This window comes from Esox lucius, chromosome 12 (assembly GCF_011004845.1).
Source record: "Esox lucius isolate fEsoLuc1 chromosome 12, fEsoLuc1.pri, whole genome shotgun sequence".
NCBI classification, from domain to species: Eukaryota; Metazoa; Chordata; class Actinopteri; order Esociformes; family Esocidae; genus Esox; species Esox lucius.
The window spans coordinates 25,434,018-25,490,211 of record NC_047580.1 but is presented as its reverse complement, the minus strand read 5'-3'; the positions used below and the strand labels follow the sequence as shown (position 1 = coordinate 25,490,211).

Below are 56,194 nucleotides of genomic sequence, written 5' to 3'. Positions count from 1 at the left end.
TCTATATATATATATATATATATATATATATATATATATTTATTTATTATTGTTTTTTTGTTTTTTGACATCAATCTACACATGGTACACCTAGTGACAAAGCAAAAACATGTTTTTTGAGGTTTGTGTCAATAAAAAAAAAAAGCTAAAATATCTCATGTAGAGAAGTATTTTGATTCTTTAGAAATGCCTTTTAATGCTTTAGCAGTTTTTATATAACCTTCCCCAGATCTATGCCTTGACATAGATATAGTGTGCCTTTCTAAATCCAATCAACTGAATTTGCCACAGGAGGAAATGTATCAATTATAAACTAACTTGGTTATTATTAAACATATGTGATACATATTATCGCAATTCTGTGTTTAAATAAAAAATCACCTATAGGTGGAGTAACATATATTTTTTTTACCTAGACTATTTGTGTAATCTATTTTAATGGACCCTGAGTGAGAAAAACACACCTCTTGGGCTTTTCTATTCGATGCGTATGCGATCCATAAAACACAGTGGATATAAAAAGTCTACACACCCCTGTTAAAATGCCAGGTTCTTGTGATGCAAAAAGAATGATACAAAGATAAATCATGTCAGAACCTTTTACACCTTTAATGTGACCTATAACTTGAACAATTTAATTGAAAAACAAACTGAAATCTTTGAGGGGGAAAAATAAAAAACTCACAATAACCTGGTTGCATAAGTGTGCACAACCTTAAACTAATACTTTGTTGGAGCACCATTTGATTTTATTACTGCACTCAGTCTTTTTGGGTAGGAGTCTATTAGCATGGCACATCTTGATGTGGCAATATTTGCCCACTCTTCTTTGCAAAAGCGTTCCAAAACTGTCCCTGTGCACAGCCCTCTTAAGATCACCCCACAGATGTTCAATTGGATTCAGGTCTGGGCTCTGGCTGTGCCATTCCAAAACATTAATCTTCTTCTGGTGAAGCCATGCTTTTGTGGATTTGGATGTGTGCTTTGGGTCGTTGTCATGCTGAAAGGTGAACTTCATCTTCAGCTTTCTAACGGACACCTGAAGATTATGTGCCAAAATTGCCTGGTATTTGGAACTGTTCAGAATGCCTTCCACCCTGACTAAGGCCCCGGTTCCAGCTGAAGAAAAACAGCCCCAAAGCATGATGCTGCCACCACCATGCTTCACTGTGGGTTTGGTGTTCTTTGGGTGATGTGCAGTGTTGTTTTTATGCCAAACATACCTTTTGGAATTATGGTCAAAAATGTCAACCTTGGTTTCATCAGACCATAACACATTTTCCCACATGCTTTTGGGGGATTTGATGTTTGTTTTTGCCAACTTCAGCTGGGCTTGGATGTTTTTCTTTTTAAGAAGAGGCTTCCGTCTTGCCACCGTACCCCATAGCCCATTCATATGAAGAATACAGGAGATTGTTGTCACATGTAGCACATCCTGTACTTGCCAGAAATTCCTGCAGTTCCTTTAATGCTGCTGTAGGCCTCTTGGAAGTCTCCCCGACCAGTTTTCTTCTCGTCTTTTCATAAATGTTGGAGGGATGTCCAGTTTTTGGTAATGTCTCTGTTGTGCCATATTTTCTCCACTTGATGATGACTGTTTTCACTGTGTTCCATGGTATATCTAATGCTTGGAACTTCCCTTCTCCTGACTGATATCTTTCAACAATGAGATCCCTCTGATGCTTTGGAAGCTCTCTCCATGGCTTTTGCTCTGAGATGCAACTAAGAAAATGTCTAGAACAGCTTTTTTGTGATTAATCAGAGTCACTTTAAATGATGGCAGGTGTGTAATGTTATTGGTTAATTCTGAACACAGCCACATCCCCAGTTATGAGAGGGTGTGCACACTTATGCAACCAGGTTATTATAAGGTTTTTATTTTTCATTTTTCCCCCTTGACGATTTCAGTTTGTTTTTCAATTGAATTTTTCACATTATAGGTCACATTAAAAGTGGAAAAAGTTCTGACATGATTTATCTTTGTCTTGATATATAACTTTCCCTGTCACTTCACTACGAATTCAGAATAGGCAGTAGGAGGGGTATTATGTTAAGATTTCAATGTGAGGTGCAACAGTTTTTAGGTATGAGGGGCTTTTTAACCAAATGAGACAACGCTTGTATGTATGAGAGGTTCATGTCACACCAGGTGTGAAACGCGACATCCGCTGGCATTGTGACCGCAAGAGACAACAGTCATATTAAATTGGTCACCAAAACCGCATTCTATCATCTAAAAAATACAGCCAGAATCAAAGGCTTGGTGTCCCAAAAAGACCAAGACCATGCTTTTACAGTGGGGAGAACATGTATTTGATACACTGCCAATTTTGCAGGTTTTCCTGCTTACAAAGCATGTAGAGGTCTGTAATTTTTATCATAGGTACACTTCAGCTATGAGAAAGGAATAAAAAAAAATTATCCAGAATATCACATTGTATGATTTTTTTATAATTAATTTGCATTTTATTGCATGACATGAGTATTTGATCACCTACCAATCAGTAGGAATTCCGGCTCTCACAGACCTGTTAGTTTTTCTTTAAGAAACCCTCCTGTTCTCTACTCATTACCTGTATTAACTGCACTTGTTTGAACTCATACCTGTATAAAAGACACTTGTCCACACAATCAAACAGACACCAACCTCTCCACAATGGCCAAGACCAGAGAGATGTGTAAAGACATCAGGGTTCAAATTATTGACCTGCACAAGGCTGGGATGGACTACAGGACAATAGGCAAGCAGCTTGGTGAGAAGGCAACAACTGTTTTCGCAATTATTAGAAAATGGAAGAAGTTCAAGATGACGGTCAATCTCCCTCGATCTGGGGCTCCATGCAAGATCTCACCTCGTGGGACATCAATGATCATGAGGAAGTTGAGGGATCAGCCCAGAACTACACGGCAGGACCTGGTCAATGACCTGAAGAGAGCTGGGACCACAGTCTCAAAGAAAACCATTAGTAATACACTACGCCGTCATGGATTAAAATCCTGCAGCGCACGCAAGGTCGCCCTGCTCAAGCCAGCGCATGTCCAGGCCTGTCTGAAGTTTGCCAATGACCATCTGGATGATCCAGAGGAGGAATGGGAGAAGGTCATGTGGTCTGATGAGACAAAAAGAGAGCTTTTTTGTCTCAACTCCACTCGCTGTGTTTGTGTTTGTTTAGTTTATAAATCTCTGAATGGTTTAGGACCTAAATACATTTCTGATATGTTTGAAAAATATAAACTGAGCCGGGCTCTTAGATCCCTGAACACAGGTCAGCTAGTAGAGCCCAGAGTCCAAACTAAACATGGAGAAGCTGCATTTAGCACTTATGCTGTAAACAACTGGAATAAACTACCAGAAGATCTTAGACGTGCCCCAATTTTTTAATCCAGGTTAAAAACACTTCTATTCTCACATGCCTATGACTGAGCACTTAAACTAAACCACACTGTTTAGCCTTATAGCTCCCTATGTTTTTATCCCATTTTTTATCTTCATATGTTTTCTTATTGTATTTTTATTATTATGATGTATTCATTTGTCTTGAAGTTTTCATTTGAATATTTGTTTTTATGTTATTGCACTTTCATATATTTTTCTTTGTAAAGCACATTGAATTGCTTCGATGTATGAACTGTGCTATATAAATTGTGTTCTCTGAGACTGGTGTTTGCTGCTTGGAGTGAAATGTTGTAAGCTGTAAAGTGGGATCGGGGATCGTTGCACTACGCTGTAGACATAATTAAAATACACAATATAAATATAATGTACAAATGTACTATGAGTGTCTAAAGCAGTCTATTACAAGTATGATGAGACTACACATCAATATAAATTGCTCGACGGAGTAAAGAGATCGTTTAAGTTTCTCAGACACTCCAAAAGATTTTGTAGAAAAAAGAGGTGGCAGCATTGCCGCTTGTCTGTATGAAAGCCCCCGGTAATGACAACAGGCCCTTCAACAAGAGGCGGCTGTGGGTGGTTCTTGATTTTGTGTCTGATCTGGAATATTTGGGATACTTTAGAAGGTCCAGGAGGTTCCTGTAGACTCCCAGATGATTACGGAAACACTCATTCAGTTACCTTTGATGTAATATGGATATTTTGTTTGCTGGGTGTGACCTCCCATTTGAGAACTTTAGCTGGTCAACTCTGACTGAACGTCGTACTGCTTTTTTCACTAAGTATTATCTTCTCTTCATCTACAATGTTAAGTAAAGCAATTTTAATTCTAAAATCAAGCCCCTAGTCCTCCTTGCTTGCTGTACTCTGATATCAGTATTAAGAATACATCATGAGAAATTCGCTTGTGAATATATTTTGCATAGTCCTATATTTCGTTCAATAAGTTAAACACAATTATCACTCTGCTACAAGCAGGGGTGTAAAATTGGTGGGGCGGGGGTGGTCATGACCCCCCCGATATTACAGACAGGTCAGTCTGACCCCCCCCTGGGATACATTGACTCAGATCCCCACCGAATTAACAAGCCAGGCTGAGGTCCCTTCCAGACAAGATTAATACAACAGTTTGGGGATTTTTTAAGTGTGATCACGCAACGTTTTTTTTCTTATTTTGTTATTGAAACAAAAGAACAATGCACTTGAGCAACACACTTGTTAATAGCAGCATAGTATTTTACCCACAGGAATCCCTGAAGCTGGACTCAAAGTCATCGTCATGCTATGAACAGCATGAGTTACTCAATAGGGAACAACCAGCAGGGGAGCAGCCAATCATGTACATGACTCATACTTCATCAGCATCAACGTTTCACCAAGTGGGTGGATGTGATGACCCATCAATTCCAGTATTGGCAGAATCATGTCAGTGCAGCAGCCTGCTAACAAAAACTAACACTGCTGCCTTTTGTTAACTAATGTTTGAATTGACTTTTCATTAACTTATGCTTGCATTGACTTGCTTGACGTTTTTGCATTGCTGATAGCTACCTTATTTGTTAAAATGTACTAACTATTGCTGGACAAAAACATGTGAGAACAAAAACATGTGAGTGATCATTATCAGAAGTAATAAAAGCCTTTTAAAATGTTTTGAAGCAGATGTCTATATTTATTTCCATTCAATTTAATTGTTTTTAATTATTTAAAATTGAAAGGATATTTGAAATTATTGCATCTCAACTGGTTGTCGTGAAAAAACTAAAGTAGAACATCCAGAATATTTGGCACACATGGTAAAGATCATCAAAAAAGGCTATTAAAAATGAAATGTTTGTTTAACAGTCAGATTTTACACTCAAAAAATGAGAAGAAAATTTACTTTTAACCAAGGTAACAAATTAACTCTTTAAGAGAGTCCCCAACTGCAAAAACAAATAACTCTGTATGATCTAGAGTATCTGTGTGGAGGAATCTCAAATCCCTTCCTATGAGTTCTCCCACCTCATCAAACATTATTGGAGACATTTTAAAGCTGTTATTTTGGATAAGGGAGGCTGCCGACAAGCACTAAATGCTGAATTGTTAATAATTGTGGTCTGCATGTTGAATGAATAAAATACTTAATGAATACATGAATAAAATACTTCTTGTTGTCAATTTTGTTGACTTCATTTAATTAAATGTAATAAACATTCGTTTTTTTGAGTTTCATGATCAAGCTGATAAAAAAAGTTCATTTTTATAGCTTGATTTTGTTCATATTTACCCATGAAACTAGAAATTCTCAAGAGCATTGTAGTTCAGAGATGGGCACAAATAAACCAAAAAATATCTTGTTATAAATTACAAATATTTGCCCATCAAATGTAAAAAAATATCATATAAAATACGGGTGTCAGAAAATGTATTTAATTAAAATACAAGTCATTTGTCATTTTAAAATACAAGAATACCTACAAAAATATCTGTAATACTATTTTAGGAATTTTGCTGATACCATTTTCAGGAGGGATTTACAATATGTGCAACAGTAGAGTAAGATAATTTCCTAGATCTCTAACTTTACAAGCAATCCTTAGAAGAGGTGCAAGAGACAATGAACAGTCATTACAATAGAGTAAGATACAACCTTTAGTAGCCTAGAAAAGTAGCCAAAAAAATAGCTTTCCCCTCCTGGAACAACATATAAAACAACATATTCTCCTTCATGTACCCCCTTACACTACAATTCCAATTCCCTTTCAGTTTTAATAAGTATTCTCCATAATTCATATTGAAAAACTGTTGCAAGCTGTTGTAAAGTACACCCCCCCCCCGACAAGATTTTGTTTGCAGTGGTATACAGTGGGGAGAACAAGTATTTGATACACTGCCGATTTTGCAGGGGTTTTCCTACTTACAAAGCATGTAGAGGTCTGTCATTTTTATCATAGGTACTCTTCAACTGTGAGAGACTGAATCTAAAACAAATGATCAATGATCATGAGGAAGGTGAGGGATCAGCCCAGAACTACACGGCAGGACCTGGTCAATGACCTGAAGAGAGCTGGGACCACAGTCTCAAAGAAAACCATTAGTAACACAATACGCCAACATGGATTAAAATCCTGCAGCACACGCGAGGTCCCCCTGCTCAAGCCAGTTCATGTCCAGGCCCGTCTGAAGTTTACCAATGACAATCTGGATGATCCAGGTCCTGGAGTGGCCTAGCCAGTCTCCAGACCTGAACCCAATAGAAAATCTTTGGAGGGAGCTGAAAGTCTGTATTGCCCAGTGACAGCCCCGAAACCTGAAGGATCTGGAGAAGGTCTGTATGGAGGAGTGGGCCAAAATCCCTGCTGCAGTGTGTGCAAACCTGGTCAAGAACTACAGAAAACGTATGATCTCTGTAATTGCAAACAAAGGTTTCTGTACCAAATAAAAATGTCTGCTTTTCTGATGTATCAAATACTTATGTCATGCAATAAAATGCAAATTAATTACTTACAAATCATACAATGTGATTTTCTGGATTTTTGTTTTAGATTCCGTCACTCACAGTTGAAGAGTACCTATGATCAAAATTGGACTTCTACATGCTTTGTAAGTGGGAAAACCTGCTAAATCAGCAGTGTGTCAAATACTTGTTCTCCCCACTGTATGCACTTTGTACAACTTTCTAGGGATCCTGCCATACATTAACAGCACAGCTGACATCACATTGCAATCGTCCAACTGAAACACATTATAAAAGTGAAAATACAAACATTAACAAATAACCGAGGCAGAGCATGGGCCCACCCGTCACCAAACACAGGTCCTCCACACACCGTGGCCCCACCCATAGCTATGCCAGTGGTCCAAATTCATGAATGGAAACTGTGCGTCCCACTATACTAAAGCTGCATTGCAAGAGGAAAACAACTCCAAAACACTTCAAACTACTTTTGGTAATCTGTGGCACTAAAATAGATTTTTAAAACTGTATTCTGACGAAACAACCGGAATTGGCTGAATTCAAATGGGCACTAACAAACTATTTCCTATAGCCACCATACACAGCTTCTGTTCTTCGGCAGTGACATCATCACGGTGAGCATGAACTTTAAGCTCAACAAGCTATATGAAGATAGGTTGCTTCACCTAGCTGGCCCATTTTCGTCAGTGGACATCAGAATAATGTTTGTAATTGTGGAAAAAGCCATTGTCATAAGAAATGTGTAAGGGACTTGGGAGAGGAGACTTGAGGTTTCACTCATTGCCATATCTGTAAGGTCTGTTCACAGTTCCATCTCTCAACATCACCAGGACGACATACAGCTCCGAAAAAAATTAAGAGACCACTGCAACTTTTTCTTTCTTTTCCAAAAAAAGTTGGAAAGGAAGGTTTTGAGTGAAGAACTCCTCTGTCCCTCACTGAAAACTTTCCTTTTCAACCTTTTTGGAAAGGAAAGAAAAAGGTGCTGTGTTCTCTTAAATCTTTCCGGAGCTGTAAAGCCTCCAGATCCCAGGATCTTCCAGATCCCAATCACAATGAACGCAACACTCCTACCAGCCCCCAATTACCGAAATACTAAGCCTGTTTGTGACAGAGTTTGTGATAGCTTTCTAACATTTGATCCTAGCATGATCCTAGCATGCCTTCCGTGTTTACGATTTAGCTTATCCTTGTCTATACCTTCTCCTAAGCCTTTTTGACACATGCACTGGATTTTGCCTGCTAGTTTACATAGTTATGTATATTATTGCTATTCTTGCTATATCTATAATATTTAATTATTTTAATTATATTCCCCATCCTACTCTTTTTTTTTAAATTGTGCTAGTTCACACTGCACATTTTTTTTGCTAGACTTTTGCTTCATATATATCTTACTTCTTACTATGGAGATTTCGTGTGCTATGTCACAAGAATTTCATTAGATGATGCTGTGTTTTTAGGCGCATTTGAGAAATAAACTTTTACTCGTTTACTGTGATGTATACGCTTACCCTTCCCGAAACAATGCATGGATTGCCACAATTGTGAACAAAACGGACCGGCAGACACAGGAAGTACCCATTTATTTGAACTGAGAATTATATAGCAACAATTAAAACATTATTTTGAGGAATACAACAGCATCATGTTATTTGAGGTAAACAACACCACGTGTCTTAGTTTGGAGATTTTTAGAGAAGTTTTCCACTTGAAATGTAGCTTAGCGATAGGGGTACGCACCGTATCCGTTCATGAATTTGTACAATGCTAATAACGCAAACGATTGACTGAGACAGAGCTGAATAATGGATTGTTGTAAAAAATTACTTTGAAAATAAAATGACATATTTGATTAAGTATTTTAAGTATTTTAAATAGAGTATAAAGTATTTAAAAATATTATTTTGTTACAAATTGCATATAATTATGCCAGCAAAATACAAATTACAAAAAACTCAAAAATCATTAAATACGTATTTTAAATACATTTAATAGGCTCTGTGCACAAGCGTATGGACGAACTTCCGCTTTAGCCAGATGTTGGCATATCAGTTTCCGGTTTACTTAAGGCAATCACTCGCGTCGCCCAAAATTTCAGTTTTTAGTAGATGTCTCCAAGACCTGCCTAAAATAAGCATTAGTGATGTCCATCGAATTGTTGATGCCTGGTCCCCTGCTCCAACAAGCAAGCGGAACAAGGGATTCAAACTCTACGTATCGAGTTATCTACACAACTACGAGGGTAAGTAGTTTACTGTGGTGTGCTGGCCGGCTATCGGCTAAGCTAGTTTGCAATGTGTTCCTTTTTAGTGTAGTGCAGGCATGACAATAGAACGCATAAAAATTCACCCTAGCCTCAAAATGGACAAAGAACGCTGGCTGAGCTGGAACGCTAGCGTGTCCCCATAGCAAGTGAATTGAAACAAACCTTCATTCAGCCTCTTCTAACCTGAATGAAGCTTAAAATTCCATAGCCTCAAAAAAGCACCAAAACAGGTCTCCTCTTTTATTTTACTACTGTAACTTCATTTCACGACGAAACTGAAAAGTAACAACTGGCATAGGAAGTAAACATCTGGTCCTATATGGTATTAATTGAGCTTAAACCTGCGTTACATGGAAGTATATAATAAATCGCCTTTTCTGACTATTTCTAGTCTAGCTTTTGAAGTCATTGAATGACGCAAGCCATATTTTATTAAAAAGAGGACATTCTCCCGATTAAAATGATTCCCCACTTGTACCTTGAAACTTAAATGAGTCACGTCCATTATATTTCTTTTTTTTTTAGTACAACAGCATCACTCATCTTGTTGTGAGTTTAGGGGTTTACTAATGCGGATGAGTATTAGTAAGTAAACTTAAAACTGCAATGCAGACTTCTAGACAAAAGTGGAAGTTCCTCACTATGCTGGTGCACAGAGCCTATTGAAATACTGCCCATATCTGTTGTAGTTCTTACCTTTATTTGGTTTTAGTTATTTATATGTACACTGAAATAGGTTTGCCCATTCTAAAATTGTATTCACATAAAAAAATAAATAATGCAGTACAGTCCTACAACCCAGTTGGTTTTGCATTTTTATCTAACGTAGCTTATCAGTTTTTACACGCACAAACTGCAGAGATTTACTTGTGGTTTGTAGACCAAGATGCATCAACTGTTTACCAATGCTGTTTTCTCCTGCTATGGCTCTTCTTGATCTCTCCAACAACCTGATAAAAAATATATATTGTCAATGCCATTTAGCAGAAAACTAGGTCAATTTACATATTACACTTTTGAAAGAACAATAAAGGAAGTGGTGGCTGCTGAGTGAAGGGTCCCATTTTGAGAGGATATGGCTTGCCACAGAGGGAAAGAACGGTTGGTTGACTTTGATGTCAAAAAAAATCTTCTTTACTAATCTTTCACCTATGAGACTTTACATATTTTGAACATTTCGAAGCACTATAACCGTCATTTCTGCAGTTCTAACAGAATGATAGCACTCCAATCTCAGCTAGTGTCACTGTACTAATGCTAAACACAGGAAAGTGGGACAGCGTCATATTCTGCAACCCTATGAAACCATGTTGAGGTAATAAACAGAATGCATTTAAAACATTTAGGAATGTTACATTGATTTACCCCTATGGAGATGATACATAGAGTGATTTTGACAAGGACCATGATCAAGAAGCCACATGAAGTCCACACTGTAGAGACTTCCAAAACTTGTATGGGGTACATAGGGCTGCTGTGGGTCATGTTTTGACACTCTTTCACCAAAGCAGTCATCGTAGTTAGGGTGTCACAAACTGTTGATATATGACAAAACTAAGTTAGAAAGATGATGTAGCCTGTGCAATCTTTCAACATAAAAATCAATAAACCCTCATGATTACAGTATACCATACACTTCTGTACTATACAGTAGTATAATGTCAATCAAATTAGAATGGGTTGTAGTTTCAAGAGTATTACAGAACAGCATGCCAAGAAGTTCTATGTTTTTCAAGAAGTAACAGAGTAAAACAGAGAAAGTGGTTTACCAGTTGATACATGAAGGATAACGGAAGACTTTCTGTTGATTTTTCCTATTTCAGCTCTAATTAGACACTCATAGGTCCCTGAATCCTCAGGCCTGACTCTGGGAAGAACCAGACTGTCATTCTCACCAAACCAGGCTGGTCTGGGATAGTCATATTTCTCTGGAACGTTGTTGTCCCTTTTTCTAATAATACCAGTCCGATTGTTCAGCTAAACACAGGAGAAAAGAGAAATGTATGGTAACACATTCTATGCGCACATTCTATATGCATAATGCCCCACTATATGTTCCACACATTATACACTTCCAAAACCCCCACCTCAAAATTCTGACCATTTGGGAAAAAGTAATAGAGATTTTAATGACTGACATTCATCAAAAAAATTTGCATGCTTAATTTGACAGCAAACCGGGGAAGGATATATTAAATTTTTTGCTGAATGAACATACTTAGAGTGAAAATGGCAAGTTACCTACCTTATACCAAGTAATGGATTTATGCATGTTGTTCTTCACAGCTTCACAGTTCATAGAAATGTCTTCATTGCACTCGGCATGCTTTATTAAATGACTCTCAGAATGGGCTAAACTGGCCATAACATATACTGCTAGAAAAGACATAGTATACACACACAGAAGAAAACAATTAAATTCTAGATCATGACAAGTCCTAATGCCAAGCAATTTGTTTTGAACTGTACAATTCTATTTCCTAATGATGTCACACCAGTGAAAATTCTGTTTAATTGGAATATTCTGAAGCAACATTCTATGCTTCAAGGTTTGAGGTAATTAATGAAGACATTATGAAAAACATATTTTGATAATTTGTAATTTGTTACAAAATAAATACACACGTACCCCAAACCAAATCAAAACAGGTATAGCTGATGAACATCTCCTACAGTAGAAGTAATGGCTGGATTAACAGCTTTACAGATGAGAAATAAAGCATACTGATCAAATGAACATGTAGGCTAGTGTAAGAGAGATGACAGATACAAATCGAAAGAAAGTATCAACACCCACACACAGATGTGTAGCAACCAACAGAGTCTATCATGCCATCATGTGGAAGTTAGGTGTAAATCATTGCATGCTGTTTGCCTAAAATTCAGTGCTATTTAAAGTAAGTCAAAATAGAGACTATGGCTATATTTTATACTTAGATATACCAACAATAAAGAATGCTAAGCAAACCTGCAGCCTCCTTCAAACAGGAGTTACCATGATACACAGTCAATGGGTTCACTTCAAACACATAAGTAGCGGTCTCATCCTGTTGTTTCCATCCCGAGGACCTCCCCATTGTCTCTCCTGGACCATATTATTTGTATGATTCTCTCCTGTTGACAGAAGAGGTAGTGAGATACAGTATATGAGTTATTATTAGGAAACTACATTTATGGAAAGGGGAAGAGTGGGGTATTTGGAAGCCATCCATCTTGATGAAACAATGCTTTCTCGTTCAGGAGATGCTGACACAATGAGCGACAGGGTGGGGGGAGCGTGTTGCAGCATGCTGCTGCTGAGGACCAAATAAGATCAATGGAAGCTTGTCCACTTCCTATTTGAAGCTTGTCATTGCAGCTGTAAATGTGTGCACATGTTGTAAGCCTGTGTTAATATGGGAAATAATACATTACAGTTGTTGTTGTGTTTTGTTTTTTTACAGGACCTTAGTCAATGCGATTCTGTCTTCTTATTAATTGCAATGAGGAAATGTGCTGCAATTAATATAGATTGGAATATTCCACTGCGGCATGTCACACAAAAATGATTTCCCACATTAGACCACGTGGGTGTCCAGGAGTTCCAGGGTTGTGATCAGTAGTATTTTATTTAAGTGGGATGTGTTACAACTGATATAGCATGCAAAACAGACACCAAACTTTCCCAAGTGTTTGGTGAGGGGAATTCCCAAAGATTTTAGATGAGATTTGATTCAACTTTATTGTAGTTGAATAGTACGAGTACAGTAGAACGAAATGCAGTTAGCATCTAAACAGAAATGGAAATAGAAGAGGGCAGGAAGTATCAAGTATAGCGTATGTCACGATCGGCATATATCAATGTGCAAAGATGGCAAATACAGTACAAATGGCAATTCTAAATGTGCAATGAAGGCAAATAGAGGGGGTCAGAAAATATACAAGTCAAAGACGCAAACGATGACACAAGTTGCATCCATATACGTCATTTATGAACAGCCACTGCACTGTACTGACAGACTGTCTGTGTTTTTGTTATAAGGGGACTTCTATCCTGGTTGCCAATATTCTGTACAGCACCACATCCAGAGTGTTCCACGCTACAATAAATCCCTGTGGTAGTTAACATGCCCAGCTGTAAGTGTGGGTCTCCATGTTTATGTCAACGAGGTTGTTCATTGCACACTCTCTGGTTCCTGATTGAGGATATCCTCTGAGTGTTTGCTCTTGAGGTGAAATAAAATGACCAAATGGTTCCTCCGTAGGTCTCCAACAGTGCCTGACACAGCTGGGGTACTGCAGTGTGAGACACACACATACACACACAATCTTGATCTTACAAGAAATGTAAACATTGTCTGACACACTTCATATAACTTCATATACATTTCTTTTTACAAAATGTACAGATTCTTTCTTTCTGAAATACCCCAGATATGCTACCTGTGTTCCAAACAGTATGACTTCAACATCTTGGTCACAACAAAGAGACACAGAGGCCATCATCTTGGTCTAAACCCACACATCCTTTAGCAGACTTGGGGAAAGAAAACAGTCCTTATCATAATAGTTGATAGATTGATTATGATTAAACTGCCTCGTCTTTGGAACCAGACTGTGCACACACTCACAGGCTCACATTGTTAGATTGTTTTTACAGGGAAGCATTATCTTGGAGTGGCTGTTGCAGAATTCTCACCTCTGGCTCTGGGCCTTCATAAGCACAGATTCTGTTCGTGGGTCACAGCAGACCCTGTCAGAGTAAAGCAACACGATGGGACACTGGGATAGAATTTTCAGCAGTTCTCTCTCAAACACGCTTCCACCCAAACCAACAGAACAAACAAAAAACAACATGCATGTAAAACCCTTAGGTTCCTGTGTGCATCTGTTTATGTGAAGGTATTGCTACAGACATGACCTGTTATTCAGGTGTCCCATCTCTCGCACAACATCATCTTCTTGGTCTGACAGACTGCTTCCTCCTGCTTCTTCTGGAAAAGATGGTCGTAAAATATTGGAACCGAAGGGGGTATGTCTACGCTTCAGAATGGGAAAGCCACAACGTGTGTCCGACAGCCATTAATATCTCTGACATGCAGGTTTGGCAAGGGGACATCTCCCCTGTCAGTGGTCTTTTGAAATATGGTAAAACTGTGTTTATTTCATGCTGAGAAGCTGCCTGGAGAGAATGTCATTAAAATATTACCTTTGTGCGCAGTTCTTCCAGCTAGAGGTCTTTAGCAAGGCCCTCTGGGCTATAAATGTCGGGAGGTAAGCACACAGTGGGGAATAGGGACACAGCCCCCCTTATGATGTTGAAAAAACGCTCCACTTCCTTCCTTTTTCTGGATCAACTATTTTTGTTCTTTTTTTGTTTAGGGGGAGGGTCGTAGTGGTCCATACACAAAAAGCTTTTTTTTTTCTTTTTTTTTTACTGTATAGAGTAGACAATAAAAATAGGGCAAGACCATAGGCTCTATATTTTCAATTTTGTCTTCAATTCTCCCGCACTCCTAAAGTTCTCGTTTAGGTACGTATACTGAGCAGACAAGTACACAAATCAACTGCATCTGTTTTCATACAAACATGTGAAATGTAATTTGGCTTGTACTTTTCTATAATTTCAATCAAAAGTTTAAAAAAAAGTATTCACAAAAAAACGAAGAAATCAGCTGCAAAATAATTGCAACTATCTACGTTGAAGTCACCGGAAAAGATGTCGCAGAAAGTCACTGAGTTGGCTTTCAACTGTTTCGTTCCTCCTCCCTTCTTTCACAAACCACAGAACACACATGCAAGCCATTTCTCATGTCAGGTGTTTGACTAAGAGAGGGGGTGGGTGTGCTGTCTAGCTCCATTTCACCCATGCTTAAAGTCTTCCTGTAGGAAATATGTTTGGGGCAGTGGGGAGACGCAAGCTTCCAGAACACATAAATTAACATGGTAAATATGATGAGAGGGACATCTCAGTAAAAACTCTCAAAAAAACTTGGCATGATCTAACGACACAGGAAGAACACAACAAAGAAACACAGAGGCAGATGATTCCTGGAAATAGGATTTTTATATTAGTAAAAAGCCCCTAAAAAAACAACAACACTAATACTCTGTTACAGAGTCTCTTTGCACTGCCTAAGCTAACTCTCCAGGTAATTCACCACATGAATATAATCATATGATCTACTATGATTGCTACAGCCAACTATATTTCACCTTGCCTCCTTCTGACACCCAGATCAAGGCATGAATTTCTGTTAGCTTGGCAAACTTCTCAGTTTGGTTGTTGGCCAACCACCTCAAGCTCAAGCTCAACACGAGAGGTGGCGGCAGGTCCACTCCAAGGCATCTCCATCACGGATGACAACTCAATAGTGTCCCTCTTCCGTAGGTATGTATACAATAGGATGGATTTAAAGAGTATCGAAACAAATTTCTTATCTAACCCAAGGTGAGGCTCTGCATCATTCATGGGGAAGATAACATGTTTACGGTTTCTTTTTTTAATGGTTTGAAAAGGTGTATACATTTTTTGTTTTTGTCATGAATTGGAAATTAATCCTAATTATTTCCAAGGAATACACAATTTCCTGAAATATGAAGTTATCATAAAGAATATCTAGAATATTCTATTATTACAGTAATTATGAAAATGGCTTATGTACCCAAAACACTCTCCTATACTACTTCTTTTCTTGTCTGTCAGACAAATTAAACTCCATCCAGTGGGCTTTCTTATTTTGCTGTCTGGCTGTTCTCCTTTTCTCAAACCTTTTCTCCTATGGGTTATCATCAATTTCTTCCTGTCATCTCTGGAAAAGCCTCCTGAATATACTATTTTTTTCAAAACACCTTTTTGTTCACTCAGGCATTACCAATGGGAGCCATACATCTATGTTCCACTGCCAGATGATGTCAAGACTGGCGCTGACCCAAAGCCCGCCGCACAGCGAGTAGCTCGCAGAGGTCGGCTGTGCGTCTTTTCCCTTCCTGTGCCTCTGTGACATCTTCCTGCTGGTGAGAGCCTTAGGGAGCCGTTTCGGGAGGACTGGACCTGGAGCACAAGGGGCTGAGCACAGCAAATTCAGATTAGTCGGAGTATTTGACAGGGCAGGTGGGGGGAGGGGGGATGTGAGGAAGAGGGAGGATGGTCTTGGACCCAGACCTCCAGCCTGTCTGGACAAGGTACTGGCTGGAAATTGACTTTCCGTGTACCTTAACTAACATCAGGGTGCCTGCCTTAGCAATACGGGCCTGCAGCAAATTCACTGGTCAGTAACACAAGCACTCTGGTCGCTCTGCAGTCTCATTCTCTGATTCTAGAAAGGGAAACTGAGCTTGTGTGTCAGTGTTGAGTCTCAATCTACCTGCTGAACTCATCACATGGAACAATCCCTGTGAGGTTTTCTATTTGGGAGCATGATGTTTAGAGCTTATGGATAGACTGATGTGGAACAGATTAAAACTTGATGAAACTTCGAGAATGCAGAGCAGATTAGAGCACAAAAACACGTGACCTCTTTCCCAGATTCTAACCTTCATCTAAACAGCATGGCAGGAGCTTTGACTTCAAATCAACAAAGTCTTTATCCACTTCTTTAGCATTTTGCACCACAAAGACCTTCAACCTCTCAACCTCCCTCCTCCTTTTCGATTGGGCACACTGCAGTGATTTAGAACCTCTAACATCCCAACAGCTGTGTCAGGGGCTCGGAGCAGAAAGCAGACTATTATTTGCCGTGACTAATCGATACCAGACTTCAAATAAGGCAACCGTGAGATTTGCTAAAATTCACTGGTCAGTAACACAAGAAACCCTGACCCTTGCTAAGGCTCTGCGGACTTCATAAACATCTTATTGGCAAGGCTACTAGAATCAAAGAACGACAACTACAATTCTTAGACTGAGTTCCTGATTTTTAAGCCTTGTTTATAACGGCTATTGATGTTTCATCAGTCTTTATCTTTTCCTGGTCATGTTCTATGCTTGTCTGTTAAAATATAGTTAATTTGACTATCTTCACCTGTACAATACTGTACAATACTGGCACCGTTAGAATGTGGACCCGATCTGGACACGGAAAGCACGGTAGAACCAGGTTCATATAGCCATACAGCCAGACAGAACACGTTTTCTTTTTTATTGTCTTTTTTATCTACAACATCAGCTCATTGAATGTGATTGGTTAAAGGACCAATTAGTGGAATTTTCTTTTATAATTGTTCTGCATCTTTAAAAGCAGCACACACTGACATGCCCTGCTCCCTGCTCCTAACTTCTCCTGTCATTTGAACTGTTCATCAGCAAGCTTTTTGAACATGCCACCCAGCTTGCAGACAACTGCTCCCAGCTGTATCCACTTGAGGATATTTAAACTTATTATGTACTCTCAAACCTTTGGACACGTTTTCCTGTGATTTTGTTCATAATGCTTTAAATGTGTTTGGACCATTCAGTGCACACACACCTTTATTTTCAGAATATAATACACCTTCTAAATATTTGATAGATTTTTTTTAAATCAATACCCCACCCCGTATTGTTTTATTGCAAATGTAGATTTTAGCAAACACTTTCACATTAAAAAATATATATATATATACTAACTGCCGACCTACCTGCTCTCTGCTTTGGCACGGACAGAACCATCCTCCAATCTCAGTGTCAATGTTTTGTTCTTTTTTCTGTAAACTGACACTATTTATGCTATTTATTCCTTATCTAAATAGTGTCATATTCTTGACTGTTATTACTACTTTCACTTTTGACTGAAAGTATAAACTGCCACAGTGCAACAACAGAGGAAATATAAATAATGTAAAAAAAAAAGAAGAAATGAGCCCTTGTTAGAGGAAATGTAATTTTGATAAAAATCTATTTTTATTTCAAAATGTAATACATGTACAACACAAATATCACACAAATATATACATCTATAAATTCTGTATCAACAAATGCACTGCATTTGTGAAGGTTTTCAGATATTAGGTTGTGTTTGTTCTGTGCTTCTCACGACTGTTTTCTCAAGTATAAATAGTCTCTCATTCTATTCTCCATCAGTATAGTTCTGTTATGGTCTGCTTCTAGGATTCCCTGACTTATGGATGAGGAGTTTAATTGGTTCTAGTTAGTGTGGTTTAATGTCTGGTCTTCTATCTGTGACTCATCCTCAGCGGACCAATGCCTCGCATCTTATGACAATCTTTTCCATCCTTTACCTGGAAAAAAAAGAACATTTCAAAGGACAAAGTGAACAATTTGTACTAGGCATGTATTACAGAAATCACATGAAGGAGCAACAACAACAACAGCAATAACAATAAAAGTATAAGGTATAAAATCACAAATAATACATTAGCTTTGTTACATACATGTAATAATTAACCTGTAATAAAGCTGTTTTAATATTGCAGTAGTCATCCATTAAAATACATTTAGAAACATTGGCAAATTAGGAAGGTTTACTTTTTCAAAATATATTTTAAATGTTTTGTTATGCAAAAATCTTCTTAGTACTTCACACATAGTCAGAAGAAGGCACTAACAACTTGGAGCCCTGATGAACTAATTAAATGTATTTGAATAAATTTAAATTCATTTCAATACAAAATTATAAAGTAAACTATAAATTGCATAAACTGTCTCTACCTAACCTTACTGAATTAAATGATGATATTTACTGGGCACATGTGGCCCATCAATTCTCAAATAAATAAATCTTGTAGCCCCAGCGAAAAACAGCTTTAAGCGCAAATGTCAAACCAAAATATAGAGCACATACTATTTCCACATTTGACTTCTAAATGACATTTAATGTAAAACATACGTCTTTCTAAAACAATTAATACCAAAGTAAGACCATGACCACGTGTCTATCTTGAGTCATTAATTCCATTGCCTATTTGGCAGACTTTTGGGCATGTTTTCAAGCTATTGTTTTCTACTCTACATTTTTTTCACTTGCGCACACGGATAATTAAGAAAACGCAATGAATTACCCCTTTCCTTTTGTTGCTCAAACAGAAAGTACAAATGTTTCGAGGCTGCTTTTCACCGCTCTCTCCATGCGCGTATACCGCTCCAAGGCAGGGTTGCCCATCTCCATTCCCGTCTCCGAGCAGCAGGGTGTTGGCAAGGTGAGAGATGTAGCGGGATGCCAGGCGAAGTGTTTCAATTTTGGAGAGCTTTCTGTCCACAGGCTCAGTGGGTATTAGAGTCCGTAGCGCAGTAAATGCAGTGTTAACGCTTTGGGTTCGGTCGCGTTCCCTTGCATTGGCTGCGCTCCGCTGTTTCACTATAAGAACGCCGCTGCCTCCCGATTTACTGGAAATCCTCCGGCGTTTTTCCACGGAAACGCAGCATCCATAGCTCTGGTCCGAACTACCATCGCTCTCACTGCGGTTCTCCTCATCCTCGGACATAATACCAAGTTCCGAGTAGCTGCTCAGATGAGTCGCCATTGGCCGCAGCATGGCAAAGGTCATCATCGAAATGTTTTGGTTATGTTGATCCACGAAAAAATAAGACGTGAAAAATACAATACCAGTAGATGTAATATTCTATGAATGCATCTTTGGGGACCTAATGTAAACTATGCTTATCTTGCCTGTTGTTTAATCCAGGATTGATCATTGTTCGAAGGAGTTGTCGATTTGTAAATGTCTAGTTTGTTTAGTGTTCTGAGCATCCCAGTTAAATGGACAGGCCCACTGAGCTCTTATAGCAGGATGGGAGGAGTTGTTCAAGGCATGCCCACTGCAGCGAAAATGTCATTAGCTATTTTTCAACTCTTACTTTTTGAGTTGTCCTATTTATTAATAAAAAATTTTTACCTTTGTATTTTTTATAATAACCATCAACAAAGGGTTTTACATTTTTTCCTTTACGAATAGTTCATGAAGGCTATGAGGTTGTATGCCTTCTGTATTTATAACCAAAAAAATAACAATAAGTAATTGTTAATTTCTATTTATTGATTAATTGCTTATCTACATTAATTACTATGAACTGAGAATGTCAGATGTTTACAGATGGTCAGATGAGCCTATGGGTGTGGCAGGCATATCAGTTTGTCATGTTTATAGTCTTGTGTATGGTCAGGTCTCTGTGGAGCTTGCAGGGGTCTTTAATGGTTCAAAGAGCTTCTGAAGGTCAGCTGGATACAGCCTTTATTAATATAATAAATATACTGTACAGCCAATAACAATAATATGTAAATCAAGTCAGAATATACCCTAGTTAGGGACAGAAATACTTTCTTGGGGGGGCGGTATTTGGAGACTGGACTCCTATATTTCTAAACACCATCACTCAAAGTAGCTAACCTATCCTCACCGCTTGCTGAGAGTTTTTTTTCCTGGGCAATGTGAAATAGTGAAGTGTTGAGTAAATAAACAATGAGCAGATGTCCCGCTGCCTGGCTGGCCAACAGACCGGGGGTGAACCAGGGACACTTGTCCATTTTCTGGGTCCATCCTAGACAAAAGTAAATGAGGCCTGAGGCAAATGGGTGCTAGCCTAGAAACTTTTACAACAGCCAACAGTCAGGCAACTGGTGTTTTCACCCCGTTGATTGTCAGCATGTGGCGTAATCCCCACTAGTGTGTCACTAGCATCATTACAATCTTACAAATCACTTCACATAAATAGTAAAATGATGACTTACATTCAGGTTCTCTGTCTACTCGTTTTTGCCTGCTTAAGAACAACACACATATTTCACAGGATTTCGCAAGGCTCTTAATGTCTTTCCGGAGGAAGTGTTGCCATTTATCCATGGTGGTGAGCGTCAGCTCATTGGTTTGACTACCTACAGAGGCCCATGGTGTTCAGCCCGGGAATAACATGGGAACTGAGAAGCAACTTTGAGTCAATGAGAATAACAACTGAAAACTGGCTGACCAACATGCATATTTTAGAGCGTATCCCTCACTGATTCTCTCTGAACCCTATAGAAGACAAATATCTCCTTCCTACTGTGGATCTCTTTCCGTGACTATGTTGTAGTTGTTGTTGGATATAAGCCTAGACTATTTGACATGTATGTATGTCTTTCTCAAAATACTACTGAGTATAGCTATTGAAGTACTGATAACAGTAGACACCAACAAGTCCTGTTAAATTCTAAGATCACTAACTGAAACTACTCTACAACCACATCTGAAAATCTGTTTAAAATGCATCCATTTACATCCGAACACAGTCATTTTAACAGACACTCTTTTATTAAGAATTACCTGTTTAAATTAGTATAATGTTTCATCCAAGGCAGCATTATACTGTACTGCATAATGTGTATAATTGAAGCGCAGGCCATGTTTCTCTGAAGTCAAGCCAAGAAGAAAGCATTGGGAAACACAGTCCGCATGGCAGTTTAGCAGGCATCGGAAACACGGATCTGGCTCAGATCACACGGCAGAGGCAGCCGGCAGTAAGAAGGAATTCCGGATAGGGAACACTGGAAAGCCATCATCGCTAAGCCCAACAAAAAAGACAATCCTCATAAATGGCACCCTATTCCCTATATAAGGAACTCCTTGTAAATAGAGCCATAGTTGAAAGCGATGCTTATAGACAAAGCCTAGTCCTCAATAAGACCTTACAGACATCCTTCACTATTGTCCAGAGGTCACTGCTTAGCCGTTTCATTGAGCCTCACTACAAGGTGATGAGGATCAAGAAGGGAAATAAAAGGCTCCGACTCGTGTTTGGAGTTGGGTACAGGAATACTTTTTTTTGTGATGAGACAGATTTTACACAGACTTGTTCAGATTTTCTTTTGCCACTAATTGGTCTTTTGACTAATCATATAAGATATTTTTGCAATAATTGTGCAAAAAGAATTGGGCTGACTGTGGGAGCTATGTTATACTGGACAGGATCACATTTCAGACCCAGCAGTGATGAAGTAGAAACAGCTATAGTATAATTCCTTGAATATGACCTTCTCGGCATACCAGCAGTTTGCCATTGAAAATATAGTGTTAAATGTTTAGTAGCAACATAAAACCCACAATGTGACCACTATGTAATTCCACATAAAACCCCTCTGTCATTACTTCCTGATCCCCATATCCTGCAAAAACCTCAAAGATAAAAATAAATAAAAATAATCCAGCTCCCCATGGAACAAACGCCCTAAAGTAACAGGTGTGGACTCCAAAGGCCATAGACACAAAAAAAATTGGAATAAGGGTTTCGCATGTCAAGAACCTTGTGAGGATATGGTTACTGCCAGACAGTGAGGGAGCAACAGAAAACTGCCTCACATGGACAATTCTTTGAAAACAAATGTACAGTCTTCAAGGGCTACTCAGCAGAGGCTTCCCCAGTCTTCAGTCCCACTTCCTCTGCAAACACAACAGGAGGGAAAGTGGAAGTGGCAAAAACTATGGACGGAGACCCTCATCTGGGTGCAGTGATTCACATTAATTAACCTCTTGTTCGCCTACCTTCCTTTATCAGGGGGAGGCAATTTTTTGCAGTAACATTATTAAAATTAGAAAGGAGTGATGTAACTATTGACCAACGCCATACCGCGTGTCCTTTCATACCGACGCTGCATGTCAAAGCCATGCACGCCTTTGTCCTTGGGATATTCAGAACTATTGACCCAAAATGGTCATAAACAATGTCCAGAAAACCCCTCATTGGACTGAAATGGGTGTCGTGTATAACACTTCTGTAAAGGTCATGGGGCAAATGGAAAACAGGCATGGTGGAAAAGTTTTCTTCCTTTTGAATTCCCCTTCATTCCTGGACCCTCTGACCCCAACATATAGCACCTCCTGGTCCCCTCAAACTCCACAGCAAACACAACCTGGAGCCGATTAACAAGAGGCATCCTTTCTACACACTAGGTGGCTGGGTAAGACAGATAGGCACACAGACAGGAAGGGGGCATGCATGCATGTGTCAAAGCCTGGCCTGTAGTATGGTCCAAAGTGTTCCCTGTTTAACTCCTTTGTCCAGTAAGTCTTGGCTGAAGTGAGGAGGCACCTGGAGCGTGGAGGCACTCTGTTCTCATGACACCTGACCCTTGAACTCTATAACATCCTGTCCACCAGCACCTATCGCGTATTCTGACTTTAGTTTCGTGCTAAACTTCCTCTGATGTCAACGAAGACAGTAAGCAAAAAGTCTTGTGTTTTGGACTTTTACACTGTATTTAATTGTATTTTACTTACACATTTCTCCAAAACAGACAATTTACAAACTAACATACAACTGGAAAAACCGTTGTTTACCTTGGTAATACAGCTAAACAACTGGCATACAATTTGGTATTACAGTCATTAACATTTCTGACAACATTCACAGACCTGAATGTGTTCAATTCTTTCAATAGTTATGCACACGATTATGCAAACTCATTAGCACCAAAAAATATATATATTTTGGGGGAATTGGATCAAAATACCCGAGTATACCCTTGGTCTAATGACACCACTGCTTTTAGCATCACTGGTGATATATCACAGGGAAATGCATTATATATGATACACATGATACAAAACACAGTCACATCTCCACCCGCTGGTCAGTACTTGCACTGTAATAATATACATAATATACGGCTGATTAAAAACATTGGTTTAAGTGGAGGGTCCTGGCCCTCAATTTAAATTTAAAGTAGGTCTGGAGTTGAGGCCCCCAAGTAAGTGCGCAGATCTGCAACATTTGATTTGAAGATCTTTGCTGGAATTGTGTTCATTTTCAACCGTTTGTATGCCTCAAATCTGTGGCAGCCTCCAAAAGAGTAGTAGTAATTCCCTCCTTCCTTGCCCTTGATCCAGAGTATATCAATTGGAGGAACAGTGCTAATGTCTGTAGATTCCTAGGAGAAATAATGAGTGAGTTTTTCTGTGTAATTATAGAGGTCACTTTTCACACAGATCAGGGTAATTCACTTGTTTTACTCATTGATTACATTTAATTTACGTTTCAGCAGTCAGATATTTGTTACTCTAATCCCTAACAGCAACTACGGAATTGTCTATATCTAATATTGTCCACACACGTGCGCAAGACAAATCATAAACATATAAAGTTTTCAAGCGTAGCAAAAGCACATTTCTTGTTAACAAAATGTGTAGGCTATTTCTTTGGAATCTTAACATTTGGGGTTAAAATGTGTCCCTCATCAACCCACTTCTTAAAAAGTTTGTTCCCACTTCAATGATTCGAAGTTTTCATTAAATTGAGTTGCGTGCTGCCACCATTGTAGGGACAGAATTATTTTAAATACATTTGTGTGGCTACCTGAGAATGTTTCATGACAGTGAAATACATTCTAACCCCCTAATGGTAAGTAGATTCCATAGAGATGACACGCGTGTCTTCGTTGACCAGAAATGCGTCTGTACATTTTATTGTTTTTATACAGTATCAGCCTATGGAACGATTCGCAACGAGGGGGGAATAACAAGTGAATATCATAAGACAACTCCGCGATCGAAACTAGGCTAAACTTTACCTTTATAGTACCCATAAGACTCTGCACTTTGCACTCATCTAGCACAGGAGGGATTGGTCGTATGATAACTTCCATTGGCACGTTATGAACATCTTCCACGCTGTCGGAATGAATAGACTTAGGATCGCTGTGTGACTTTCCATCCATTATGTTAGAAGATATTGTCAACTGTATAGCTAAGTGCTTTCTACCGCACCCACCCTTCAAAAAACGCAACATTTGGTTTAGAGTCGTATCAGCGTCATCACATTCCGGGTCAAGAACATTTCCGGGTCTAAGAACATTTCAAAATAAGAGGCCAACAAATTAAACGGACATACATTATATGTATTATTTGTTTACGAAAACGTACCTCTCAGAACATTGACAACAATTAATATTTGTTCATTTTTAAGAGTTATTAATACCCAATAAAAAGGGTATTAATAACATAATAAAATATGTTCAAATGTCAAAATTTAGTCAGTGCGAATGTATATGGAATACATATTTCCTCATAGCTCAAAAACTATTGTATGTGCCACAGTGAAAGTATTGTTGGAACTGTTCAGAGTGTGTAGAGTATTACAAACCTGTCTAATCATGGGGAATTGTGTGGTACATCTAGCAAAACAATATTTTCCACACCCTCTTTAGCCCCCAATGCAATACACTAAAATATACTGTACATGGGATACATATTGCCCTACAGCAAAAACTATTCTATACACTGCAGTGAATGAACTGTATGTAATGTTCAGGAGTTTGTATAGAGTGAAAATATGATTGAATATCAAGGGGCACTAGGTAATTACAATTGTTGCCAAAATTATGTTCACAAATGAAAACCGATCCATGCAAAATGAGTCAGGTAGTGTTTGTTTGTGGATAGTGTCTTACATTTCTGTCGGATCACGGTTTGCATGTGTGGAGTACATGCTGTGTATTTATGGATCACGGTTTGCATGTGTGGAGTACATGCTGTGTATTTATGGATCACTGTTTACATGTGTGGAGTACATGCTGTGTATTTATGGATCACTGTTTACATGTGTGGAGTACATGCTGTGTATTTATGGATCACTGTTTACATGTGTGGAGTACATGCTGTGTATTTATGGATCACTGTTTACATGTGTGGAGTACATGCTGTGTATTTATGGATCACTGTTTACATGTGTGGAGTACATGCTGTGTATTTATGGATCACTGTTTACATGTGTGGAGTACATGCTGTGTATTTATGGATCACTGTTTACATGTGTGGTTTGTATGCTGTGTGTTTACAAATCATGGCTCAAATTTGAGTTGTATGCTGTGAATACAAACATTTTGGCAGTATTCTATCTCCATAGTCATCGCTTGGCGTACATTTTACATGGAGGTAAAATTGGTTTTATATTCGCACATTCACATTCAACAGATATTCAACAGACATTCAACAGACATTCACCAATAGCCATTTACAGCCTTGAAAATCAATAACTTATTCATTGATTGTCATATAGTCATATATATCAAACAACATTGGATTTATTCTATAAATGCCTGCCATACTTTTACAAAAAATATTTGAAAAATATTCTACTTAGGATTTAGTAAAAAATCCAGAAATCTTTAATAGTGCAATTAAAGTTTTGAAAATCAATAACTTATTCATTGATTGACATATACACATCGAACAACAACTGATTTCTTCTATAAATGCCTACCTTACTTTACAACCTTTGTTTTTGAAAAACATTCTACTTAGGATTTATTAGAAATTCCTGAAATCTCTTATACTGCAATCAAAGCTTTGTAAATCAATAACTTATTAATTGAAGGGGGAAGAAGTTTTGCTTAGATTATTTCACAAAATTTTAAGTGAGACTGGTGAGATGGTGAATGTCTGTTAAATGTCTGTTGAATGTGAATGTGCGAATATATATATTATTTTGCCTCCATTACATTTACAAACATTCTCAAGCAATCATTCATACAGAAATACACAGAATGCGTACATCTTTGACATCCGAGTTTATAAAATAGTCCCGTTATGTTAGCCCGTCTTATGTTTGTATGTTATGTTATGTAATCCCAGTACTGAGATTCATAACCTTAACCCTAACCTAATGTTTTTTAAATGTTAACTCCTACCCCTGTACTAGTCATCCATAAAAAAAATTAAATGACATCTTTCATTTTCATTTGTAATATATTATAAGTTTTAGTAGCATTCATTACAATTTATACATTTTACATTGTAATGTATCCTAATCTAACATGTTATACAAATTTGTCTATAACAGAAGTATGTATACTAAGTCACACATTCCTCAGAGGAGGAAATGCGTGAGGGACTTTGAATGTATTCTGGTTGTAAGATGTAACTTGCTTGTCTATGTAGATCTTTACTTGGGATCAATGCCTTTCTTCCTCCACTCATAACATTTTTCGAAATAAAGTTACGGTCTGTCAATATTGTATGGTGTAATCTTAGGTGAAAATTATGTCTGGAAGAGCAGAGTTTGTTTTCACTTCCTTTTTAGCCAGTTGGGGGCATCAGTGTCCACATTATCAGGAGAATCAAGTTGCAAGAACATTACCCCAATTGTAATGATTAAAACAGCTTGTCTTTTGCATGTGAGCTTAACATATAAAGTGGCCTTTGTAACTACCCAACTTACAAACCATCAGATACATTATCTGGATATAACAGAGACATGTGGGAGAAGTGATAGGTGTTGTGGGTGGAGGCCCACTTCATTATTTTCTGTTATGTATTTGTTGGTTTATTTACTTATTTAATTACATTTGTTTGATAATTTTCACAGGCAAAAAAATATAAATATATTAATAGATTTGTGGACATAGATACATTAATAAAAACTTGGTCTGAAGAAATTGCAATAAAATGCATTCTGTAAATAAATTACTTGAGTAAATGAGGTTTACAAAGTGCCTATGGAAATAACAAAGGATAAAATGCTATATCATTTGAGTGGTAAATTGATTCATCTGAGTCATACATTTGACCCCTCATTAGAGAGGTGCGAAGGCCAGCCAGTGTTTGCCACATTGGGCACCTGGAGGGCAATTAGTGTTAACTGTCATGTTGCTCATGGGCAGTTTTTTCTCGATCCAGCAAGCTTTCAATTACTGGTCAGATGTTCTTATTGCCTTATGCCATCAGAAACCATAACATGTCATCCATATTGCAGTTTGCTTTTGTAATCCATGCAAAAAGTATGTTTTATTCCCTGTCACAATTATATTGTAATTATATATCTATATATATATTATATTATATATTTAAATCTACCCCCATTTCTTCACCCAAAATATCTAACCCTAAATCCTACATGCAGACACTCTATCATTGATGCAATCGAGAAGGCTAATTATATGTAGTTTTGTTGAATAATTGGGTTCAAACACAGGTGCAGACTTGGTAGGCATGTCAATTGTTTACTTGGTTTATTTGGATATTGTGCCTGAAATGAAGATTAATACCAATTGTTATGCTAGTTGGGGTTCACATGTGCCAACAGATCTGCTTTTGTAATCAATACTAGATTAGAGGTGCAGGTGAATTCCTGGTCTGAGACCTTGTTGAATGCAGCAGCTTTGACATTTGAGTAGAGCTCGTCTACAGTGCCTCTCAAAAGTATTCAACCCACCTGGATATACCTGCCACATTTTGTAACACAACTAAAAGGTCCCTGGGGGGTGAATTATTTTCAGAGACTCTGTATATGTAGGTATGCCAGTGACTTTACCTGGTTTATATGAGTGTACAGGGGTACAGGGATGTAATGGGGTATAGTGGATCATACAGGTAATGGCTCTGGATGGATGTCTGTTGTTCATTTAGATCCTCTCCGGCAGCATGTTTGTGACAGAAACAAGTGACTGTGGCTAGGGGACATGTGTTACATAACTATACTATGACTTTATCTATGAGGTGATTGGATTACATAGGTCAAAGGTCAAAGGTCAAAGGATGGGAACAACTCCTCCTCCATTTTCTGTGGGTCATACAGGAATCATACTAGAACAGGAGTTCCAGGGTCAAAAGTCCATTGGAATGAGCAGTGGGCTTAAAGGTAGTACACTGTTATTGCATAAGCAGTTTAAAGAGCTGCTTCTGTCACATGGCCATCACTGACAAAAGGCCCAACCTGTCAAACCAATCATTGGTTTAGAAGACATAACAAGACAAACTACCAACTGTAGCCTACTGAGACAGAGCAGCACATCACCCTCCACAAACCCCCTTTTGAGAACCTAAACCTCATTTTTAATACGATTCTGATTTATATTGATACATCTTAGACAGGCTGAGGTAACTTTTAGATAAGGTGAGAACAATATGCTTTGGGAGGCACTTGGCCATTTCAATAAGTAATACATTAAGGTGTCATATATGTTTTTATACAATTTCTCCAAAAGACCACAAGAATACATATCCCAGGTGCACTCCTACACATGCACTTTTACACATGCACTTTTAGGGCACCAGAAGTCTGTTTTAAATAGCAAAACGTATTATGAAATATAGTCTTCGTGAATTGTTATTTACATGGTGCTTCACTCTTTTTTGGCATTATTTCCACTATTTCTCTGTTGGTATCTCATCCACTAAACTATATGTATTTATTTAATGTTATTTTGTACAGAGAAAATTGGAGATCAATAAAGAGAAGACTATGGATGACTACAATGTGTTATGAAAATGTATCTAAAACAGTCCACACCAACTCATATTGCATCAGAATGTTTGTCTTTAGGCCCTTAAGTCCATGTTTGACTTGTCGTTCATAAGAACAAAATTAAGAGACCACTGCACCTTTAGCCTAACAGTTAGAGTGTCTGACCATGTAAGGCAATAAACTTTAATCCCAGGTAGTTAATATTCTCAATTAAGAGCCAGGTAAAACTGTTTGTCTTTGTACTGAATCTGTGATGCTTGTGGTCTATGAAAATGTATTAGCGGTTTCACTCAAATATATTATATACCATGCATTTAATCATAGCAGACTTCATTTATTTATTTATCTCAAAGTTCACAACCTTTGTAAATATATTGCTTCTGATGATAACACACCTTTTAATCACCAACAACAGTCGCTTACGGTATGTAAGAAAAAAGTGCATTTACTTATATCCTGGCAAAACTGACTCTCATTAAAATTCATCCTAGCAATTAGTCATGCAGTTGAAAAGAATAAATAAACTAAATAAATATGCAAACATAATCTGTAGGTGACAAACTTTTATAATGAGGTGCGTACATGTTTAGAATTTTGAAGTATAAGAACATGATCTGCGTTTTCCTTCAAAGAACACTTGGATGATCATGAGCGGGTATAAAAAAAAAACTCTATTTTTGTAGGGATTTCAAAGAACCAGCCAGGTTGCTGTGGTAACCAGAAGGACGTCTGGGCTCGGTGCTTTGCCCAGGTATTACTGGGAAGCTTCAAAGTAGTGAAGAAGATAGAACAATTGTTGGTTTCTTCAACCCACACTCAGCTTCCACACTAATGAGACAATTAAAAATGATTTCTTGGACGGGAGACGCAGGTCACTGCATTAAATCATCACAAACACTTTGAACTACAATATGATAGTGCGTTATTAAGTATTTCCAAAATTGGTCATGGGGGGTCTGGGGGGTTGAAGGGGTTGTTGCAATGTAAGTGTATGTTCACTATAGCCCAGCATATGTTCAAGGGTAGAATAACAAAAGTCCTAAAAGCTTATCGGTGATTGACTAGCAAAAAGAGTTTGTTAATATGGGGTTGTGCAATCTCAGAGCATAATAAAGCATAGTATTCATGACTTGCTCTTCGTCCAAAGCATTTGCGTACTATGTGGAATATTGGGTATTACATATGTGTATAGGTATGTGTCCTTGATTTGAAATGTGTACTTAAAGTGTACTCTCTCTACAATAAGCTGTGGGGGTTGCCATTACAATGCACTTAACAACATCGATGTCAATATTAGCAGGACTTTCTACACATAATATGTATTTTTTTGGAACGGCTGAGCTGCAAATATAAATATTATCTGAAGTTGCAGACCATGCCTCTCCCCTGTCAGCATATCACTTTATACCGTAAATGAAATGACGTATTCAAGTCACGCCTGTCAATCACACAAACCCCACTTTACCGTAGTGCCCCAACAGATCATCACAGGAGAGGAAGAGGCCTTGTCTCTCACATCCAACAGAGATGTAAATTACCCCCACTGTATGTATCTCCACAAGTCCCAGTGCGCTCTCCACACCCCTTCACTGTCACAGCAGCACTAGATCCTGGTACAGTAGCTAGCACATCTCAATTACCTAGATTGCGTTAGTCATACAGATACAGCATCAGGTCATAGACGAGCAGTCTTCACATAATGATTTGCCGTTAATATTGGATTTCATCTCTCATGGGATTGAGCTGGAGCATCACAAGAAAATTACCTGCCAACTTGTCGACAGCAGGTCCTCAAGCTATTTTTATTTATAATACAATGACATGCTTTTAAGGTGATAATTATTCTGACAGTGATGTTCACTCTTCTAAAGTAACTCTTTGAGAGATTAAGTGTCTTTAAATTGTGACAGGCTTCATTTTTGTCACTGCTGAATGGAGATTTTTTTTCTGTCTGTTGTGTTCTTACACTGTGTTGAACAAGCATACGTGCAAAAACAAACATTCGTGAATGTGGATGATTCAGACAGAACAGGAAAATAAAGTTGATCTCCAAAAAATAAGGTATAAAAAATACAACCCTTGTCTGCTGAGGACTTGGGTTTGTGCCTAATTCAAGCGGTGCCCTTTTTGACTTTTGCCGGGACCTTGATTAAATAAAGTGAAGCTCAGATAATTCAAATGCACAAAAATCTGATTTTGACGTGACTTCAAAAGAGAAGCAGAAGGAAGAGGTGGACCCTCTGCCAAGAGAGACAGGAGCAAGCAGATGGGTTTTACATAAACAGCAAAAACATCAAGAACAGTGAGCTAAAGAGCTTGGCAGTCTCATCTGATGAAACAGACCAGGGAGAAATCGAGATGCTTTAATGAGCTCCTCTGTCCTGTGATACACATACTGAATGTGCAAGGACAAACTGTTAGCTCATAAAGACACATTTATAGTTATGGTTACAGTGGCCTTGACTGCCCATGAACCAACTGTTAATTGTTGACAGTAAAAAACAATTAATTCAATTTTGGACCTAAGGATATGGTCATTTTGTACACTATCTACTAACAACAATAAATTCAAAATAGTTTGGAAAAATTAAACCTTTATTGAATTTTACTTTCAGATGATCATTCTGATTTTAGAAGTAGTCATTTGTCAGGATATTTACCTTCCCGTGTAAGTCAGTCATCCAACAGATGGCGCCATACAGATGCAGACGGATGGTATAATGCTCCGAACATCAAAACAAAAACCACACTTGTTAGATTAATTTGCTTGTAAAGTTAAGCTTCATAGTCCTCTCTATGGATCTAATAAAAAAAAGGAATTACACACTCATCACAACACAATCTGTTAAACACGCAAGTCTTTCTGACATCCCCCACAGCGTACCACAGGACTTGCTCTGTCCATGGTTCTGAAATACAGGATCCATTTTGGATTTGTCTTCTCTGTGTGGCCCCTCTTTCTGGAGGGGATTGTGACAGATTTCCTCGCTGACAGTTACTTACAAGGCAGAGGCCGTATGAGGTCAATCTCTTTGAAGAACAAGTAAGGCTAGCATGCTCAATATTGCAGGTACTATTGAATAATTCAGTTGATGTGCTTCTAATGGCCCTGTGGCTGGGACGCCGGTCTGGTGGGTAGGTGGAGGAAAGAGACGGCAGTAGTCAGGCACCAGAGAGACATGACAGCGGGTCCCAAAATGGCAGCCTATTCCCTGAATAGCAAACTGCTTATGACCACTTTGGTCAGAAGCAGTGCACTGAATGGGGAATGAGGTGCCATTTTGGCTGAGACTTGATGTGAGGAAGACGTCCACAGGGCCATGACAGTAGTCTGAATCTTCCCTCTGAGGGGTCACAGTCTGATTATTTACAGCCCGTCTTATTAGACGCTTCAGGCAGAACACCCGGGGGATGATATGCTGATGGGATTGGATTCCATTGGTCCCGACTATCACCAGGTAATGATTGACTGTTTATAGTCATTGTTAAATCTGACCAGGGATAACAGCTGCTACACAAAACATTTTACGTGTGCTTGTGTGTGTGTGTGTGTGTGTGTGTGTGTAGAACTCAGACCTTCAGGTGCTGTATTAGATGTGTGTTTCTCACATATGTGTTTTCAGTAAAGAATTCTATCTAATAACATATAAAATGACTTTGGTTATAATTATAGATAAAACTATGTTTATGTGAGAAATAAATTCTGTAAAGCTTGGTTTTTGGGAGGTCAGTGGGTACATGCACATGTCGGCAACTATGCCCTTGCCTCTCTGGAATATTACTAATGAGGGATCACAATATACTGCTGTTGTGCGCATAAACCTCTATATATGCTGCATTGTTCCAGTTGGCCTTTGAATGGAGAAAGGTCCCAGTGAATAAATGTTCTACAAAGCATTTTCCCACCTCCCATTCCCAACCCAGCCTACTGTCTGTCTATCTCATTATACCGTTTCATTGCTGCTGTAGGACACTGAAGGACACCGCCGCCACCAATTCAATTCAAGTCTTGTTGTATATTCCCTGGAAACCAATCAAGAAAAGCCCAGAATAATAATCCCCATCCGCTGCCATGATTCATTTTTATTTTGTTCCATATTTTTCTCTCTGGCTTTTGAGTCACTAGTGAAAGAGCCAGGCATAAAATCAATGTTCCATTAAAATTTAATGATCAAGAATGGCATAATAGCGCTGGAACAGATGCTTCTGCTTTTAATATTACCCTGTGTTTTAGTAACATATAAAGAAATATATTGCCCTTTCTAGGACTTCCATATCGTCCAAATCTCCCTGTCACTTGATATGGCCACTAGGAAGAGTTACGGTCGTATTTTTGATGGAAAATAAAATAGATTTTGATTGATATGTCAGGCGCAGTGCAGGCCAAATGTTTTCTAGATTTTTGGTTCAGTATATAAATGATGTTTAACACCAGTGATTTGACGAGAACAGTTAAACAAGATCAGTCCGAATTAATTAAAAACAAAGAAAATGTAATATCGGTTAATGATGGTATTATATCATTTTAAATTTCCAGTTTTAGAGATGAGGCAAGAATATACAGCTTTCTGAAACAATTAATAACATTAATAGGTTTAGGGTGTCTGATTGCTGAAGGGGCAATATAATATAAAGATAATAAAATAAACAATTCAATTATATCAAGGTAAATAAAAACGGACCTGATGATTGTTTGTGCTATTGTTTTATTATCTTTATCAGCATTATTGTTGTCATCATTAGTAATTGTAGCAGAAGAATCCAATAAACCAAAACACCCCTCATAAACCATGGCTTAATTTTCTTAACACTTCATTGGAAAATAGTAAAGACAGAGAAAATTGAGAATGACAGAGTGTGAGGAATAAAGTGAAAAATCTTAATCAGTGTTTTGAGGGCCATATGGAAGGTTCCAAGCAGTCAGCCATATGTTGAAGGCTTTTGTTATGGAAATCTTTTAAAACTTTTAAACATGGTGCAGCCAGGCCAGGCATATAAATAAAAGGGTGGGGTACTGGGTAGGAATAAGAACATGGACTAGTCAGAACACACAGAGAAGTGAAGTGTTGTTGGTGACTTACGACAGATAGATTTTAATTAAGACTCCCTGATTCACATTCCCACCCACACTGCTGTTGGTACCTGTATTTGTCTTCTTCTCAAAAGACAACATGAACTAACAGAGGAAACATGTTGTCCACATGCATTTTCATATTATTGCTGTGATATATAAATATATTTACAAAATCGTCAAAGAGGAACAATGTTTTCCATTCTTGAAAACAAACAACCGCTTCAAAACCAATTTGCTCAGTATTTTATTTTTTTTATTCAATTTTGGGACACTATAAATGTGTTTTTCAACCATATAGGATATACAGCGCAGTTTGGTTGTGATATTGCTCATGGAAAACACTAACACCTCGAAGGAGAATAAGTACAAAAAAATGAAATAAAGAAATATTCTACAAATGAAGTACCTGTAAACAAACTGAAGCCAGACCACGACACCTGCAGTGCTGTCCCCAACCCTATCATGTTCCGAGATCCTACATTTGTAGGATGGCAGCCAGCAGTTCATATCGAGGGGTAGTGGTGTAATACAGAGGAGGATATAGTGATAAAAGGAAGACTAGTACGATATTCCCGGCAGGTTTAATAAAGGAGAGCTCACCACTACTGGGATTGTGTCATCCATTTAGAATATGCAAATAGCTGACAGTGCATTTGCCTGCTGGTGCTTGACCTTCCCCTTGGAGGTCGCTCACCAACTCAATTACTCTCCCTATCTGCAGTCTGTCTGCAAACACCTGTTATCCTCCCACACGCCACAGCCCTCTACCAATCCTGGTCTAGCACTCCAGTCTCACACGCCACCAAACCACCGTCTCATCATTGCCGGTTAGAGAGGAGAGAGGTTTTGATGGAGGTGGGAGTGAGAGAGTGTATTATTATCTTATTACAGTAACAGCAGTCTGTGTCGAGCAGGGATTTAGGTGGCTATCAGACATGAACAAAGGAATGTGTCTATCACCATATTTTGTAAATTGCTGGATGGACATCGGTTTTATTGTAAAACATTTTTTATTGTTAAATCTGTTTCATAGTTCTAACTGTGTTGTTGTCTTACCCTACGAACACTGTTCTTTTTAGATTTCCCCAACAAAGTGAACATGTTCTGGGACGCGTTGACACTCAGTACTGTTTATTACTGTGGCAGATTTTGGGCAACAATAAAAGGTCTGCTCAGCTTCACGGGGTGTTTTCAGTGCATATTCCCCTGCTAATCCAGGCTACAGAAGCGTATCCAAAGCCCTGGAGGGTCTGTGCTTTCAGGGGTAAAACTATTGTCTCACAGATACACTTGCCAATCGCTCGATTACAAACTTTTTTTGTCCATTTCCAGGGCTTTAGTGGAGTGCAGCAAAGCTCCAGCAGGGTAATCTGTAGAGCAATTTGTGTCAACACTGTTTTATAATTACTGCATTGCCTATTATTATCGCCTGGCTAATCCACCAGGGAAAGAAGCTTTCCCATTGTCATTTTCTCTACTGGCATGATGACTGCAGCTTCTCGGCCTTGCTTCTAAATAACTCAACCTGTCAGGATTCTAGAATAAAGCTTTGTGAAATGTAGAAGGGAAAGCTGGTAGAAAAGAATGTGGGTCTATTTAAAAATGTGGGTTGATAAAGGAAGACTTTCATGTTATGTGTGGAAAACGTTTGATTTCATGGCATTTCTTATGAAGCATAGTAGTACGTTTGGCTATCTTTGGACGATATTGCATGACATTTTTATCATAAGTCATGTTCAGGGGCCTGTAAGGGTCAATCTTTAGCCTGTACGTGGAGGCAGGCAGCTGAGTGGACTGGTTTGGGGAACAACAAGATGGAGGATTTCTAAAGGATTCCTGTTAATCTGTTTCATTTTATTGCCCTAAATCGACTGCAAACAGGACAGCTTTGATTATTATTATACATGTCAATTGCTGTACCAGTGAAGTTATTATTGCTATGAAACAAATATATCTGCATTTGTCATTTGTTTGAAGTTACGGCTGATACTAGACATTGTTCCTCTTTAAAAAACTAAGTCCCATGGACTCTCTACAGTTTCATGCATATAAACATTTTCTTTGAAGATCAGCAGCATCTTACAAGGTCAATGGAAAGTCATATTGTAACACATGAATAGACACATACTGTTATGGCATAAATAAATACATTAAATAGATGAATTAATGTACAAACCTATAAATAACTGAATGAAATAAATACATAGGTACATTTAAAAAATAAATAGTTACATAAATAGATAAATACAATTTATAAGGTAGTAGGATGCTATACATCTAATGGCAGAAAGAGCTTACAGCAACATATAAACACAGATAAACCGTTCCTTTGTAACTGAGAGTGCATGTTGTGAGATCACTACCTTTTCCCTTTTGAGGTAATATCAGTAGAAGAGGGGAGCACCTCAGATAATGAACATAGCTTCTCACTTGTGACAGAGGGACTCACCTCAGAGTGGCAGAGTTCATGCAAGCTACTGTGGCGGAGGAAGAACAGGGAGGAATTTCATTGCTATAGACAGGTCACTGCACAATGCACATGGCACTTATAAAAACCGATCGGTACGTTTGGTTTGGCTCGCTTTTTCTAGTTACCAGAATAATGAAGAATGTTTGCTTTGATTGCCGCCGGAATCTTGTGCCAACACAACCTGTTCAACAGGTCTCCGTAACAACTCAAACCAACTTTTCTGATGGAACTGACCCCTTGTTCATGATCCTATTACTCTAAGCTTATGTACTGTAGTTTGCCTTTAAGTTGATTCATTAGGTTTGCTTGGAGGTTTTCTGAATACCCACAGTTACAAAGATGCTTTTTTTTGTTAAAAATCAAGAAAGAATTGGCACAAAATAACAAATTCATTCGGACAATAGAAAAATAACACCCATTGATTTAAAAACATATATGTGACAAAAGGGTATGTTTTTAACTTCTAAATGATCTCCCTTTTTTTGCAAATACTGTCATAGTTCACATTTTCATAAAAAGTTCATGTTGGCAGTTGCAAAAGAATTCAATTCTTAGCAAATAAAAAGCAGCATAAAAATACAAGAGGTCATTTTTGTCTCTAAAAAACAAAAGAACACTGTTACAGTCCTTTTTTATGTACTTTCTTTTCCCGTCCCCTGTACTATTTGCTATAAAATATCAGGACTAAGTATTATTACAGTTGATATCAATATCATTATAGTCATTGATAAAAAGTCACATGCCAGGCCTCATATATAATTGTGTGAGCGTGTGTGTTTGTGTGTGAGCTAAAAACTAGAGTCTATATTTTGGGGATGGATGTTCTGATTGTATGTACTGTATCTGTGGACGATTAGCTACTGTGCGGAGGGGTGGGGGGATCCAGCATCTTTTGAAATTGTCTTTGCCATAATTATAACAGTTTTCTTCACGTAATCTCAGTGAAAATATTGCTTTCTACAAAGGGACGAAAAAGGCATGGGGGGCAGAGTGAAGGGGGTTACTTGTTGCAGAACCTACAATATATGGTTCCCGATCCTGCTTTGGCCCTTCTGGTTGCGGCAGTCAGTTCTCAGAGCAGGACTCATCATCGTCTTCGTCCCCGGAACCCTTGAAGCAAGCTGACTCGTAGTGCTTGTTCAGGTAGGACTTGAGGGCGAAAGTCTTATTGCAGCGCTTGCATCGGTAGTGCTTGAAGGCAGAGTGTGTTTGCATGTGGGCACGGAGGTTTGAGCGGTCAGCAAAGGCTTTGCCGCAGTGGGCGCAGGCGAACGGTTTCTCCCCGGTGTGTGAGCGCATGTGGCCCTGCAGGAGCCAGGGCCGGCTGAAGGCCTTGCTGCACACGTCACACTTGTGCTTGAGGTCGTGGGTGAGGATGTGCATGGCCAGCGCCGGCATAGACACGTACACTTTCCCACAGGTGGGACACTTGCGCGCCATCTTGCTATCCAGACTACGGTGCGTCTGTTTGTGCCTGCTGAGGTTGGACGAGGTGGCGTACGTCTTGCCACATTCGTTGCAAGTGTGCCGAGCCATGCCGGCGACCCCCGCCTCCCTCTCCTCCGTGGCGTCTGCGTTGGAGGCGGTGGAGCTGCCTCCCTTGCGACCGTCGCCATCTCCCTTCCGCCGCGATCGCCCGTCGGAGATGAAGAAGGCATCCATGGTGTAGCCCTCAGTCAGGGCCTCAGCCTCGCCACTGTAGAAGCCACTGGCCGTCATGCCAGACTGGGGGCTGTCGGGGTGCTCCAGGTCGGGCTCACAGTACTCCTCACCCCCGCTGCTCACCTGGCTGTACAGGGGGTCAGAGACGGGCGACGCCAGCTTGAGCTCCACCTTCTTTTCCCCCTGGTATACAGATGGCGTGATATAATCCTGGATGTAGCCTGGAGAAAACACACACAATAATAGTTAGAGTACACACACACACACGCAGTGTCCAATATCCTACAGGGGCCGGAGGGCACAGAGAAATAAAGAGGGGTTGTGGTGGTGATTTAGTGCATAATGCCATTATCACGGGCAATTGCGGCTTGTAAACTGTAAAACATCAGCGTACAACAAAACTGTTACCCGAAAACCGGCCTGGGATGCCGTTCCCAAACATTACAGAGATACCAAAATATTATCGACATTATGTCACAGCATCCAGATCCCTTAGTTACACAGTTATAGTTCAGAGGAAGGATTTGGTTTGGCCGCTTAATGCAGATAATAGCTTGTAATAAGACCTGTTGTGTTACACGAAGAGATCTTGTTGATTAGACACCCTTTCTTCCAATGATATGACCTCCCCACGATAGGATGTGTCAGTCCTCTGTGACTGGAGGGTCTACAGGATCTCTTTGTGTCGTTTGCCCAATTAAGCCTTAACATGCTGGGCCCATCCAACAGCACACATTCAGGACTGGGGTGACTGTATAAGGGACTACTGTATTTTTTTTTATCTTCAGGAGAGGCCATTAAAAAACATTTTTTTTAACTGTGTTTCAAAAATACTAGGAAGGCCTAGAATTGTTTTTTGTGTACCGGTTCTTTTGTACATTTCCAAAACCCCTAAGTTTGTTTTCTAGTAGCTTATCGACAACACTGCTATTTTATAGATTTCAACTGAGGAGCACTTCCAGGATATTTCCAATATTTCTTGCTAAATTATTGACTAATGTTATATTCCAGACATGCAATCTTTTGGTCTAGACCTACTTTGTATGTGCCTCTTTTATTGTGAGGCAGCCAAGCAGAGCTAACAGGTTTCCTGGCAGCTGTAAAGAGCTAAACAACACTGAATATTCACTAACATTAGCACAGTACTTTTACACACTTGAATGCATTTTTCTAAACATGTTATACTTCAACAGCTTCCTATACAGGATGAACATACGATATCAGTTCTAACATGTGCTTCAAATCCTGCCTGCTGAGAAATAGTGCATAACCGCAGAAAAAAGCCTGTTCGTAAGCACTGTGTGCAGCAAGCGGTGGAAATTAACTATTGACTGGCTTTTAATGAAATTCAAAGTTTCTTGCTGATCAATAGGCCAACGTCTGTAAAATAGTACAGTCTGTTGGAGTACCCTGTGTGTGGGGAAATAAGAAAGAAACAGTGCAGACTAGGGTAAAGAGTAAAGAGACTGGAGGGGACCATAAATTATAGGCCATCAATGGTGGAGTGATGGAAAGGTTCATCTCAAATGTGATCCACAGGATTACCAGAAGAACAAAATGACTGTGGTGATTGTGACGATGGTGAGATGTATGCAAAAGTGAGCATGCTGAAATGCCTTTTCGGAAACAGGTCATTAGAAAATCAATTTAAGTGCTCTTACAACGCTGTCTCGATTTACAAGGGTTCCCACTCAGAGACCATTCCATGTCAAAGACATCAACCTGATACGATGGGACCTGGAATCCTATAGGAAGGCACAGATGTATAATGGCCAAAGCGTCACCATTTTGTTGACTAACCCATTTAGCTAACAGATCATTATATTACTTCCTGACTAAACTTTTCCTAGAGTGGGAGATTGTTTGATGTATACCTTCATATACATGTAACTCCTAAAGGTAATGGTCATTGGTAGTTAATAGCCCCATTGTAGTTTTCCTCCTCCCCACATATGAAATAATATCATCCAATGTGCGGCCCCTATTGAAACCAAATGAAAATATATTATTCAAATATACTGTATACAGAAAAAAATTGTTATTGAAATAATGGTAATGTATCTTTTACTTCCTTGAATTAATGCTACATGTGTAACAGGTTTAAAAAATATTGCTGCATCAACCTTTAATACTAAATGTGTAACAGGTTTCAGTTATTTAATTAGGACAGACGTGATTGTTTTACAGCTGAACTATTGCTGTATCAACCTTTAATACTACATGTGTAACAGTTTTCAGTTATTTAAGACAGACGTGATTGTTTTACAGCTGAACTAATGCTGTATCAACCTTTGCAGTACAGCTACTAATTCCTCTAATGCAAAGCAGGCATGTAATTAATGGACTCAGTCTCCCAACCTTCTTTGCTGTGCAACAGACACTTCAAGTCAGATGTCTCCACAATGGGAAGAAATCTGTGTGCGCATAATTAAGTGCTGATGTCAGGCATTTCAACAATGTGATTTCTCTGATATTTCATTTAATGAATGAGAAGTGATATTTTGTTTACTTTCAGTGGTAATTCTTGGACGTAGTGCAATCACCCGCAAAGCTGTATTTTATCTTAAAATGCTTTATTTTTAATCTCAATTGAGAGGCTAGCATCTTCATACATGCTTGACATTTCAACCAAATGATTCATATGAAGATAATTTTTTTTGGCAATGAGTCTGGTTCAATATCTTTATTATAATCTTGTGCATTTGAATTCATAAAATGTAAGTAAAGCAAATGAATATGCACTCATACGATAATAAAAAAAGAACAGTTTAACAAATGACATCATTTGTCAATATCAACCGCACAGTGCTTTTGTTCATGGTCATGGCTGATTATCGAAAATCACTGGATCATTGTATTCTTTTTTTGTGATTGACTGACAAGTAAGAATGGTACATTCACATGCTGAAAATCTAAAGCTATCTGCTTATTGTACATTCACATGTTGATCTAAAGTGTAAAGCTATTTGCTTATTGTACATTCACATGTTGATCTAAAGTGTAAAGTGATCTGCTTATTGTACATTCACATGTTGATCTAAAGTGTAAAGCTATCTGCTTATTGTACAATCACATGTTGATCTAAAGTGTAAAGCTATCTGCTTATTGTCTGTTCACATGTTGATTTAAAGGGTAAAGCTATCTGATTATTGTCCTTTCACATGTTGATTTAAGGGTAAAGCTATCTGCTTATTGTCGCTTCACATGTTGATTTAAAGTGTAAAGCTATCTGCTTATTGTCCGTTCACATGTTGTTTTAAGTGTAAAGCTATCTGCTTATTGTCCCTTCACATGTTGATTTAAAGTGTAAAGCTATCTGCTTATTGTCTGTTCACATGTTGATTTTAAGTGTAAAGTTATTTGCTTATTGTCTGTTTACATGTTGATCTGACGTGTAAAGTGGTCTGCCAATTGTACATATTAATCTGAACTGTAAAGCTATCTGCTTAATGCGAAGACAAACTAACAAAGCGAGAACAAACATCTGGCATCCTAAATATGGCCGAGAAATGGAAACGAGCTCATGACTGAGAGTAAAGGACATCTCTCTCTAGCTCTGACTGGATCGAGGCTTAATGTTTTCCCCAGTCCTACTGCCGTCCACTGGGCAGCTTTTGCAGTCCTTTCTTCTGTTTACACCTCGTCACGTGGCCTCTCGTCAATGCTGCCCGAAGCATTTTTGTCTCCCTTTTCTCATTCTGCCTCCTCTTTGCCCCCCCTCCCCCTTTCCACCTGCTAACCCCTCTCCCACGGCAGTTCTGTACTCCTGTGATGTCTCTTGTGGCGGCGATAGTCCTGCACGGCTGAAACTCTATCCCTGCTAGTTCCTAAACGCCCGGAAGGAGAAGAAAGATGGAACGGAGGTATGGGGGTGGGGAGAGTCTGCATGCATGCTCCGGTTGGTTGGGAAGGGGGGGGGGCAGGGGGGGGGCGGAGGGGGCGTTTGGACTGCGATGGAAACTCAAGGACAGTAACAGCTAAGGACAAATGTATCATCCGGCGCTCATATTTCACGCTCATTAATGTTTCAGATTTCGCTAAGATCGCTGTGTGTCAAGGAACGTGGCCCTTTGTATGTGCTGTGAATCCACGGACTCGGTGTGTGTTCACGGACGAGAGGCACGTTTTGCACAACCCCATCCTCTGTTTTGACCTGGATCGTCTCATCAGTCATCACAGTCAAAAACCAGAACTCAGGAACCCCCATGGGGCTCATGTGGTGATGCTGGAGAGGATTATTCTGGATGCAGATCGCAAAATCACCAGGCTTTATGTAACATCTGCTATTAATTCCCAGACAACAAGCAGGATAACAGTCACGTCACAGGATGAAGAAACTCACCCCAACAACCACTTGCTTATAAACAAACAAAGAGAATCCCAGCTGGGTTTAGTATCGCAGTGCATTACGATTGTGGAATCACTGAGTAACTGTGACCCTTCCAAAAGGAGCAGCAATGCTACGGGGGCAGACCCAGGTCCATGGCAGGACGTGTGCGTGTGCAGTGTGCTGTGCTGTGCAGAGGCATGCGAACTCACCATTCTCACTGAGACGAACCCCCAAGCTGGTCACAGAGTCAGTGATGGAGCGTGTGAAAGGAGTGAACGACTCATCCAGGTGGTGATGGTGATTGGAGGAAGCATTGGACGAAGAGAAATCATCTAGCTTGATTTTCTTCACCAAAAACGAACGGGGCATGTTTCAACGAATGAAAAATACACAGAGCCGAGAATCACGCATGTAGAGAAAAGAAAAGATCCCCAAAGGAAGCAGCAAAGAAGCGGAGCTGAAGCCGGCTGACACGGGTGGTAATCCTCGTACTAAACGAAAAGACAACCTCCAAAAAATCATAAGAGAAGGAAAGAAAATGGAAACCGGCGGAGAACAAATCTGATGGCAATGCTGTGTTACTCTATGGCTCCCCCAGCTTTCAAAAAAATAACCCAAATCCTCTGGTTCAGCACTGGATAGCTCCTGTGATGCAGCAGGCTTAAGGGACTGGAGAGAAAGAGAGGAGATGGACACGGAGCGACAGAAAGAGAGAGAGTGAAAGAGGGAGGAGAGAGAAAGAGACTGCCAGACTAGCTGAGATCAGCAATCAAGCCAGCCTTTTATATGGGGCAGAGGCAGTGGAAGATCAGGTGGTGCTGCGAAATGGAGCTGCTTAGCTTTAATCCATCAAATGTCCCCAGGGACACACATCAAATTACTACTGAACCGTCTGTGCATTCGTTCGCACACAGACAGAAGAGAAAGAACACAGCCCACACCCCCCCCATGCCCCCACCCCCTGCTTATGCTCCATGATTAGAGGAGGAGTGGGAGGGCAGACAATGGAGACATGTGGATGGGAACACATTCAGTGTCCTGTCCCCCATTGTTTTTACATGAAGTGTTACAGTTTATGTTTAGCTCATTACAGGTGCTGCCTGGCCCCATCCGGTTCCCTCGATAACCCCAGACCAGCTCACACTCAATCGAAAGCCTTCCTATGGATGATGACCAAAGTAGGCATGTCATACTGTACTGAAAGCACTCACCACGCACTTACAGTACCATATTCTCAACTCCATGTTTCACATTTTCCTCAATTATTATCACTGACAAAATGTCTGAATTGTGGACGGAACTTCTTCGGTTTCCCCGTTTAATTGACGGAATTGAAATAAAAAGTGCCCCAGCCCTGACACACACGGTAGAGTCTCATGGCAGAGATTTCACCACTGTTTATTTGCTTATCCACAGATCCATTAGGAGCATTTTTGGCAAAACTCTGTTTTCCTCCCTGCCAGTGCCGCACAGATGTGTGTCCTACGATGCATGAAAAGGAATTATCTGTTTAATTAATTACATCTTTATGATTGCGATGAAATTTAAAATTAGTTCCGCACTCGCTAATTAGTCATGTATAGATTGATTTGGGTTGATAATGCTCACCTAATGCTCTGATGTCCACACATTAGGTGATATTTTATTATTCCGAATTATTTAACAGAATTTATTTTAATACACATCTGAGATCAAAGTCTTATTTGACGGTAATTGGTCACTTGTGTGGAACACAGTGGGAGCCTTTTACTGTCGACCAGGTTTATGAACTCTCGTCACTCTCTGCGATCACCAAACACGAACAGGACAACGCCATGATGCTGCAGTCATACAGTAGAAAGGCTACAGGACATTTGCATGCTGCAGTCATACAGTAGAAAGGCTACAGGACAATTTCATGCTGAATCGATGGTCATAAATTGGAGCTGACAGTTGGATAAGAGCACTGCTGTGCGTTTCAACATTGTGGATTTGCTCTGAGAAAACAGGTTACAGCCAAGTTTACTTATGTGGTCTAAGGAGGAGGACTGACCGAGAGGTATTGAGATTATGCTTTTTTTTATTCGCTCAACAATAAACAATACAGTGTTCACAATTACACTTTTTTGACTGTTAACGGGTCACACGGTAAAAACAGTATGTGTGCTAAAAACACAACTTTAAGTATTTCATGTCTGTGCACTGGCATCATGCTAAGAACGACTTCCACAAGTCAAATCTCTCAGGGTTTTTGAGATCATTCATTTACATTTCCCCCCAAAAAATAAAGCCCCAATCTGGTTTTTAGACATTGGTATTTTGACATGCTTACAAGTGTTTCTGATGAGGAATGGTGATAACACTTTATTCACCACAAAGGTTTAAACGTTCTCTAGTTTAAATCTGTCTGAATGGAGGTTTACTTTTGACAGAGGCCCTCCATGTTATCCTGCTACCTATCTGTACAGTGGAAGAGCCAGGACACCTCTCTCTGGTTCAGAGACGGCACACAGACATTAATATTTCAAACACAAAGATGATGCTCCAAAGAAACATTGAGGCAACTCACCATAATTGAGGAATTAAACAAGCACTGAGAAAAACATTATCCTCTGCACCCGGTCAGTTGGTTTACTGTGTTATATTTGTTTTTATTCATATGGTTGTGGGGGGTTTTTTGTTAGCATTTGCGGAAACGTATTAATCTTTTGTTCTGACACTTAATTTTCAACCCATAGTTATCCTTTAATGTAATGTGTTCCATTCAATTATATGCTAAAACCAAATGCCCACATCCATAAACTTCATGAATCCACATACTTGATGAAATAATCACAGTAGTATTATGAGAGCAACAACAAGTGATGGTTACAGGTTGTCTCTTCCCTCTGGCCCTGCCCTGAGTTCCCCTCCACTAGAAGCCCCTCAGACTCTGACATCTGGTCTCTGCCTCGGGACGGGCGTTGCCATGGTGACAGCCCCTCTGGGCTAGTGGGAGTGGGGCAGCTCCACCCCCTTTTAGTAGTAGGGGCAGAGGCTTGGCTGTATCCATAGTCTGGACACCCAACCTTATTAACAAACTGCACAGTCTCACAGGGCTATGGAAAGGCTGGCCCACTAAATGGATATAAATGTCTTGGTCTTATTTTTCTTTGCGGAAATTCCTTCACAAATGGATTGTAAGGCCATTAAAAAATGGGTTCTAATGTCCTTCAGCATCTATTGTCTCCTTTTAAAAACATGTAACAACTTAATTGAATTACTTAATTCGCATTCAGGCAGCATCAGCGTAGTAAAGTCTGTCCATATATTGGGAATGTCTTATATATTGAAAGGAAAAAAGCACCATCCATTTTCTAAAAAATTGCTGTTCATTTGAAATGGGGATGGCTCCTAAGCACACAGCCAATAGCACCACTTACATTGTAACCGTGAGTGTTTGGAGCAAGGTAGTGAGGTGCTCAGAGACCATTAGAATGTAGCATCTATAATTCACCTCTTTTCTCCTTGCTACCTTAGTGCATCAAGCCAGCATGTCCTCATAATGTTTTATTCTAAAGGCTCTGCCATGTACTGGGCTCTTGAATTACAAATATTCCATACTTTATCTACAGTGACCGTTCCTAGAACAATAATAAATAATAATACAACTAATAATGTTTACACGTCAGTGTAAAAGGATGATTTTATTGGCATAATAGTTTTTTTCTGGCATTACTACCCAGAGAATGATGCATTAGGTTGTTTGAATTGGTATGAACAGAAATAAAAAAAAACACAGAAAATTAAAAAAACAAATTGTTATGTATATGGAGTGTTTCCAATGTCACGCCAAATCTTTGTTCTGCTGTGAACAGTGATCAGCCCCAGCACAAAGAAGAAGGTCAAGGAGACAATACCTCTTACTTTATTGAGGACTCCCGGCTCAACATAAAGGAAGTGAAGGGGCTATAACTGCTTCCACTGCCTCGCTATATCAAATGCAAGTTGGCAGACAGTTCGCTGTATCACTTATGCCCTATTTGGCTTGTGTCTGCCTGTTGTCCTGTGTGCGCGTCTCTGTGTGTGTGTGAGTGTGTGTGGGGGTGTGTGATTCTGTGTGCGTGTCTCAGTGTGTGTGTGTGTGTGTGCTCTCTTTTGTTGTCCACAGGCAACTGTACAATGAGTGGGGCAATTAAGTGTGAAAGGCAGAAAAAAGCTAACATGTTCCTATCTCTCTTTGTCGGGTGAGATAATTTATGCTAATAACATCTCCACCAGTTCCAGTCTGCCTAAAAATGATAGCACACCCTTCCCTTCTCACTCGGAAAAATCCTTTTCATCCTCCAGAAAAAGCTGTTTCTCAACACCTTGCAAAACAGACAGCTGCATGGAAATTTATATCTCTCAGAAAAAGCAGAGACAGAATTGGCTTTTCCCTGTTTCACAACTGTCCGTGTATGTATAAATGGTAACTGCTTTCCCTCATACTGTGAGCCCCTTTGTGGTTTGAAGAGGAAGGAGTTCCTAAAAGATGTAAAAACATGGGTAACAACAGCCAGTGATATTTGGATATTTTGTTGTATGATAAGATGAGAAGATATCTATGATACAATAACCCCAAATCTACGCAGACAAATAAGTGATCATTCACAGATAGAAAGCTGTTTTGTAGTGAATGAAGAACTGCTGCTTGTTCCTGTGTCCAAGCCTAGAAGTTGAACATCCTCATCCCTGTCTCTCTCTCTTTTTTTGCTCTCTTTATCACTAATTCTATCTCTTCCACTTTTTCTATGCCCCCCACTCACTCCCTCTCTTTTTCTAAAACACCCTCACTCGGGCCTCTTCTTCTTCTCGCCCGAGCTTTTCTCACAGTCTGTTCTCAATAACCTCCATTACAGAGAATCCAACCCCGGAACACACGTGTGCAAAAAAAAAGGATGATGAATGAATTAGATTTCTCAACACCCTTAAAACTGCCGCTCAGTGGTTATAGTGGTGAAGATGTGTTTATCAAACTGTGGCTGAAAGAGGTTATTCTGTGATGGAAGTTCAATAAAAAAAAAAACACTGGTGACAATGGAAGCAAGATCAGGCAAAATCCAACATGTGTGTGTGTGTGCTAGTGGCCCACAACAGTGCTGTTAAAAGAACTGTTGGGTTGCAGGTTGGGTCCATATGTGACAATCACACCTCCAACCCACCCAGTGTGTTTAAATGGCGTTATTTTAAAAAGCTGCAATTTTAAACGGAGAGGTGCATGGAATGGACTCAATATAATGGATTTTATTATTCATCTTATTATTTAATTATTAATAAACAGTTTCTGAAAAGGTACACCTAATGAACCTCATCTTTCCAAAGGAATGATACAGCAGCACTGGCGCCACAAAAAAAAAATCCCAAATCTTAATTTGTTTTACATTTTAAATCCACTATTGTCTAAGTATTCATATCAGCAATTTTTATTATTATAGTGATAATTAAATATTAATTAAAACAGTCACCATCTTTGCACCTGGCTCTAAGTTATCTCTAGATGATTGTTCCTGTAATCTTTTTCCAAATGAATTGGGTTAATTAATCATCAACATACCCATCCTCAAGCTCACAGTCTCTGTACCCCCAAAAAAGGCATGTGAGTTTTTTGATATTATGTTCCGGGGGAAGGTAATACCACTGGATAATAGACTGCCGCTTGCAATTTGTAGTTAGACCCCAAAATGGGACCAGCTACATTAGTGTGATGCTAACAGTCTGTTTGAAATTAGACAAGCATTGAAAATGTACATATGAAACATGGATGAAGTGGATTTGCCCAGTAGACTTAATACAAACACCAAATATGTTATGGTGTAGCAGGTCTAGAAAAAAAAGCTCATTTATCTGTGTGAGCAACACCTGTTTGCTTTGGTGCAACAAACAGGCATGGGACCATTGTTGCCAAAAACTGATCTCTTTCATGAATAAAATTAAGGCAAATTTTCCATTAGGCAACACTGAACCAGGCGTTTTTTTTCTCCTCTTATGTGTTTTTCTTGCCACCAATATGCTGCTTGTCAGAGAGGTGAAGATCAATTTCCCAGGATTAAGCTGCCTGTGGGAAATGATTGCTTTTTTCTAATACTTAGCAACAATTTTTCAATTTCCTGTGGTCTTTGTTACTTTCAACATTTTCACAAATGAGCCAAACAGAGGCGAGCGGCACCACTGCCTTTGCGAACTTCACCTTGGGACCAGTTGTCATTTGCATATATATTGAGAGCATACGTTTTTGGTTTATAATAGTTGCCATTCTGGGGAGGTGGGGGCGGGGGATGTGGGGGAGGTGGTGGTGGTTGGCAGGCTTTCAGTCACCTGTTATGAGGCCATCGTCCACGAACAACACTGAGAGACCAAGGCAATAATTAGGGTGCTAGGAGACTGGGATCCTAATGCATTTGGCTCTCATGTTGCACACAGCCTCATCCCGGCAGATCCCAGGCTACAAACTCATCCCGGCAGAACCCAGGCTACGACTTCATCCCGGCAGATCCCAGGCTACGACCTCATCCTGGCAGATCCCAGGCTACCAACTCATCCCGACAGATCCCAGGCTATGACCTTATCCCGGCACATCCCAGGCTACGACCTCATCCTGGCAGATCCCAGGCTATGACCTCTTCTCGGTAGATCCCAGGCTGCCGCCAGGAAAAGACCCAGCAGCAGGGCATGATTTTATAGGAATTAATCCACATTTAATGTAAAATCGCAACACATGGCCATGTGTGTACCTGTATACTTAACACACCATTACACATTTGATTAAAGGTAAAATACCGTTCTTCAGTTTGAAATGGATCTGTGCATCCATGCAGGTTCTACGATGCTCACCAGTGCACGTGAAATTGTGTGTACGTTGCATTGGCCTACATTTGTCGGAGCACATTTCATAGGGCATGCAGCTCTTGTGCAGGCACACAAACACAAACACACACACAACCCGACGATGCAGCTGGCAATCAGAACCGAGGCATGGTTGTAATCACTCTCTTGCTGCCTGGAAGAATGTCCACGTTGGCAAACAAACAGAAGGCCCGGGTCATAGTTCTGCATCAAAAAGAGGCCTCCCGTCCCGTGTGCCCAGTCCAGAATGTCTGTACTGCACACATTATTCTCCCACAGAACAATAGAGTTCAGGCTCCCAACATGTGGATGCGTTGAATAGAGGCAGCATGTAAAGTACAACCAGTAACCAGCAGCCCTCATGGCCTAGCAGTTAGAGCATCTGACCAGCAACCAAAAGGTTGCTATTTCCAATCCCTAACATGACAGGGTTCAAATGTCTGTCCCTAAGCATGGAGGCTAATCACAGCATGTGGCAAACTTCCAGAAGTGATTTGTGGAGCGGTTAGGTATCAACAATACTCATAACATAATGCAATCAGACTGAGGATGCACAGAACACTGGGATACTTGAGTTTTCAGTGTTCAGCTGGATACAGTTGTGCTTGCAGACATCGTCCCTATACTTCCATGTCTGTTGTTGAATTGGCAGCATACAGCCTAAATGACACTTGGCCAAATACCACTTAATTATCGGCTTAATATTAAAGGTGTGATTTCAAGATCGTATTTCTTGCATGCATTTTAACGTCATTTTTTTTTATACGTGACAATTTTTTCATATTCCCTCTACATACTTCATTCTTACTGTGATACAAGAATCCGCACAGGACCAATCAACACCCAATGAGGAAGACAGGACAGTAGTACTGCATAACTGCCAGATACATTAACCAGACAAGACACCTGTCCAAACAGGCAAGATTTTCTGTGGAGCCAACCTTCCACCCAATGGGTCTGTTCTGAAGGACCGAGCTGATGAGTCTGTCCCCTCAGGGTTAGGGATGGAACAGAGAAGCATACAAGTTGTCCTCTCCTCCTATCCATCCCTATTAAGACAATGTATCAAACAGACATTTTAATATGAAGTTCATTTTCTCCTCAAGGGTTTGTTTTTGTCTGTGAGCGCTGAAACAGCTAACCTTTAATTTGCAACACTGAATGGTCATTGGAGAGATTTTCCTCTATTTGTTCCTGTACATCATTTCACTCAGGCGTTGTTTATGTTTGTTGAATAGACAATTTAAAACTTAATTTAAATAATGAAGTCAATAATAGTTCTTTCCATTTGGAGTCATCGGTGAACTCTAGATATGTATCTAATTGTCTAATGACAACACCATTATAGATTTGTTCATAGTAAGCAACATATTCTTACTATTTCTTTGCTAATACTATTGCCAACAAATATAGCCAAGTGGTTTCAGGATTTCAATATCGTCTATGATTGCATGGAATTTCCAATGCGTTTATTTAAACTACACAATCGTGCCTCCCCCCTAAAAAAGAATGCTATGATAGTGATTCATCAATTTTTTTTTTAAATCAAACCAATTTTCCAGAACAATGGAATTTCCCTCCCAGACCACAGAGACCTCATCACTCAGCGTTTATAGGCTACTGTGCACACGATGAGCTCTGTCACTAAAACAGCTTGTGTGACGTTAACGTGCGTGAAATGAACACCAACGCCTGCCAGCGGTGCCTCGCTGGACTCAACACCTGCCCGTGCTCAGCTGCTACCGCCACGGTCCACCGATTGACTGTAATATAAATACCAATCCTTATCACCGGACCTCCATTAGTGGTGACCAAAGACACCTTAATCCAGATTGCCTGGAACTAGGTACAGAGAAGCAAATTGTAAAGGCAACTGTTAATGATTTTTTAATTAACCGACTGCATATAGAGGTTCTGAGTTACACCAAAGGCCTGATGTTATTGTAAGTCCCCTGGAGGGCCTAGTTCCTGGCTGGCTATCTGCTTTATGATGACTCCAGTGAAAACCAGGTCAGTGCTCAAATCGTCATGCACTTTGCCCTTGTCACTCTGATCCTATCTCTCCACTCCATTCAGTCTGCATAGAGAAAAGGCCTGCAGCAGCTTGGAACCTCAGTCTAATCTTGGTCAGCATTCAGCCCTGAATGAGAGAAGAACATTCTGCGATGTTAACAAATACTTTCACTGGCTGTGCGCTGCTCATTTCTCCCCGTTGTCCCTATGTAATTGTCCTTCTGCTCTCTGTTAAGTACTACCCCTGCAGAAACAACCACACTGCTAGAGTTAACACCCAGAACAACAATCCATGAAACAGGCCACGGGGGGTTGCCTCCGTCTGCATCAACACTGCCTGCCCTCCTAGGGATCCTTGAGTTAACATAGACAAGGGCTTGAGTGGAAGAGCTTAAGACAAAGACACCAGCACTTGGGAGACATCATTCCGCAAAGGCCTGAAGGCCTGAAGAGACGCTATTGGGTTCCTGTTGATAAAGTACTGTAAAATACTGTCCGCCTGCATGAGAAAAACGGATACTCTGTAATTGCATATTTTCAAAAAATTCCCACTAATTGCAGTCATCATGTGTGGCCTGAGGTGCGGAAAGTAAGTTAGGTGCCCAGGCCTTGGTTGTGTTAAACTAAAGAGCTGAACTCTCACTTGTACAGGAGGTGTTTCTAACAATTGTCATATTATAATCTACCCAATGATTCACATTTCCTGTTGCTCCAGGATTTGTTTTTTGTTTTTTACAGTGACCTAAAACATCAGCAAGTTTGGGTACCTTCAAGCTAAATTGTGGTCGTTAGACAGTGAAGTGCTCTCCTTCAAGCGCATTTGTTACAGAATACTTTCTGGTTGAGGAAGCAGTGTAATAAGATGCAGAACAGCTTGGCAGGAAATGCTTCAGAGGACCCACGTCCTGATCTGAAGAGTTACTGCTGACGAGGCAAGGCCATAATCACTGATTGGACACCACACATTTTGATGTGGGAAAAAAGACAATGTAAATAAATACCAAATATATATATATATCCGATTTCTTTTTTTATTGTGATGCAATTGAGTAGAAATGATCTCTCACACGTTTCCCATCAGCGTCTTTTTGATTTGTTGACATAGATGGGGGGGTCAGTGATGAAGGAAGGCGGATCTCATCAGGGCTTCTGGCGCACAGTGATACCACAGGGCAGGCGGCTGAATTATACAGAGGGGTTGTACAACTACATTTTAATCCACTCCTGTTTCAGGACTGATAAAATGATTCTCTCCATCTCTTTCTGTTTTATTCACACCATCATCAATCAAATGTCTGCACCCCCCCTCCCCTGGGTTTTAGGGCCTGCTGTGGATAGGCTAGGGGTCCCCTGAGGGGGTTAGGGACTGGGACATGATGAACCGGTCACAGATGCTACAGAAATTAAAATGCAAGAGTCTGCATGCATGTGTAAGGTGCTCGGCTTCTCAGGCAAGCCGTATTGCAACAATGCATAAGGCATTATGGAAGCTTTGTTGGGTTCATCCTAAAATTGTGTTTTTATACATTTTTTGATTTATGAAATATCAATCACGAAATAAAGACAATATTTGTTTGTAGCATGGCTATAGTGTGAAGGATTCACTTAATAGGAAATGTACTGATTTAGTTTTTCAGTGTCAGCAACATGTAGGAATGGCAGCGGGCATACGTTATCTGGGTTATGAATGAGTGTCTGGACCACAATGTTACATTGTTCAGATTTTTGTATCACATCTTTATTTAACCAGGCAAGTCAATTAATAACAATGATGTTTCATATTTCTGTTGTGACTATGAGTAACCTATATTGGGAGTACAATTCAAATACAGTTAAATAACACAGCCATTAAAGTGGGAAACATGCATATCCCAAGCAGGTTAGAAACATCAATTGAACAGAAACATTTACAGTACTGTATGTACAACCCTGTTTCCAGAAATGTTGGGACGCTGCGTAAAATGTAAATAAAAACAGAATGCAATGATGGGCAAATCATTTAAACCCTATATTCAATAGAAAATACTGTAGTACAAAGACAACATATCAAATGTTGAAACTGAGACATTTTACTGTTTCTTGAAAAGATATGAGATAAGAGACAACAAAAGACTGGAAAACAAAAAAAAAGGTGGAATACAACAAAAGGTGGAATATCACACAACTAATTAGGTCAATTGGCAACAGGTTAGTAACATGATTGGGTATTGAAAGATCATTCCTGAGAGGAAGGGTCTGTCAGAAGTGAGGAAGGGGAGGGCTTAACCTGCATTGAAAACAGACAATATTCTGTAGTAGAAATCACTGCATGGGCTCAGGAATCTAAACAAGATCCAGAACCACCGTTGCCTTCTCTGGGCCGAAGCTTATTTATGGACTTAGGCGGAGTAGAAAACTGTCCTGTGGTCATTATTTTTGGCAATCATGGACGCTGCGTCATCCAGATTAAAAAGGAGAGGGACCATTTGGCTTCTTATCAGCGCACAGTTCAAAAGCCAGCATCTGTGATGGTATGGGGGTGCATTAGTGCACATGGCATGGGTGACTTGTAACATCTGTGAAGGCACCATTAATGCTGAACAATATATACAGGTTTTGGAGCAACATATTCTGCCATCCAGACAGTCTTTTTCAGGGAAGACCTTGCTTATTTCAGCAAGACAATGCCAAACTACATTTGGCACATATAACAAAAGCATTGATCCATAGTAAAAAGGTACAGGTGCTAAACTGGCCTGCCTGCAGTCCAGACCTCTCCCCTATAGAAAACATTTAGTGCATTATGAAATTAAGAATATGAAAAAGGAGACCCAGAAATTTTGAGCAGCTGCAATCCTATATCAAGCAAGAATGGAAATACATTTTACTTTCAAGACTACAGCAATTGGTCTGCTCAGTTCCCAAACGCTTACAGCATATTGTTAGAAGAAGAGGCGATGCAATACCATGGTAACCATGTCCCTGTCCCAAATTTATTGAAACCTGTTGCTGGCATCAAATTCAAAGAGGGCATGTATTTTTCCAAAACAATACAATTTCTCTGGTTCAACATTTGATGTTGTCTTTATTCTATTTTCAATTAAATATAGGGATAAATTATTTGCACATCATTGCATTCTGTTTATATTTGCATTTTACACAGTGTCCCAACATTTTGGGAAACAGGGTTGTAATATATTATAGCCTACACACAAACTGTTCAATCAAACATAATCTCAAAGAACTGCAGAACAAGACAATTTAATCCTTGGGAGATTGTTACCCACATAAATATGATGGCAAACATAATTTCTGTGTTTTTTTTCTTTAATGTTAAGTTATTTAATTTCTCTCCACTTCTAGTTATTACTTTGGGGAAAGACAACAGCATTAATGTTTGATGGGCAGTAAATAATTCAGGAGCTTTTTGTTTGTCTGTGGTTCACTGCCAGTTGTGATTGAGTCACTTCAAGGCATCTTTTGTGGATGGAGGGTCCTTCAGCCTAAATGACATTTGGCCAAATACCACTTAAGTACCTGCTTAATATTTTAACAGGGTGACCATGAAAGAAGGCTTGGAATGGAATGGCAGCGCTTGGCCTTTTTAATACAGGTGGATTGTGTCTTTGTTAAGCCACAGCATTGGTAGAGTACAGACCCTTCCTTTGCTCATAGAGACTCTGAACTAACCTTCCACTAATCATAATGTGTCATTGTCCGGACGCAATGGTTTTAACTCCACACCCATACAAGTTAAAGTGAAGAAAGACTACAGTAAATGACTAACCATGTATTTGCACCTAAACAACATGGGTAATGCTAACCTTTGTATTGTGACATGTGATTTCAAAGGTATATCTGCCTTCATTGGTTTTCGCAGCTATATTTTTATACAGAACTGAGGATTGTGTTCATGGTTTCACACCTGTTAAATCTTATTATTGATTAGGCTGAAATTATATATATGTATTTGTTTTTTAAACTGTACTCTTTTCATCAGAACATAATTTCTTCTATACTCTGTTCACATTTTACACAGTGTTTATGAAAAAATGTGTTTGGAGACTGCTATTATAGTATTTGAGAAACATTCTGTTGATGTGAAAATTAACTTATGTACACTTCATTATAAACCCTGTAGACCTCAAGGACCTGGGCCTTTATGAAGCCAAGACCAGATGTCAGCAAGCCACAGCCCCAATTAATCTCCAGGCCTTGAAACACGCCCTGAGAAGAAACAAAACAAAACATCATTGGGTGCGTAGGACTAGGAGGACAGAGAGTCAGATACCGTGAGTGGGAAGCGAGGGTGAGAGATGCTATCCAGGGAGCGTGGAGCCCAGCCCAGAGAGCCTGCACAAGGCTAGATAAGAAGGGGGCGGCTGGGCTGTGTTGGAGCCTGGGTCACAGAGAGGAGGATGGGGTTATTCATGGCCTTGCTGTGAAAGCTTGAGAAGATTACCCAGGGCCTGGCTGGCAGTGATACTAAGAGAGCGGACAGGCAGAGAAGAAGGGGGGGGTGGGGGGTAACCCTCTCACCCCCTTTGTTCCCATCCATCTGCTTGGATC

The 56,194-nt window shown here is 39.6% G+C and overlaps 4 protein-coding genes across 4 annotated transcripts; all 4 read right to left on the bottom strand.

Annotated features, from left to right (window-relative positions):
• Positions 1 to 9,767: 9,767 nt before the first annotated feature.
• LOC117595394 lies at positions 9,768 to 14,806 on the bottom strand. The gene is made up of 6 exons (XM_034296098.1): positions 14,315 to 14,806; positions 11,756 to 12,240; positions 11,372 to 11,502; positions 10,896 to 11,103; positions 10,492 to 10,661; positions 9,768 to 10,076 (listed from the first exon to the last, which is right to left on the bottom strand). Exons 2-6 carry the CDS (start codon positions 11,790 to 11,792, stop codon positions 10,026 to 10,028), a joined length of 597 nt encoding a protein of 198 aa, XP_034151989.1. The 5' UTR covers positions 11,793 to 12,240; positions 14,315 to 14,806; the 3' UTR covers positions 9,768 to 10,025.
• Positions 14,807 to 18,053: 3,247 nt separating this feature from the next.
• On the bottom strand, positions 18,054 to 19,806 carry tcf15 (transcription factor 15). Its single transcript, XM_010890595.3, has 2 exons — positions 19,105 to 19,806; positions 18,054 to 18,324 (listed from the first exon to the last, which is right to left on the bottom strand). The coding sequence occupies exons 1-2, from the start codon at positions 19,591 to 19,593 to the stop codon at positions 18,259 to 18,261; spliced, it is 555 nt and encodes a 184-aa protein (XP_010888897.1). The 5' UTR covers positions 19,594 to 19,806; the 3' UTR covers positions 18,054 to 18,258.
• A 3,439-nt stretch (positions 19,807 to 23,245) lies between these two features.
• On the bottom strand, positions 23,246 to 24,839 carry srxn1 (sulfiredoxin 1 homolog (S. cerevisiae)). The gene is made up of 2 exons (XM_010890596.2): positions 24,582 to 24,839; positions 23,246 to 23,942 (listed from the first exon to the last, which is right to left on the bottom strand). The coding sequence occupies exons 1-2, from the start codon at positions 24,798 to 24,800 to the stop codon at positions 23,733 to 23,735; spliced, it is 429 nt and encodes a 142-aa protein (XP_010888898.1). The 5' UTR covers positions 24,801 to 24,839; the 3' UTR covers positions 23,246 to 23,732.
• Positions 24,840 to 34,323: 9,484 nt separating this feature from the next.
• Positions 34,324 to 43,712, bottom strand: scrt2 (scratch family zinc finger 2). The gene is made up of 2 exons (XM_010890598.3): positions 43,000 to 43,712; positions 34,324 to 38,681 (listed from the first exon to the last, which is right to left on the bottom strand). The coding sequence occupies exons 1-2, from the start codon at positions 43,157 to 43,159 to the stop codon at positions 37,864 to 37,866; spliced, it is 978 nt and encodes a 325-aa protein (XP_010888900.1). The 5' UTR covers positions 43,160 to 43,712; the 3' UTR covers positions 34,324 to 37,863.
• Between the last annotated feature and the right edge of the window lie 12,482 nt (positions 43,713 to 56,194).

Excerpts from the sequence above, each read along its gene's own strand:
- LOC117595394 (XM_034296098.1), bottom strand. The coding sequence starts at position 11,792 with ATGTTCATCAGCTATACCTGTTTTGATTTGGTTTGGG. Across the intron at positions 11,503-11,755 it reads CTGTTTTGATTTGGTTTGGG|CAGTATATGTTATGGCCAGT; the intron begins GTACGTGTGTAT and ends TGTCTTTTCTAG. Across the intron at positions 10,662-10,895 it reads TATCCTTCATGTATCAACTG|TTTGTGACACCCTAACTACG; the intron begins GTAAACCACTTT and ends ATATATCAACAG.
- tcf15 (XM_010890595.3), bottom strand. The coding sequence starts at position 19,593 with ATGATGACCTTTGCCATGCTGCGGCCAATGGCGACTCATCTGAGCAGC. Across the intron at positions 18,325-19,104 it reads TGAGCAACAAAAGGAAAGGG|GTAAAGGATGGAAAAGATTG; the intron begins GTAATTCATTGC and ends TTTTTTTTCCAG.
- srxn1 (XM_010890596.2), bottom strand. The coding sequence starts at position 24,800 with ATGTTGCGTTTTTTGAAGGGTGGGTGCGGTAGAAAGCACTTAGCTATA. Across the intron at positions 23,943-24,581 it reads GTCTTATGGGTACTATAAAG|GAATCTACAGACATTAGCAC; the intron begins GTAAAGTTTAGC and ends TATTTCTCCTAG.
- scrt2 (XM_010890598.3), bottom strand. The coding sequence starts at position 43,159 with ATGCCCCGTTCGTTTTTGGTGAAGAAAATCAAGCTAGATGATTTCTCT. Across the intron at positions 38,682-42,999 it reads GGTTCGTCTCAGTGAGAATG|GCTACATCCAGGATTATATC; the intron begins GTGAGTTCGCAT and ends TGTTTTCTCCAG.